General features: G+C 40.5%; 6 protein-coding genes across 7 annotated transcripts; 2 read left to right on the plus strand and 4 right to left on the minus strand.

The window, feature by feature from the left end:
- Nucleotides 1-9,786: 9,786 nt before the first annotated feature.
- On the minus strand, nucleotides 9,787-10,119 carry LOC110784761 (uncharacterized). The gene has a single exon (XM_021989210.1). The coding sequence runs from the start codon at nucleotides 10,117-10,119 to the stop codon at nucleotides 9,787-9,789; it is 333 nt and encodes a 110-aa protein (XP_021844902.1).
- A 381-nt stretch (nucleotides 10,120-10,500) lies between these two features.
- Nucleotides 10,501-13,293, minus strand: LOC110784760 (uncharacterized). The gene has a single exon (XM_021989209.2). It carries the CDS (start codon nucleotides 13,291-13,293, stop codon nucleotides 10,501-10,503), a length of 2,793 nt encoding a protein of 930 aa, XP_021844901.2.
- A 30,342-nt stretch (nucleotides 13,294-43,635) lies between these two features.
- Nucleotides 43,636-51,173, plus strand: LOC110784776 (glycerol-3-phosphate dehydrogenase [NAD(+)]). 2 transcript variants are annotated; one of them, XM_021989221.2, is made up of 12 exons: nucleotides 43,636-43,911; nucleotides 44,004-44,080; nucleotides 44,501-44,573; nucleotides 45,542-45,759; nucleotides 45,864-45,971; nucleotides 46,279-46,342; nucleotides 46,422-46,459; nucleotides 46,952-47,072; nucleotides 47,154-47,208; nucleotides 47,307-47,355; nucleotides 47,625-47,774; nucleotides 47,867-48,491. In XM_021989221.2, the coding sequence occupies exons 1-12, from the start codon at nucleotides 43,794-43,796 to the stop codon at nucleotides 47,876-47,878; spliced, it is 1,083 nt and encodes a 360-aa protein (XP_021844913.1). In that variant the 5' UTR covers nucleotides 43,636-43,793; the 3' UTR covers nucleotides 47,879-48,491. The 2 variants fall into 2 exon arrangements, 1 of the variants encoding a protein (XP_021844913.1); XR_008932797.1 differs by lacking the exons at nucleotides 47,625-47,774; nucleotides 47,867-48,491 and adding exons at nucleotides 50,909-51,000; nucleotides 51,150-51,173 and having other exon boundaries at nucleotides 43,656-43,911.
- Nucleotides 48,726-52,384, minus strand: LOC110784775 (protein SIEVE ELEMENT OCCLUSION B). The gene is made up of 7 exons (XM_021989219.2): nucleotides 51,811-52,384; nucleotides 51,557-51,649; nucleotides 50,869-51,317; nucleotides 50,640-50,749; nucleotides 50,371-50,516; nucleotides 49,780-50,253; nucleotides 48,726-49,665 (listed from the first exon to the last, which is right to left on the minus strand). Exons 1-7 carry the CDS (start codon nucleotides 52,111-52,113, stop codon nucleotides 48,973-48,975), a joined length of 2,268 nt encoding a protein of 755 aa, XP_021844911.1. The 5' UTR covers nucleotides 52,114-52,384; the 3' UTR covers nucleotides 48,726-48,972.
- A 5,269-nt stretch (nucleotides 52,385-57,653) lies between these two features.
- LOC130471758 (uncharacterized) lies at nucleotides 57,654-59,939 on the plus strand. The gene has a single exon (XM_056842050.1). The coding sequence runs from the start codon at nucleotides 57,654-57,656 to the stop codon at nucleotides 59,937-59,939; it is 2,286 nt and encodes a 761-aa protein (XP_056698028.1).
- Nucleotides 59,940-67,891: 7,952 nt separating this feature from the next.
- Nucleotides 67,892-71,074, minus strand: LOC110784774 (protein SIEVE ELEMENT OCCLUSION B). Its single transcript, XM_021989218.2, has 7 exons — nucleotides 70,523-71,074; nucleotides 70,352-70,453; nucleotides 69,797-70,245; nucleotides 69,613-69,722; nucleotides 69,379-69,527; nucleotides 68,814-69,287; nucleotides 67,892-68,726 (listed from the first exon to the last, which is right to left on the minus strand). The coding sequence occupies exons 1-7, from the start codon at nucleotides 71,015-71,017 to the stop codon at nucleotides 68,055-68,057; spliced, it is 2,451 nt and encodes an 816-aa protein (XP_021844910.1). The 5' UTR covers nucleotides 71,018-71,074; the 3' UTR covers nucleotides 67,892-68,054.
- Between the last annotated feature and the right edge of the window lie 365 nt (nucleotides 71,075-71,439).

Genomic DNA, 71,439 nt, shown 5'->3' on the forward strand with positions numbered 1-71,439 from the left:
AGGGCACCAATAATCTACAAATTATTCAGTCCTTATTAATTCTAATCAAGTTGTTTTAACCTTAAGGATTTGTAGACCTAACCAAGAGTTTATGACTAAAAAGGGCTCCCACTTAAACCAATAAATTCATATGCTTTACTAATTTTAAACATAAAAAAGTATTTCTAGTCTAACCGGAAACATACAAATTTAATTAAAATTTAAAGCTCATATAAATTTATAATTGAATCCAAAAAGTTTAATTTAATTTCAGTCGTATTTAAATTAATTCATGATTTTAATTTTAGTAAAATAATTAGAATAAATAAAATTTATTATAATTACAATATTCAAAATTAAAATCCAAGAAAATAATTTAAATTATTAATTTTAAAATTAATTAAAATTACGTAAACTGAAAATTTCAAATTAAAATTTCAAAACGATCTAATCGCAACGCAACGCACGCCCATGGGCCACACGCACACAGCCATCGCTGGCCATGTGCGCGCAGCCCATGCGCTGCGTCGTATCGCTGCTGCTCACCATCGCAAGGCATCACGCGAGCTGGTGCTCGCTGCGCGCGCCAGCGCTCGACGCAACAAGCATGCTGCCGCAGCCCATCGCTGGGCGCAGCACTCGTCGCACGTCGCAACAAGCAAGCTGCTCGCCATCGCTGGGCGCAGCGCTCGTCGCACGTCGCAACAAGCACGATGCACGCCATCGCTGGGCGCAGCGCTCGTCGCACGCCGCACTAGCGCTCGCTGCGCGCGAGGCTCCGCATGCTTGCGCGAGGCAGTGCGCGCTGTGGCGCAGCTCGCTTGCTGCCCACACGCGACTGCTCGTGCCTTGCTCTCGCCCTCGCCCATTCGCCCATCGCACACAGCCCACGACACAAGGCAGGGCTGCTGCCTTGCGCTCGTGCACCATGGCCTTGCTCATTGCATTCGTACCGCATGGGCGACGAGCTCCCTTGCTCGTCGTCACATGCCCGCACTATACAACACCCCTTAAGGGTAACACGTAGCGTCCATTGCTTTGTGCGTGCAAGTTATATGAGCGAATCGCATAAAATTTAAAATTTATATTCAAAATTAATGACAAATTAATAAATAATATTAATTTCATAATTTTAGGGCGAAAAATCGAAAATTTATTATTTAATTGATTTCCGATTAACATGGATTCAAGTCTAGGTCATAAAAATTTAAAATTTAACATAAATTTACAATTTTTATGGTGGTTTTTAATCATAGGTGTCTAATTAAATTATAACTAATTATGAAAATCAAATTAATTCTAAATTATTCCAATTTTCAGCAAATTAATCATAATTACAAATTAGATTGCATAATTAACAAGGCTAGGCATTCAAACTTGTTAAACATATACAGTAGGTCAATCAAAAATTCAAGATTTATCAACAAGAATCGCAAATATTTAATTTAACATCTTAAATTTACGAAATTTTGCATTCGAAAAACTAAAACCTCCGAAAAGTCATAGTTAGGCTTCGAATTTGAGAATTTTGGGTTCGGCCGAAAATTACTATTTTTATCAAAATTTTAGAATGCCTTTTACATGCGGAATTGACACACAAATCACTCGATTTGGATGAGTAACGAAGAAACTGCCGAAAAATTGCGTACGTATAATTAAATAAACGCAATTTGCAATTAATTAACAATTACGAAAATTAATCACCCCTTTTAATTCTTGCGAATTTGTAATATTTAACCATGTTCATGCAATTTAGATTATGAAAATAATAAGAGGCTCGTGATACCACTGTTAGGTTATGATACATATGACAATTCATAAATCATGCGGAAAAACCATAAAGCCAGGAAAGCATATTATTTACACATAATCATTTAGCATAGTTTAAATGCATACACTTTGTTGCGTGCCTTCCCTAGCTGCGCCCGAACCGAACAAGAACAAATCTTTAGGACTCCAAGTGTCGTCCCTCCGTAGATAGTCCACAGCACGTCCGGATCCGCCTTAAGCTTGACCAACTAGGATCGCCCTTAAGGTACTTAGAATTTTCGGCTAATATAGGCAATTGTATGACTGAATTTTTGCTCTCAAAAATCACTTTGAATACTTGAATACTCTATACAAAATAATGACCCTAGGCCTTTATTTATAGAGGTATGGAAAGGGAATTGTAATCCTATTAGGATACGAATTAATTAAACTAGAATCCTAATAGAATTCTTATTTTAATTAATTCATCCTTTTAGGTTTAGGAATTTAATCATATGTCGAAACCTGATAGCTTTAGGATTCATATAGCACACAAACACACACACGCACGCACAGCAGCCCACGAGGGGCGCCATGCGCGCGCACGCAGCCCGCGAGCTCGCAGCCCATTGCCACGAGGCCCACACGCTGCCACAGCGTTGGCGCGCGCTGGGCCTGCCTTGCGGTGGGCCTGGCGCAGCCTTGGCTGGTGCGTTGTGGCGCGCTGGCTTGCTGGGCGATGGCCCGGCTTCGTGCTGGGCCTTCTTCTGGCAGCCCTCGTCCGATGCTAATTCGTACGATACGCTTCCGATTAATTTCCCGATTCCGGAATTCATTTCCGATACGAACAATATTTAATATTTCCGATTCCGGAATTAATTTCCGTTTCGAACAAATATTTAATATTTCCGTTTTCGGAATTATTTTCCGATTCCGATAATATTTCCGATTCTGGCAATATTTCCGTTTCCGGCAATATTTCCGATTCCGGCAATATTTCCATTTCCGATAATATTTTCCGATACGTACCATGTTTCCGTTTCCGGCAACATCTACGACTTGGATAATATTTATATTTCCGATACGATCCATATTTCCGTTTCCGGCAATATCATCGTTTCCGGAGCATTCATTTCTTGCCTGTGACGATCTCAGCTCCCACTGAAACTAAGATCCGTCGATTCCGAATCTCCATAGATGGAGTATTTAATGCCATTAAATACTTGATCCGTTTACGTACTATTTGTGTGACCCTACGGGTTCAGTCAAGAGTAAGCTGTGGATTAATATCATTAATTCCACTTGAACTGAAGCGGCCTCTAGCTAGGCATTCAGCTCACTTGATCTCACTGAATTATTAACTTGTTAATTAATACTGAACCGCACTTATTAGACTTAACATAGAATGCATACTTGGACCAAGGGCATTATTTCCTTCATGAAAGGGATTGGTACATGTAGCTCAGCCACACTTCAGCATTTGCTGACTCTTACATGGTAGCCAAATAGGCGGCTTGCCTATTAGAAGGAGCCACGTGTCACGCCTTGATTACGCCACATAGGCGGGGTATTTTTACCCACATCATTTGCCCCTCAAGAAGGGTAATAGAGTAAAATAGTTGGTGTAATGCCCGTTCTTGATCATCGATCTTTTTATCAGATTCTTTGAACTAAGGTGAGTGCGCCACGTGGCGACTTTTCCTATTCTGTCCCTCCTATATATATGTGAGGGGTTAAAATTTTTCGATTTTTACTTTTCAGAAATTCACCTCCTTGCTTTCTAGAGAGAAGTTACATAGAGACATCTGACGTATTCTTCGAATCGGCCGATTTCGTAGGACGGAGAGGGATTGTTCGAGCTTTTCGTTTGCTTTCTGGGACGCCTGCTTTTGACGCCATTATCTCCGACATTTTTTAAGATAATTCCCCTAATCATCTCATCTTCAGTATTTTGTGTTGGTAATTTTTGAAATTCCTTTGTTGTTCGTCCTTTGTTGTAACGTCCAATATTTTGGTCGATGCTTTTAAGGTTCTTGGGCCGTTAAGGTTGGAATTTCTGGGTATGGTGGTATGACCTGCGCCGCACCAATATCCCTCATTTTTTAAGCTCGTCATTAAGTTCGGCCTCCCATTGCGTCTTATGCAGGACACGATGGCGAGGACGAAAAAGACGGCAAACATTGTTGACTTGCAGCAACGAGGTCAGCAGATGGACCCTTCTTTTTTAGGGGGGAGATCCATCAGAGTGCCGGCGGGGGAGATAAGTCGGACTCCACCGGGTGAGACTAGCGGTGCTCGTCAAGGGGTTACACACTTTGATGAGTTTTGGATGGAAGAGATGGAGGATGCTGGTCCATCAAGACAGCCTGCCGGTTCGTTCGGAACCAGATGAGAGCGACGGCGGGGCTGTAAATGAAGAGGCCGAAGAGGAGACAAGTGAAGTGCATCAGATTGTTGCTGAAGGTGTTTATGGGGAGAATGCCCAAGTTGATGCGGATCATATTGGAGCTGATCCAAAAGGGTTGAAGTGGTTGGAGAGACACGGGGAAAATTATGCCGCTGGCATGAATACTGGCCCTGGTTATGAAATGAGGTTTCCTGAAAGTGAGGCGTCCACTATTTTTGACGTGGGCCCAGGTGAATTTCCTGTTTATGTTGGTGCTTTCAAGAGCGGCTTGCGTTTCCCTGTCCATCCTTTCGTAGTGGAAGTGTTGGATGGATTCGGCATTGGTCTTTGCCAACTGTCACCCAATTCTTGGACGAACGTACTGGGGTACGTCACAAAGTGTGAGTTGTTGGGCCTGAGGCCATCTTTTAACGCTTTCCTCTGGCTGGTGCGTTTTCAAAAGGTAAAGGGTGCCGAAGGTTGGTTCTAGTTTGCCAACAAAGGTGAGTATGCTACTACCTTTGACAAGCTGTCAAAACATCACTTTTGGAGGATGAGATGGGTGGTCATATGCACCGCGGATGAGGCGGCGGAACTGAAGTTTAGCCGCTGGCAATTGGAGCCTCGCTTTGCTGGAGGGAACGAGGAATTGCCGGCCATAACGGCTCAGGAGTGGGACCAAATTGCCGTCCACTTCCAGGCTGAGTCTGTGACGGTAGGGACTAAGAACCTGAACATCCCCAAGTCCTGGCTCCCCTCATGTTCTTAGTTCAAGGACCCAGTGTTCTTGGCGGCAGATGGTCTAGATCATGGGTTAGACCAAGGTATCAAGGCACTTCTGCTTTCATGTGAAACATTATTTGTTAAACTAATTGGTGTAAAATTCTTCTTTTGCAGCCGTTGCCATGTCTAAGCTCCTGGCCCAGGAAAAAGGAGGAATTAGCACCAAAGAGTGGTTGACCCAGATGGTTGACCAGAAGCTGAAAGGGATCATTGGAGGCGCTCCGGCGAAAGTAATTTGTCTATTTTTATTGATGTTGACTTGTTGGTTCGGCATTTTCCTTATGTTGCCGCTTCCATTATTACAGAAGGGTGAGAAGGGTCCAGCCGGCCCGAAGCGCAAGGCCGAGGACAGGGATGCTTCTACGGCGGGGAAGCGTCCCAAGGTCAAGGCGGGGATCAGGCGCCCCAAAAAGGAAGACTTGCCGGAGAAGTCGACGGATTATCTAGTGGAGGTCGTTCCTATGGCGGTGACTCCTTTGCGGCAGCATCCTCCTCCGGAGGGTTCAGCCAAGAGGGGGGATGCCAGAGGAGGGGCCGGTCCTAACAAGAGGGCTGCTTCCCCTACGTCGGTTGAGATCCTCGATGGTGAGGACGATCAACCACCAGCGCAGGCGGCTCAGACCCCGGAAGCGGCTCGCCCTCCTCCCCGGGGGGGTGACGACCCAGGTAGGTGCTGGACTCTTCAAGTTTAGTTGTTTTCTTGGTTAAGTATATTTGTGGACTCACCTTTCTTTTGAATAGCTTCTGGCCGGCAGGCGGCATTGGACAATGAGGTCCGCAATATTCCTTCGTCTCGGCATTTCTCATCCCGAGATAAGGCTAAGATCATCTCTTCGGTGATTAAAGCCGTGCGAAGGAATATGTGGAGCAATTCCCTCCGGCGGCGGATGCGCAGTTTGGGGCTATGCAGGCGGTTCTTCTGGATGTAAGCGTCCGACTTTTGTCTCATTCCTGTACTTAGAAATTTTTATCCTTTCTTACTTGTATTTTTCTCGCAGCTGCTTATTAAGGCCGATGGCTTTAAACGCTGGCGAGCTGACGTCACCAGTCAGCTTCCGCGGCAGGTGCATAAGGCCACCAATGCCGGTGACTATGCCATGGCGACGGTGGAGATGGTTCAGCTTGAGATGCAGGAGACCATTGAAGCTCAGAGCAAGGAGCTGGTCATCCTGAGGAGTGACAAGAGGCAGTTCTTGATCAAAATCAATGAACAAGTTCTTGCCATTGAGACCCTCGAAGTCGAAGCCCTTTCTGCCCAGTCGTTCCTCCAGGAGGCCGAGGCCAAGGTGAAGGATGCTGCGAGCCTGCGCCAGCAAGTGGCTAGTCTTGAAGAGATGGTCTCGGCTTCTCAGGCCGAGGTTTCTCGGGTCAAGGCCGAGGCCAAGTTGGCTGCAGAGGAGGTGAGAGAGAGAACTCGCCGAGCCTGGGACGCCTGCATGGAGGACTTCTCATTCGCCTGGTTTGAGCGGCAAATTCGCAAGCAGGGTGCAATCATTGAAGCCGAGCAACAAGGTCTTCCTCCTCCCGTGTTTGAGGATTCCGATGCCAAAAGTGAGGAGGTGAAATCACCGGCTCAGGAGGAGGGGACTTCACCTCAGCCAACTTCAAAGCTTGCTGTCGACGGTCCAGATGGTGTGGGCACGTCGACCTCCGCTCACTCTGCCGCTGCTCGTCCTGCTGGGTCTTAACTCCACTCCCCCTTGTCAAAATCAAAATCAGTTTTTATGGTGCCTAGAGCGTCTGTAATAAATAATTTTTATTTGTGTTTCAACGCCTATGGCGTTTGTTTGGATAATTTTTTTAAAAAAAAAATTTGTTGAATTTGGCGCTATTTTGAGAGCAGACCAGTGGTGATTCGTCACCTTTTTATGTTATCTTTCAGTTTTAGACTTTTAAACGCCTTCTCTGTTATTTTGTCGTGTATGATTGGACGTCTACTTTGTGCCCCAGAGCAGGTGTTAATAAGTCTCTGGACAAGACTCCCATGCCCAAGTTTATTTTAATTGATTGATTGACGCAAGTCAATCAATCAGTATGATTGCCGCTGAACTTGGGTATGGGGAATGTTGAGCGGTTTTTGGTGGTGACATGTTTTATGCCGCAGCAGATTTAGAATAATCAATGATTGTTTTGGGGGTTTGCCCCCGTCCAAAATTGGAAGCGACGTGTATATGCCGCAACGTGTAGGAGTAATCCTATTAGCCTTTAGAGAAATAAGCTGTCGTTTTAAGAAAACGATGACTGTTTTGGGGGTTTGCCCCCGTCTTGAAAATGAAGCGGAATGTTTGATGCCGCGGCATATTGGAGTAAACCTATTTGCCTTGGTAAAAATACTCATTTTTAAGTAAACGACGACTTTTAGGGATTTTCCCCCGTCTTAAATTGGAAGCGGCATGTTTATGCCGCGGCGTATAGGAGTAATCCTATTAGCCTTTGGAAAATAAACTATCGTTTTAAGCAAACGATTACTGTTTTGGGGGTTTGCCCCCGTCTTGAAAATGAAGCGGCATGTTTGATGCCGCGGCATATAGGAGTAATCCTATTTGCCTTAGTCAAAATACTCGTTTTTAAGAAAACGATGACTGTTTTGGGGGTTTGCCCCCGTCTTGAAAATGAAGCGGCATGTTTGATGCCGCGGCATATAGGAGTAATCCTATTTGCCTTGGTAAAAATACTCGTTTTTAAGAAAACGATGACTGTTTTGGGGGTTTACCCCCGTCTCGAGAATGAAGCGGCATGTTTGATGCCGCGGCATATAGGAGTAATCCTATTTGCCTTGGTAAAAATACTCGTTCGTTTTTAAGCAAACGATGACTGTTTTAGGGGTTTACCCCCGTCTCGAGAATGAAGCGGCATGTTTGATGCCGCGGCATATAGGAGTAATCCTATTTGTGGCAACCAATGGGTGTATAAAACAAAGCGTAAGTCAGATGGTGCTTTTGAACGGGACAAAGCTCGTTTGGTGGTCTTAGGCAATCATGCCTTGGTAAAAAATACTCGTTTTTAAGAAAACGATGACTGTTTTGGGGGTTTGCCCCCATCTTGAAAATGAAGCGGCATGTTTGATGTCGCGCCATATAGGAGTAATCCTATTTGCCTTGGTAAAAATACTCGTTTTTAAGAAAACGATGACTGTTTTGGGGGTTTGCCCCCGTCTTGAGAATGAAGCGGCATGTTTGATGCCGCGGCAATAGGAGTAATCCTATTTGCCTTGGTAAAAATACTCGTTTTTAAGAAAACGATTACTGTTTTGGGGGTTTTCCCCCGTCATGAAAATGAAGCGGCATGTTTGATGCCGCGGCATATAGGAGTAATCCTATTTTCCTTGGCAAAAAATACTCGTTTTTAAGAAAACGATGACTGTTTTGGGGGTTTGCCCCCGTCTTGAAAATGAAGCGGCATGTTTGATGCCGCGGCATATAGGAGTAATCCTATTTGCCTTGGTAAAAATACTCGTTTTTAAGAAAACGATGACTGTTTTGGGGGTTTGCCCCCGTCTTGAAAATGAAGCGGCATGTTTGATGCCGCGGCATATAGGAGTAATCCTATTTGCCTTAGTGAAAATAGACGTTCGCTTTTAAGGGAACGGTTTGCATAACTTTGATAGGTGATCAGCCTATATTTATGTTAATCTGGGCCACTCCTTAGGCTTCAATCAATTAGGCTTGGAAACGTTTTGCTAATCTAGGGCCACTTCTTAGGTCTTTATTCGATTAGGCTTTTTGCATGCATATGTTAGGTAAGTTAGTGTTCAGTGTATTGAGTAATAAATAGTACGAAACAAGGAGTAGTATTATTTATACTTTGTAAGGCGAATTTAGCTGGTTACAAGAGAGATTACTACTCTATTAGGACCATTAGTGGCCGTTGTCTAGACAGCAAAATTTTCCATAAAAGATGAAGTCAGAACACATCTAGAAAAAATATTTTTTTAGATTGTCGGCATTCCAGGTGCGTAGAATGCGTCGGCCTTGCATGTCCTGAATGCGATAAGTTCCATCCCTTACCTCGTCATAGATCTCATAGGGTCCTTCCCAAGTTGGTGTCAGCTTGCCCTGCTCATTGGCTCGTCCCACAGACTCCATTTTTCGGAGAACAAAGTCCCCAATATTGAGCACTCTTTTAGAGACTTTCTTGTTATACTCCCTCGCCATCCTTATCTTGTACAACTGTTGCCTCAATGCCACATTTCCTCTTACTTCAGGTAAAAAATCCAGGGCCAACTTCATCATTTCCCAATTGGCATTCTCGTCATATAGCATGACTCTTAGTGTAGGTTCACATATCTCTATGGGCAGTACGACCTCGGCACAATAGGCTAGCAAGAATGGGGTTTCGCCGATGGAATTCTTAGTCGTGGTGCGGATTGACCGTAAGACGTTTGGAAGCTCATCAGCCCATAGACCTTTAGCTTCATCTAGCTTCTTTTTGATCCCCTCAGAGATTATCTTGTTAAATGCTTCGACCTTGCCATTGGCTTGAGGTCGTCCTACAGAGGCAAAGAAACTGTGTACGCCGTGGTCTGCTAACCACTCCTTCAGCTTAGGCGTCTGAAAATGAGGCCCATTGTCAAAGACGATAGCTTGTGGTATTCCGAAGCGAGTCATAATATTTTTCCAAATAAATGCCCTCACATCACTAGTCCTTATATTCTTGAGGGCTTCTGCTTCTACCCACTTAGTGAAGTAGTCAACGGCTACAATCACGTAGCGCCGGCCTCCAGGGGCTGCTGTATATGGTCCTAATAGGTCCATTCCCCACTTGGAAAAAGGAATGGGGCTCATTATAGGGGTGAGAGGGTGAGACGGCCGGTGAATGAGATGAGAAAATCGTTGGCACTTGTCACACTTCTACACCATGGCCAGAGCGTCTTCTCTCAAAGTGGGCCACTAATAACCAGTTCGCAGGGCTTTTTCAGCTAAAGCTCGTCCTCCAATATGGGAGCTACACAATCCTTGATGCAGGTCGTCCAGAATTTCTTTCCCCTTCTCAGGAGTAACGTACCGCAAGAGGGGTCTGGAAAATGACTTTTTATACAAAACTCCATTCCACCATTCAAACCAAGAACTTATCTTTTGAATTTTGGCGGCTAGGCTTGATTCGTCTGGAAGTGAGTCGTCTACCTTATATGCAATGATGGGGTCCATCCAAGTTGATGACCGGTCAAGTATGGCTACCACAGGAGTGCACAACTCTTGTTCAATGCTTCGTCTTTCTTTCATTTCCCAAAACACATGACGTGGAGTGTCACAGGAAGCTGAGCTAGCTAGTTAAGACAGGACATCGGCTTGATTGTTCTCTGTTCTGGGAATCTGCTTAGCTTCGAAACTCTTCAAATGTTCTATTTCTTGACGCACAGCTTGCATGTATTTGATCATGTTGGGATCTCTTACCTCGTAGTCTCCGTTTACTTGACTTACAATGAGCTGTGAATCAGAAAAAGCAAGTATCTCTTGAGCTCCGGCAGCTTTGCACATTTTTATGCCGGCTAGCAAAGCTTCATATTCAGCCTCATTGTTTGAAGTTTGGAAGTTAAACCTCATGATGTACTCGTACTTGTCTCCTTCAGGGGATTGACATATTATGCCGGCTCCACATCCGTTCTAGGTGGACGACCCATCTACATATACAGTCCAACGGGTCGCCACGTTCTTCTCAAAAGTAGGCCTCGTCATTTCTGCAATGAAATCGACAAATGCTTGTCCCTTGATAGCCTTTCGCGGCTCATATGAGATGTCAAATGCATTCAGCTCAATTGCCCATTTTAGCATTCGTCCGGCAGCGTCTAGCTTAGTAAGCGGTTGTTTCAATGGCTGGTCTGTGTATACCACTAGTTTGTGTGCCAGAAAGTAAGGACGCAGCTTTTTACTTGCCATAAATAGCGCAAGTGCAAACTTCTCAATTGGAGGATATCTCAGCTCGGCATTTTGCAGGACATGGCTCACAAAATAGACGGGGAGTTGCACTCCCTCCCTTTCTGTCAACAACACAGCACTCAAGGACCACTCGGAGATGGCCAGATAGACATACAAAGTTTCTCCTTGAAGAGGACTGACCCGCCGAGGTAAGGTGTGGAGATGTTCCTTTAACCGGACGAATGTTGTTTTTGCCGATTCGGAACATTCAAATTTGCTCTTCTTCTTGATTGTTCCGAAGAAATAGTGACACTTGTCACCTGCTCTTGATAAGAACCGTCCCAGGGCCGCTAGACATCCAGGTAGACGTTGGACTTCTTTCACTGATTTTGGCGACGTCATATCTATTACTGCTTGCACTTTGTCAGGGTTGGCCTCAATTCCCCTTTCATCAATAAGGAAACCCAAGAACTTCCCAGTCTTTACTCCAAAAACACACTTCTTTGGATTTAACCTCATCTGATATTTTCGGAGCGTCTCAAAAGTTTCTCTCAAGTCAGCCAGGCGTTCTTCACGTTGCTTGCTTTTTACTATCATATCATCAATGTAGGCTTTAATGTTTCGTCCCAACTGATTAGAGAAGATAGTGTTGACTAGACGCTGAAATGTGGCCGGCGCATTCTTTAAGCCAAACGGCATCACTTTATAGCAGTACAAGCCTTGCTCAGTAACAAATGACGTTTTTTCCTGGTCCTCTGGCCACAAAGGAATCTGATGAAAACCTGAATAGGCGTCCATGAAGGACATCATAGCATGACCGGCCGTCGAGTCTACCAACCGATCTATTTTGGGCAGAGGGAAGCTGTCTTTTGGACAGGCCTTGTTTAAATCCGTGTAATCCACACACATTCTCCATGACTTATTAGGCTTTGGCACCAACACTACATTTGCTACCCAATCCGGATATTGACTTGGCCGAATGAACCCAACCTCTAACAACTTTCGAACTTCTTCAGCCGCGGCTTTGTTTCTTGCTTCCCCATGATTTCTCTTCTTCTGACGAACAGGTTTTAAGGACTCATCTCCGTTGAGTTTGTGGACGGCTATACTTGGATCAATGCCCGACATCTCCTCCACAGCAAAAGCAAAGATGTCCGGGAACTCTCTCAGGAGAGTGACCAAATGTGCCCCAAGCTGATCGTCAGGAGAGACCCCTACTGGCACCGTCCTATCTGGACGCGCTTTATCAAGAATTATTTCATAATGCCCACCAACCGGCTCAGGTCGTCTTGCTTCCATGTGAGCCGTGGCAATGGTAAAGGTTTCTTTCTTGACTTTCTCCTCTATCTCATCTAGCTTTCTTTTTGAGCTTGCTCTCGCTTCGTCAGTTTTCCCCCAAGCCTCGGGACTTAGCGTAGTGAGATAAAAAACTCTTGCTAGCTGTTGATCACCATGAATAGTGTCGACCTGGCCTTTATCACAGACATATTTCATGAGCATAAGATGAGTGACGACCACTGCTTTGGCCTGATTCAAAGTTGGGCGGCCCAATATGATATTGTAAGCGGTGAGGTCTTTCACAATTAGAAATCGGACATTCAAGTTCTTACTTTGATGCCGGCCTCCTACTCGTAGGGGCAGAGTGATTATCCCTCGGGGATGAATTATGCCGCCTCCGAATCCAAAGATCGGATAATGTATCTTTTCAATTGTCTTAGGATCATGCTCAAGACGATTTAGACAAGTTGTGCTGATAATGTCTGACGAACTCCCCGTGTCTACTAAAATACGCCTGACTTTGAGGTTTGCTACCTTTAGCTCAATAACCAAGGGGTCGTCATGAGGAGTGGCTATCTTGCCCTTATCAGATTCACAAATCTCCACTTTAGGGAAGTGGTCCATTGGAGCTTTTCCAGATAACATGACTTGCCCCAACCGGCTTGCATAGTCCTTTTGTCCTCTCATTGTTGGGCCCCCAGCAGCTAGGCCCCCTGAGATAACGGCTACGATTTCTGGATCAGTTTCATTGTCATCACGTCGATATGACGACGACTTACTTTTCTTGTAGAACTTTTTACCACTTCCCCCTGTGCTCGAGCTGAGATATGATTTCAGAAATCCTTTGGCGGCTAATCCATCAAGAGCTCTACGCAGACTCTTGCAATCTTTAGTTTCATGTCCCACATCACAATGGAACTTACAATATAGGGAGCTGTCCCGGGTTTCTACCGGCGACTTCATGGGGAACGGACGATCAATCTTATATCTGTCACTGACGTCCAGCAGTATTGTGTACAAGTCGGTGTTGTACTCAAACCTCTCTTTGTCGTATGGCCGTCCTCTCTTCTGCCCCTGGGAGGTGTTTGCCTGATATCCCTTCTTTTCAATGGCCCACGTCCCATTAGGACGGTTGGTCTTTTTGTCTGCCTTGTCTTTGCGCTGGGGATGGTCTGCAATCATTGTTCCCTTAGATTCCTTGGGGACGGAAAAAATTTCGGTGGCATGAATAAAGGACTCGGCCTCATCCAGAGCATCGACCATAGTTCTCACACTTTTCTTTACCAGATCGAATTTAAAGGACCCCTTCTTAAGCCCCCTAAAGAAGTTATCAAAAGCCACCCCATCAGATAGGTCTTGTAACACCCTAATAATTCCTTGCTTTTATAAAACCATTTTCCAACTTAAAATAAAGGAATTACTAAAGCATTACCTCCACCATGATAACGGTTAAGGCTATTACCAGAATTACGCAGCGGAATTAAATGTCAACTAACTTTTAAAAACATGATTAATGAAATATTGAGGCCTCCTACAATTTGGAACCATAATGGCCCAAAATCCAACGTATAAATAATTCAAACATTTCAAACATAATTAAAGTAAAGTTAAATAGTTCGAAATACGAAAACATGCAACTCTCTCGATCATCCCAAGCCACATGATTCCGATCAACCAACCTGCTATTTTATTCTACTCCCCATCAATGCAAGTGCAAATGATAGATCATCATAGGGTCATTAAGGCAAAGGCCATGACCAGAACACACAAAGCACGTAGTCAGCAAAAGCTGAGTACTTACAAGCATAGAGTGAATGAAACTAAAACATGCATCACTCCCTAAGTACTAATCAACATGCGAAAGCCATATAATAATAAACAATCAATCATGAATACAAGACTCGACTCTTGACTCGACTCTTGACTCACAATTTAATTAGAATAAGCTTCGAACGTGCCAAAAGAATAATCCACAAAGGGAAAAGGTGATGGGAGCCAACCATACACCAAATATATAATAATAAAATCGGGCCATACCGTGTGTCTGGCCATACCGACGGAATTCCTGCGCATAATATAAATGAAACAACGTCTTGTATCATTAGTAGGAGTACGAGATTTCCGGCAAGACTCCCCCCATTGTTGATACTCAAGGTTTATACGTTCCAAGAGTTTTGAAGCTTGTTCTGGTTGCACTTTACGGTTATTAATATTTTATTAAAGGCGAACTCAAGACTCACCAACATGCGCACATAGAATTAATAAACAACAACCAAAACAATCTTATTTTAAATGCTTTAGGACTTGTGATCAACAAGGCAAGACACTTGTGATATTACTACCATGTTCCTCCTCACCAAGGTGAGACTCCACATCATGCACATTAACATGAGGGTTGTGCCCTTTCACGACAAATCCTAATTCATTTCGTACATAATATTCCCAACTGAACCCTACATGTGCGGTGGCTTACGTGAGCTAACCCTTCACATGTGGTAAAATAAATAGTACAACGAAGTACGAATAATTGGCTCAAAGTATGCTAGACATCCCGTACAATAGCATACAAATAAATAATCCATCCCTTGCATGTGAAATAAACCATACATGCATAAATATTGAACAACATGATTGACAATGAAATCCATACTCATAATAATTCCAACATGCTTGTTCAACAATTAATCCAATAAATCCAACATCACAAATCACATGCTCGTTCACCAAAATAAACATGATTCCACATAATGTAATTCACATCATCAAAATTCATGTAATGTCATTGACAAAAGGTGTGGTCGCCCTAGACTTGTACGTACCTTGAATACCTAAGCGTAGGGGCCACTTTGCAATAACGAGCACTCAACTAGAAATAACCTCCTATCATCAAAATAATGAAACTTAAATTATTTCCATGTTCATTAAATTTCCAACAACTTTATAAAATTTAAAACCTCCTTTAGACTTTAGAATTCAATCGTTTTTCAATAATAAAAACGTCTCAATTTGCAAAATCAATCCCTAGTACAAAAACATACTTTTTCCGCCTTTAAAATCAATAAAAATCGACACTTTAAACCTTTATTCAAATCTGAAAATATAATTGATTATCATAATTAAAATCATCACCTAATTATGCTAGTCAATTGGCTCATTAGGTCTAGGTTAAAACCCTAACTTGAATATCCCAATAACACTAGTTTATCATCATAAAAATCAATGCTTTATTCAATAAACAAATCTGAAAATTCATCCTTTAATAATTAAAACAAACCTAATGAATCACAACACGCAAATCCTCAAACCACGATATTCATAACCGGTTCCCAGGATTTTAATTACTCAAAAAAATATTAATATAACAATTTAAAATACGGAATTTAAATAGAATAGGTAAGGAAGAAGAGAATTATACCAATCCGGCCTATAGCACGGAACAACCACGAATTAATGTGATTGGGCGAAAAGAGATTGGAAAACGAACAACAACGAAGCAACACAACACACGACACACCACTCGTGTCTGCGTGTGCAGCGCGGCACGAAGAGCAGCAGCAGGGGCGAAGGCACGCGGCTGGGCGATGTGCGCGAGGGCTGGGCGCTGTTGCGCGAGGGAGAGAGCGAGGGCTGGGCGCTGTTGCGCGAGGGAAGGCGAGTGAGAGAGCGAGGGAGGTGTGGGCGCTGTGCGCGAGGGCACGAGCGAGAGAGGGCGAGGGAGTGCAGCGCTGGGCGTGAGGCCGAGCAGCACGAGAGCACAGCAGCGCGAGCACGGGCTGCGTGCGTGCGGACGAGCCGAGCAAAAAGAGGAGAGGGAAAGAGGAGTGTTGGGCAAGCAAGGCAAAATAGGGTTTATGAATTTTAGGGGATCATTTAATGATGGGGGAGTCCTATTTATAGGCTCCCTAATCCCTTGATGGGCTAGGCTTAGGAGATTTGAGTTGGGCTTAGGAAATAAATGATTTGGGCTAGCTTAGGATTTAAATTAAACTATTTTGATTGGGCTCGTTTAATAAAACGAATTGGACTTTTTATTTAAAACTCGAAGCTTTAAAAATCATTTGCAACTCATTTAATTTCCCGACTCAAGAATTAAATTCGTTTCGTAATTAATTAAAATAATAAATATTCTAATTAATTAAAATACATTAAATAAAATGCATTTAAATATTATTTAATTGTTAATAAATCGTAAAATGCTTTATAAATATAATAAAATATACTTATAAATATTATAAAAATACGAGGTATTACAGTCTACCCTCCTTAAAAGAAGTTTCGTCCCGAAACTTGGGTTCGAAAATCAAAATTCAACTCAAAACTTGAGACTTTCTGAGACTTTCAATACGTTCATTTGCAAAAATTTTAAGTTGTTGTACTCTTTACATGATTAAACAGGACAATAATAAGTGCAAATTCAATAGAAAGCACTAAATTGAGCATAAAATAGGGGAAAACAAGGTAAAAAGCGCGAAATTCTACCGCACTCTACCCCCCTTAAAAGACACGAGTTACGACCCCGTAACTCAACTAACCTCGGGAAAAAAGCTCGGGATATTTCTTTCTCATTTCGTCCTCCGCTTCCCAAGTGGCTTCCTCGGATTCTTGATTAGACCACAACACTTTGACAATTTTCACATCTTTAGTACGCGTACTACGCACTTTGCTATCAAGGATTTTGACAGGTCTTTCCTCAAAGGTTAGACTTTGGTCTAATTCTATGGTCTCCGGTTGCAACACATGCGATTTATCCGGAACATACTTTCTCAATTGAGATATATGAAACACATTATGCACTCTATGCAGGTCCATTGGTAAGGCTAGTCTATAAGCTACCTTTCCTATCCGTTCTAGGATTTCATATGGGCCTATATACTTTGGGCTAAGCTTTCCTTTCTTGGCAAATCTTATCACATCTTTCATTGGTGAAACTTTGAGTAACAATTTGTCACCCACTAGAAACTTTTGTCAATTATGCATAGCTCTTTTGGCGATCTTGCGCTACTTGAATCTTTGATTAAATAGTTCTAATTTGGTTCATTGTGTCCTCTATAATTTGAGGTCCTAACACAATTGTCTTATTGACGTCGCTCCAACATAGTGGATTTCTACATTTCCTTCCATACAAGGCTCAAATGGTGTCATTCCTATACTAGCATGATAGCTATTGTTATAGGAAAATCAATCAAATCTAAACTATCTTCCCGACTTCCTTGAAAATCAATTTCGCATGCACGAAGCATATCCTCAAGTGTCTAAATAGTCCTCTCAGTTTGTCCATATGTGGATGGATGGAACACTATACTCATTTTCAATGCCGTACCAAAGTTCTCTGTACACTTTCCCAGAAGATTGAAAGAAACCTTAAATCCCTATCTGGCACGATATCCTTAGGAACTCCATGTAGTCTCACCACATACTTAATGCAAGCCTTAGCCAGTTGCTCCATATTTCTAGCTTCTTCACTGGTATAAACACTGTTGGCTTGGTCAGTCTATCTACCACAACCCAATTGGTGTCATTTCCTAGCTTTGACTTGGGCAAACAAGTGACAAGGTCCATTGAAATACAGTCTCATTTCCAACTTGAAAATTATAATGGTTGAACCTTTCCTTGAGGTCTCTATGTTTTATTTTGACCTTCTGATAAGTTAAATATCTAGCTGCAACTCAGCTACTCCATTCTTCATTCTTGGCCCTTAACAGACACTTTTTAGATCCTTATACAACTTGCCACCACCTAGGTGAACAGAATATGGTGTATTATGACCTTCTCTCATGAGCTTTTCCTTAACTCTTCGCACATTTGACGCACACACCACCTTCCTTTGTGCCTAAAACTTCCATCAACATGGATCTTAAAATCTATTTCCTTCCCTTGCGAAATCTTTTCCTTGATTCGCTCCAAGTTGACATCTCCAATTTGATTCTCCTTAATCTCACCAATGCAAACAATATGGCTGCTAGCTCTATGTCATGGGTAGGGTACTTAGGTTTATACGATTTTAATTTCCTTGATGCATACACAATAACCTTCCCGTTCTGCATCAATACACACCCTAAACTATTCTTTGATGCATCACTATACACATTATAGGTATCATTTCCATCTGGTAGATTTAACACTGACGCGGTTGTCAAACGCATCTTTAGAGCTTGGAATGCTTCCTCACAATTCTCAGTCCACTCAAACTTAGCTTCTTTCTTCATCAAGGTAGTCATTGGTTTTGGTATCCTAGACAAGTCTTGCACAAAGCGCCTATAGTAGCCAGCTAATCACAGAAAACTACGAATGTCAGTCACACTCTTGGGTGTAGGCCATTCACTAACAGCTTTGATCTTAGCAGGGTCAACTGCCACTCCTTCTTTTGACACAAAATATCCCAAAAATGCAACTCTTTCCAACCAAAACTCACACTTTGAGAACTTGGCATACAACTGGTTATCTCTCAAGGTACTCAACACCGATCTCAAGTGTTCCGCGTGATCTTCTTCACTCTTTGAATATACTAGGATATCATCTATGAAAACCACTACAAACTTGTCCAAATAGGCATGGAATACACGGTTCATTAAGTCCATAAATATTGCAGGGGCATTGGTTAACCCAAAAGGCATAACAGTGAACTCATAATGTCCGTATCTAGTCCTGAATGCGGTCTTTGGTATATCGTGATCAGCGATTCTCAATTGATGATAACCCGAACGCAAATCGATCTTCGAAAAGATTCCAGCTCCCTTCAGTTGGTCAAATAGGTCTTCTATCCTAGGTAATGGATACTTGTTCTTGATCGTGACCTTATTGAGCTCCCTGTAGTCTATACAGAGCCTCATACTTCCATCCTTTTTCTTCACAAACAACACTGGTGCTCCCCAAGGCGATGCACTTGGTCTAATGTAACCTTTCTCCAATAGATCCTCTAGTTGGCTTTTTAACTCAATCATTTCTGTTGGAGCCATTCGATAGGGTGCTTTTGAAATAGGGGCGGTTCCAGGCACTAAATCTATGGTAAAGTCAATAGGTCGATTGGGAGGCATCCCCGGGATGTCTTCCGGAAATACATCAAGGAATTCATTAACTACTGCAATATCCTCAGGCTGATCCTTGATCACATGCTCTAGGTTTCTCACATTACATAAGAAGGCTGGGTTCCCTTTACTGGCTAGCTTCACGAATTCCATTGCCGTGATGATTCCTATGTTCTTAGGCTTACCAAAACGACGATATGACACTACCTTGCCTAGGCTAGACCTCAAGTGAACCTTCTGCTTCTCACAATCTATTTTGGCTTTGAACTTGGCCAACCAATCCATCCCTAGAATTACATCTAGCTCTCCTAACTCAAATTCGATTAGGTTAGATAAGAACATGGTTTTGGCTATGGTCAAAGGCACATCTCTATGAATTTTGGTACACTTCACTATACTACCAGTAGGTATGACTATAGGTACCTCAATTGGTTCAGGTTCTTTCAACCCTAGTTTCCCCAAAGCATCTACTGATATAAAAGAATAAGTCGCACCGGAATCAAATAGAACTTTAACTAAAACGGAATTAATAGAAAAAGTATCCGCTATGACGTCAGAGGAAGTCTCCGCTTCTTGCCTAGATATCACATTCAACTTTCCTTGGGCAACTCCTTTGTTATAGCCACCTCCATTGGTGTTCCCATTGTTGTTTCGGTTCCCATTCTGCTGTTGGTTCCCTCCAGGCTTTTCATGGTTCTGGTGATTGCCATTGCTATTGCCATTGTTACCACCTTGGTAGTTCCTTTGGTTTCCACCTCTATTTCCCCCATTCCGGTTCTGATTGTTCTGGTTATTGCCTTGGTGGTTACCTTGGTTTGGCTTTCCATTCTTAGAATAGCATTCATACTCCCTATGGCCTAACTTTTGACAGAATCTACAAGTCACCAAATTTCCATCACAATCCTTTCCAGGGTGATTCATGTTACAGCGCCTACATTCGTAGGTCCGTACTCCATTCCTTCCAGACTGATTTCCACCACCTTGGTTGTTGCGATTACCACCATTGTTAGCCCTAAACTGGAAATTCCCATTTCCTTTGTGCTTCTTAAAATTCCCCTGATTCTGATGGTTATTCCCTTGATTCGAGCTTCCACCATCCTTTCTCTTTTCAGCACTACCATTCTTCCTTTGCTGTAACCCATACAGGTGAGCAGCTTTTCCGTACAGGGTGTCTAATGAGGTAAAGGTCTCTCCAGACAACAACAGTTGTAAGTCCATGGTCAAACCATTCTCAAATCTTTGAGCCCTGAGCTCTTCCGTTCCCACCACTTCAGGTGCAAACCTAGACAGCTCTATAAACTTAGAATAGTATTATGTCACAGACAGACCTCCCATTTTGAGTTCAATTAACTCCTGCGCCTTTTGCTTCTTCAGATAAGGTGGGTAAAACTTGTTCCTTAGTGCAGTTTTGAATGCTTCACATCCAAAGTTAGGTGTGGCTCTAAGGGTATTTTCACATCGTTGCCACCATAAATCAGCTTCACCTCTCAGGTAGTACACAACACTATTCACCCTAAGGTTTTCGGGGTAATTCACAGCTACAATGAGCTTATCAAACTCTCTCAACCAGTTCTCAAGCACACTGGGTTCAATCTTTCCGCTATAGAGTGGAGGCTTTCTTTGAGCTATTTTCTTAAACATTTCCCCAGCTGGATCATGCACTGGGTTGGCTCTGGTTTGAGCTAGGTCTCGAACTACCTCAGCTAGTTGTCTAACCACTTCAGAAATCTCTTGGTTAGCCATATCCCTTCTCCTGAATAAAAAAAAAGGATAACTTTAATATTGGTTGGACATGACATTACTAAGGCACTAGTTCAACAACGAACCTACTCACAACAAGAACACATATAGGCGCAACCTAGGGGAAGAGTTGGCGCCATTCTTGGGCCTTCTTACCCCACTATTCGATGCAAGTAAATTTAGATGGTTGTTACTAGACCACCTTGCACATAGAATTTCATTGAAGAAATAACAAGTAATCCCTTTGCGATACCCACAAGACTTAGATTTGAGAATTGAACTTAAAGGATAACGAAAAAGGAAATTCTATTCTTTGATTAAAACTCCAATGAATAAGTCATACATCCACTAATGCCATAGCATTTATTCTCCAACTATGATAAAACTAACACCATAAATAGTAGCTTAGCCACTTTATTAATCAACGAAAAACAAAACTAAGGATCACATTTCTCTAGAGACTAACGTCATCACGACGATCATTTCTTTCCTTGTATTGCTCTGGAGTAAAGTCTTGATCATTAGGATCATCCAAGTCTTCTTCCGGATCCAAGTCTTCATCCATAGCCTCATCATTTTGCTGTGGCTCACTATTGAAGGAAATAATGCCCTTGGTCCAAGTATGCATTCTATGTTAAGTCTAATAAATGCGGTTCAGTATTAATTAACAAGTTAATAATTCAGTGAGATCAAGTGAGCTGAATGCCTAGCTAGAGGCCGCTTCAGTTCAAGTGGAATTAATTATATTAATCCACAGCTTACTCTTGACTGAACCCGTAGGGTCACACAAATAGTACGTAAACAGATCAAGTATTTAATGGCATTAGATACTCCATCTATGGATATTCGGAATCGACGGATCTTGGTTTCAGTGGGAGCTGAGATCGTCACAGGCAAGAAATGAATACTCCGGAAACGATGATATTGCCGGAAACGGAAATATGGATCGTATCGGAAATATAAATATTATCCAAGTCGTAGATGTTGCCGGAAACGGAAACATGGTACGTATCGGAAAATATTATCGGAAATGGAAATATTGCCAGAATCGGAAATATTGCCGGAAACGGAAATATTGTCAGAATCGGAAATATTATCGGAATCGGAAAATAATTCCGGAAACGGAAATATTAAATATTTGTTCGAAACGGAAATTGATTCCGGAATCGGAAATATTAAATATTGTTCGTATCGGAAATGAATTCCGGAACCGGGAATTTAATCGGAAGCGTATCGTACGAATTAGCATCGGACGAGGCCTGCCGGACGAAGGCCCAGCACGAAGTCGGGCCATCGCCCAGCAAGCCAAACGCGCGCCCAGCCAAGGCAGCGCCCAGGCCCACCGCAAGGCAGGCCCAGCGCGCGCCAAGGCCATGGCCTCGCTGCGTGGGCTGCTGCTCGCACGCACACGCATGGGCGGCCCTCGTGGCTGCCGTGTGTGTGTGAGTTTGTGTTCATGCATGATTCCTAAAACTATTAGAGTTAGTATATGATTAAATTCCTATTCCTAAAAGGATAAATTAATTAATTAGAGTTCTTGTAGGATTCTAAGTTTAATTAATTCGTATCCTACTAGGATTCCAATTCCCTTTCCATAACTCTATAAATACGTGCCTAGGGTCACATATTTTCCGAGATTAATTCAAGTATTCAAAGTGAGTTTTGAGAGAAAAATTCAGTCATATTTCTTACCTAAGAGTGCCGAAAATTCTAGTACCTTAAGGGCGATTCTAGTTGGTCAATCTTAAGGCGGATCCGGACGTGCTGTGGACTATCTACGGAGGGACGACACTTGGAGTCCTAAAGACTTGTTCTTGTTCGGTTCGGGCGCAGCTAGGGAAGGCACGCAACAAAGAGTATGCATCTAAATTATGCTATATGATTATGTGTAAATAATATGTATTCCTGGCTAAATGGTTGTTTCCGCATGATTTATGAATTGTCATATGTATCATAACCTAACAGTGGTATCACGAGCCCCTTATTATTTTCATAATCTAAATTGCATGAACATGGTTAAATATTACAAATTTGCAAGAATTAAAAGGGGTGATTAATTTTCGTAATTGTTAATTAATTGCAAATTGCGTTTATTTAATTATACGTACGCAGTTTTTCGGCAGTTTCTTCGTTACTCATCCAAATCGAGTGATTTTTGTGTCAATTCCGCATGTAAAAGGCATTCTAAAATTTTGACAAAAAAACTATTTTTCTGCCGAACCCAGAATTCTCAAATTCGAAGCCTAACTATGACTTTTCGAAGGTTTTAGTTTTTCGAATGCAAAATTTCGTAAATTTAAGATGTTAAATTAAATATTTGCGATTCTTGTTGATAAATCTTGAATTTTTGATTGACCTACTGTATATGTTTAACAAGTTTGAATGCCTAGCCTTGTTAATTATGCAATCTAATTTGTAATTATGATTAATTTGTTGAAAATTAGAATAATTTAGAATTAATTTGATTTTCATAATTAATTATAATTTAATTAGAAACCTATGATTAAAAACCACCATAAAAATTGTAAACACTAGTAGAAAAAACCCCTGTTGCAGCCCCCTTGTTGCAGCGTACAAGTATAAATACGCTTCAACAACCAGTCGGTCAACGCGGGTCAAACCCTTTAAAGGGTTATCGCAGCGTACATTTTAGTTGTTCGCAACAAATGCGTTTGTTGCAGCGTACAAAATAAAAGCCCGCAGCAACAACCCGTAGTTATTGCAGCGTACATGTTAATGCCCGCTGCAACAAGTCCGCGTTTCAAATTAAAATTTTTACTTTCCTAGTTGCAACGTACAAACCGCGCTCAATCTCTGTTCCTTCTCTGCTATAGCTCCAAGCCTTTTCCCTTAAACAAATATCCAAGGTCGCCGTCGAACTCAGCTCGCGTCGCCGTCGAACCCAAGAGTTGCTCAGCCCTGCGTCGCTGTCTTGGTTCCGTTGGTTGCTCATCTCCCCGTCGCGTCGTGGTTCAGCCCTGCGTCGCTGTCTTGGTTCCGTGGTTCCGTGGTTCAGCCCTGCGTCGCTGTCTTGGTTCCGTGGTTCAGCATCTCCCCGTCGCGTCGTGGTTCCGGTGGTTGCTCGGCGTCGTGGTTCCGGTGGTATGGTGTGTTCAATTTTTATTTTCGTTTTTTATTTTCGTTTTCAGATTAGGGTTCAATTTTAGTTTTTGATTTTCGTTTTGATTATTGTTTTTGATTTTCGTTTTTGATTTTCGTTTTGATTTTCGTTTTGATTTTCGTTTTTGATTTTCGTTTGTTCAACTTTTATTTTTATTTTGATTTTGTTGATTTTGTTGGCTGTTGGCTGTTCCGGTGTGTTCCTGTAGTTACTGGAAAAGACAATGGTTTGCTATCCAGGCAATTAGAAACTAAGCTAAAGTTCATGATATAGTTTCAACTAGCCCTTGTTGGGAAATTATGTATTGTACTTTGGTGTTTATCGCTGCGGTGGTGGGGATTCAGGGACAAGCGATATGGCGAGGAACCTTAAAACTGTTTCGTGTTGTCTTTTCTGTGACATTTATACGTAATGGTGCATATTGTAATGAACGAACATCCCTTTATCCCCAACTGGTATTTAGAAACTGATGCTTGAAGGTTTACTTTGATGGAAGAGTTGCTACTAGTGTGCACTGTGCAGGATGATTTTGCTAGAAACAAAGCACAAGCCAGTATGTCCTTTATTCATAGAGTATACATAATGTAGAAATTGTGTTAATAGTGTCTTTTGTCTTATGATAGCTGTTATGAGATTTACGCTTCCCGTTTTCCTTATTTTTGCTTGTCCTATGAATTGTGATTGTCACCTTGGTATCTAGCATCTGTCTGTAAGCTGCTTTAAGCATGGGTCTGTTTTTTCATTAGTGAATCATATGTTTCGATTGTTTATTGTTTCTTGCTGAGTGTATACTGTAGGTCTGTAGCAGAAGCAGCATTATACTGCTTGCACTTGCAACACTATATTCTCTTTAACTTCTTGGTTTGTATTTTTTTTCCTATAATCTTCTTGTTAATTGCTGGTAGCCTGGTACCATGAAATTCACTTTTTCTCAAGTTCTTGCATCTTTTCTCAACAACCTCTTTTAATTCTGTGTATTTTATTCTCAATTGTCAACTGTAATTGAAGCTTATGCTGCATACAACAGTGTTTAATGGTCAGCATCTTGATACTTTCCTTTTTCTATCTTGCCCGTTTTAAGCTGGCTATATTCTTTTGAAACCAACTTGATCTTCTGATCGCTTTCTAACCATTTCAGGTATCTGTCATCCAACCTGTTTCTGGATGTGGACTTGCTATACTTTCCATTTTCTCCCATTTTTACTTGAAGGAGCTTATGAATGTTGTAGATTGGCTGGGAATCGCATTGGCTGGCATTGGTACAATAGGTAATGTAAGTCTTTAGAAGCTGTCTTTTCTGAACATTATTTATTTCCTAATTGGAATTTTCATTAAAAAACGAACAGGTTATGTGGAGTTGCGACTGTCTTTTTGGAGGAGTAATGATCCTATATGAAGGTTTTAAGTAGTACACAATGCATATTGATCTCTGTTAAGTATAATGATGTACTCTTATTGTACAAAATAAAGAACCTCTTACTTAGTTGAAAGTTGTAGCTAGGGGAAGGTGAAATAATTAAACCTTTTGCCTAGGCATATCAATCTGCTATCAGCTTCCAATTAAGATTGGACACATTTAGATTGCATCGAATAGTTGACATAAGAATGCTAAGGCCCCATTTGGTATCACTGTATTGGTTTAATTAATTGGTAGTTGTTTGATAGGTTTTAATTAATTGGTAGTTGTTTGATAGGTTTCTAAAATCTTAGAGACAAAAGAAAAAAACAAACTGCTCATTTCCTGCCAGAACTTTCATTCGTGCTTCAATCATTGCAAAAATACACATATTTGTTTTGCTTGATACTTTGATGTAATACACAAATTCGTTATAGGTCATATTAAGGCTAAAATGAAGCATTTTCCCTCCAAACTTTAAACTTATTACATGTTTAATATGCTTAGTTTTAAGTTTCTAAGACTTATTCTAACTACTTATACACATTTAAGGCTTGTTTGGTCGTTATAGGATATATTTAGGCTAAAATGACATTTTCGCTCCAAACTATGAACTAAAGAACCTAAGGACTCATTTTAAACTTACTAATTGTTTTATATGCTTAGTTTTGACTTTCTAGAACTCATTCCAATCCATTTATGCATATTTAAGGCTCATTGTGTCGTTATAGGTCATATTTAGGCTAAAGTGCCATTTTCGCTCCCAACTTTGAACTTAAGAACCTAAGGACTCATTTTTAAATTATTATATGATAAATATGCTTAGTTTTAAGTTTCTAAGACTTATTCCAATCTATTTATGCACATTTAATGCTTGTTTTATCGTTATAGGTCATATTTAGGATAAAATAAGGCATTTTCGATCCCAACTTTAAAATAAAGAACCTAAGGACTTATTTTAAACTTATTACATGTTTAATATGCTTAGTTTTAAGTTTCTAAGACTTATTCTAACTACTTATACACATTTAAGGCTTGTTTGGTCGTTATAGGACATATTTAGGCTAAAATGACATTTTCGCTCCCAACTATGAACCAAAGAACCTAAGGATTCATTTTAAACTTACTAAATGTTTTATATGCTTATTTTTAACTTTCTAGGACTCATTCCAATCCATTTATGCACATTTAAGGCTCATTGTGTCGTTTTAGGTCATATTTAGGCTAAAATGACATTTTCGCTCCCAACTTTGAACTTAAGAACCTAAGGACTCATTTTTAAATTATTATATGATAAATATGCTTAGTTTTAAGTTTCTAAGACTTATTCCAATCTATTTATGCACATTTAATGCTTGTTTTATCGTTATAGGTCATATTTAGGATAAAATAAGGCATTTTCGATCCCAACTTTAAAATAAAGAACTTAAGGACTTATTTTAAACTTATTACATGTTTAATATGCTTAGTTTTAAGTTTCTAAGACTTATTCTAACTACTTATACACATTTAAGGCTTGTTTGGTCGTTATAGGACATATTTAGGCTAAAATGACATTTTCGCTCCCAACTATGAACCAAAGAACCTAAGGATTCATTTTAAACTTACTAAATGTTTTATATGCTTATTTTTAACTTTCTAGGACTCATTCCAATCCATTTATGCACATTTAAGGCTCATTGTGTCGTTTTAGGTCATATTTAGGCTAAAATGACATTTTCGCTCCCAACTTTGAACTTAAGAACCTAAGGACTCATTTTTAAATTATTATATGATAAATATGCTTAGTTTTAAGTTTCTAAGACTTATTCCAATCTATTTATGCACATTTAATGCTTGTTTTATCGTTATAGGTCATATTTAGGATAAAATAAGGCATTTTCGATCCCAACTTTAAAATAAAGAACCTAAGGACTTATTTTAAACTTATTACATGTTTAATATGCTTAGTTTTAAGTTTCTAAGACTTATTCTAACTACTTATACACATTTAAGGCTTGTTTGGTCGTTATAGGACATATTTAGGCTAAAATGACATTTTCGCTCCCAACTATGAACCAAAGAACCTAAGGATTCATTTTAAACTTACTAAATGTTTTATATGCTTATTTTTAACTTTCTAGGACTCATTCCAATCCATTTATGCACATTTAAGGCTCATTGTGTCGTTTTAGGTCATATTTAGGCTAAAATGACATTTTCGCTCCCAACTTTGAACTTAAGAACCTAAGGACTCATTTTTAAATTATTATATGATAAATATGCTTAGTTTTAAGTTTCTAAGACTTATTCCAATCTATTTATGCACATTTAATGCTTGTTTTATCGTTATAGGTCATATTTAGGATAAAATAAGACATTTTCGATCCCAACTTTAAAATAAAGAACCTAAGGACTTATTTTAAACTTATTACATGTTTAATATGCTTAGTTTTAAGTTTCTAAGACTTATTCTAACTACTTATACACATTTGGTCGTTATAGGACATATTTAGGCTAAAATGACATTTTCGCTCCCAACTATGAACCAAAGAACCTAAGGATTCATTTTAAACTTACTAAATGTTTTATATGCTTATTTTTAACTTTCTAGGACTCATTCCAATCCATTTATGCACATTTAAGGCTCATTGTGTCGTTTTAGGTCATATTTAGGCTAAAATGACATTTTCGCTCCCAACTTTGAACTTAAGAACCTAAGGACTCATTTTTAAATTATTATATGATAAATATGCTTAGTTTTAAGTTTCTAAGACTTATTCCAATCTATTTATGCACATTTAATGCTTGTTTTATCGTTATAGGTCATATTTAGGATAAAATAAGGCATTTTCGATCCCAACTTTAAAATAAAGAACCTAAGGACTTATTTTAAACTTATTACATGTTTAATATGCTTAGTTTTAAGTTTCTAAGACTTATTCTAACTACTTATACACATTTAAGGCTTGTTTGGTCGTTATAGGACATATTTAGGCTAAAATGACATTTTCGCTCCCAACTTTGAACTAAAGAACCTAAGGACTCATTTTAGACTATTAGGACATTGTCATTAGTTTCTTGAATGTTAAAATGTGATATTTAATTTGTATTTAATCTAATGTTTAATTTAAATTTCTGTTTTTGTAAAGGTCTACACTCCGAGGATTGCGCCTTATGCGAGGAATTTGATGTGGTTCGTGAGCAATGGGCTAAGTTTTTTACCAACAAGTATTTATTATTGGCTTTAGCGCGCTTGATCGAGTTGGTTTAGTTGTTATAGAATAAATTTTATATTAAAATGTATGTTTATGTTGAAATTGGAACATATATTTAAATGTAATATGTGCACTTTGGTTTTGGGATATATAGTATACAAAACTCCAGTTGTTGTTTTTATATTTGTTATACAGGTTGCGTTATTCTATTATTGTTTTGACAGGTTTCTATATTTGGTGCAAGGCACTCTAGGTATCCCTAAACAAAATTAGAATTTTCCCGCCAAAAGTGCTTTTTTGCAGCGTACATATATGTTGTACGCTGCAACAAGGGAAAATTTTTTCGCAAAAATTCAGACTTGTTGCAGCGTACAAATAAATGTACGCTGCAAAAAGTTGAGTCTGTTGCAGCGGGCTTTTATATGTACGCTGCAACAAGTCCAAAATTTTGCCAATTTTTTGGCACTTGTTGCAGCGTACATCTAAAAGCCCGCTGCAACAAATCACTTTTTGCAGCGAACTTGTACGCTGCAACAAGTTCAGACTTGTTGCAGCCCCCCCAGTTGCAGCATACGATGTACGCTGCAACAGGGGTCTAAAAGCCCGCTGCAATAAGGGTTTTTTCTACTAGTGAAATTTATGATAAATTTTAAATTTTTATGACCTAGACTTGAATCCATAATAATCGGAAATCAATTGGATAATAAATTTTCGATTTTTCGCCCTAAAATTATGAAATTAATATTATTTATTAATTTGTCATTAATTTTAAATATAAATTTTAAATTTTTATGCGATTCGTTCATATAACTTGCACGCACAAAGCAATGGACGCTTCGTGTTACCCTTAAGGGGTGTTGTATAGTGCGGGCATGCGACGACGAGCAAGGGAGCTCGTCGCCCGTGCGGCACGAATGCAATGAGCAAGGGCATGGTGCACGAGCACAAGGCAGCAGCCCTGCCTTGTGTCGTGGGCCACGAGCTATGAACAAATGGGCATGGGCGAAAGGCAAGCCAAGGCAGTCGCGTGTGGGCAGCAAGCGAGCTGCGCCACGACGCGCATTGCCTCGCGCAAGCGCGCGCAGCGAGCGCAAGCTCGCGTGCCACGAGCGCTGCGCCCAGCGATTGATCGCGCGCAATTGCTCGCGCGCACAGCGAGCGATGGCTCGCGCGCACAGTGAGCAATGGCTCGCGCGCACACCGAGCAATGGCTCGCGCGCACACCGAGCAATGGCTCGCGCGCAGCGAGCGCTGGCGAGCGCGCACAGCGAGCGATGGCTCGCGTGCGTCGAGCGCTGGCGCGCGCGCAGCGAGCACCATAGCGTGCGATGGCTTGCGATGGAAGATGCAGCAGCTATGCGACGAGCGCATGGGCTGCGCGCACATGGCCAGCAATGGTTGTGTGCGTGCGGCCCATGGGCGTGCAATGCGTAGGGTGTTTGCGTTGCGATTAGATCGTTTTGAATGATTAATTTGAAATTTTTCAGTTTACGTAATTTTAATTAATTTTAAAATTAATAATTTAAATTATTTTCTTGGATTTTAATTTTGAATATTGTAATTATAATAAATTTTATTTATTCTAATTATTTTACTAAAATTAAAATCATGAATTAATTTAAATACGACTGAAATTAAATTAAACTTTTTGGATTCAATTATAAATTTATATGAGCTTTAAATTTTAATTAAATTTGTATGTTTCCGGTTAGACTTGAAATACATTTTTATGTTTAAAATTAGTAAAGCATATGAATTTATTGGTTTAAGTGGGAGCCCTTTTAGTCATAAAACTCTTGATTAGGTCTACAAATCCTTAAGGTTAAAACAACTTGATTAGAATTAATAAGGACTGAATAATTGGTAGATTATTGGTGCCCTTGATTAATTGCTGCAAATGTTTACGTGATGCATAATGTGTTTTACTAACCAGCTATGTGGGCCATTCATGATAATGAATGGGTGAATGGTATATATTGTATATGTACTGTTTTGCAGGTTATGAAGTGACTAGTATGGCCCAAATAGGATAGAAAATATGGTTTGCGTACCATTAATTTGAATGTAATTGGTCTAAAGTACCAAAGTTATTTTTCAATTCAAATATGGTCTGCGTACCATCAAATAGTTGTAATTAGTTATAGCTTATCCTATTTGAAGAAAATGGTGCCTCCCACGGAGATTTTCAAGACGGACTTTGAAGTCAAAGCTTCAAGATGAAGTCGGGCCATACTAGATCACATTTATCTTATGCATGTTTTAAGTTATTTATTGCTTTTAAATATGTCTTAAAATGCATGAGATCAAAAGCTTGATTATGTTGCATGATTAAGGATTTTAGTTCACTTAAAATCTAACCAACATAGTAAGAGCCTTAAGTTCCAAACTTAAAAATTGAGTTAAAAGGTGCCATGTCAAAATATACACTTGCTTGGATATCCTTTACATCAATCTAGTAATAGTTTTCGCTCAGCGAGGTGTTACTTATTGGTCCTAAAGGGGCAAGGTACACAAATAATTGTGAGTACATGTTAGTTTTGGTGAAACTCAACGATATAAGTAAGGAGTCCTTTTATGTCGTGGCAAAATCGATAGGTTTACCTAATAAGTTCTTAGACGTACCTATCAACCAAGAATAGTTTCTAGACTATTAGCAAAAGGCTTTTGCTTACCTAAGATGTTCTAGGATTAAGTCGACAAACTGTGCTTAGTTCTTCAATGATTTTAGGATCTTGGAATCATTTTATTCACACCTGCCGGAACACATAACTTGAATAAAATGCTTAATAAACATTGAATTATGCATGTATGCTAGAATTTAAGTTTATTAAGAGAAACTGTGAATGGTTATTTATTTGTTTATTCTTTTCAATTGTAGTTTTAATATGACAAACAACAATCAAAACATCATCATGGGTTCTGAGCTTATGGTCAAGCTGAACCTGGCAAATTTTCTTGAATGGGAAGCTAAGCTAGTTGAAATAGTCAAACTCAATGGACTTGAGTATGTACTGTCACATCCCATGCCAAGCTACTATGCCAGAGACATGACCCCTGAGAGATTTTACGCCTGGGATGCGGATCTCAAAAAGGTTATGAGTCTCATGCTGAACAATATCCCTGATGATTGGGCTAAAAGGTTTGTAGCTTATGAACCTTTTACGCTCATCAAGAATCTAAGGGATATCTGTCGTGGAAGTACGGAGGACAGGGACCTGAACGTCCATGAGTTGATTGAATCAACGTCTGGTCTAAAGGTTGGTTCTCCCAACAGGTGTTATAGGATGGAGGTCCAAGAAACACATGTTCAGCTCCTTCGCACTAAACAGAGGGTAGGCGTCCCACTGAGGTTCCATGTGGATCTTATGTGTTCATACTTTGATCGCCTAAGTCTACTAGGAACACCAATAAGCGAAAGGATGGCAGTCTCTATCTTGCTTAATTCACTACACAGTGGGTTTGGTCGCTTCAAGCAACTATACCTAAGTGAACCAAGAGAAGAAACAGTTGCAGAATTTGTTCACCTTGTCAGAAAGGCTGAAATAATACTGGACTGTGAAGCCAAAGATTTACTCAAGGCTAGAAGGAGACCGTTCAAGAAAGGTGGAAAGTCCAAGGGCAATGCTAAATCAAAGCAGGACAAGTCCACATCAAGCTGTCTTTATTGTGATGGAATAGGCCATTACAAAAGAGAATGTCCAAAGCTAAAGGAAGATCAGAAGAACGGAACAGTCGTTCCATCTTCAGGTATTTTCGTTATAGACTGTATACTTGCTAATTCAACTTCTTGGGTATTAGATACAGGTTGTGGCTCACACTTATGTTCCAATCCACAGGGACTAAGAAGAAGTAGAAAGTTAAGCAAGGGTGAAGTCGACCTACGAGTGGGAAATGGAGCACGGATTGCTGCATTAGCTGTAGGAACTTACTATTTGTCGTTGCCCTCCGGGCTAGTTTTGGAACTGGAAGATTGTTTCCATGTTCCAAGTCTTACTAAAAACATCATTTCAGTTTCTTGCTTAGATGCTAAGGGATTTTCCTTTTTAATAAAAGACAATAGTTGTTCGTTTTATTTTAAAGAGATGTTTTATGGATCTGCTAGATTAGTCAATGGACTTTATTTATTAGATCACGACAAACAAGTATATAACATAAATACCAAAAGGGCCAAAAAGGATGATTCAGATCTCACCTATCTGTGGCATTGTCGATTAGGCCATATAAACTTGAAACGCTTAGAAAGACTTCAAAAGGAAGGAATTCTAGAACCATTTGACTTAGAGGATTATGGTAAATGCGAATCATGTTTACTTGGCAAAATGACAAAGCAACCTTTCTCTAAAGTTGGAGAAAGAGCAAATGAACTATTGGGTTTAATCCATACAGATGTATGTGGACCAATGAGTACAAATGCTAGAGGTGGTTTCAGCTACTTTATCACTTTCACTGATGACTTCAGTAGGTATGGTTATGTCTACCTAATGAAGCATAAGTCTGAATCCTTTGACAAATTCAAGGAATTTCAGAGTGAAGTAGAGAATCAATTAGGCAAGAAGATTAAAGCACTGCGGTCTGATAGAGGCGGTGAATATCTGATCTATGAATTTGATGACCATCTGAAAGAATGTGGAATTCTATCAGAATTGACTCCTCCTGGAACACCACAATGGAACGGTGTGTCGGAACGGAGGAACAGAACCTTGCTAGACATGGTCAGGTCAATGATGGGTCAGGCCGAACTTCCATTAGAATTTTGGGGACATGCACTAAATACAGCTGCACTCACTATAAATAGAGCTCCGTCTAAAGCTGTCGAAAAGACTCCATACGAATTATGGTTTGGAAAGCCTCCAAATGTGTCTTTTCTTAAGATTTGGGGATATGAAGTATACGTCAAACGATTAATTTCAGACAAACTTCATCCAAAATCTGACAAATGTATCCTTGTGGGCTATCCAAAGGAAACAAAGGGGTATTACTTCTACAATACATCTGAGAACAAAGTGTTTGTTGCTCGAGATGGTGTCTTTTTGGAGAAAGATCACATTTCCAAAATGATAAGTGGGAGAAAAATAGACCTCGAAGAAATTCGAGTCGAACAACAAACTCTAGAGAATGCTCAAGATGACATTCAGGATGAAACTCAGAGATCTTTAGAAGAATCTGGTGAGAATCATGGTCAATCTAGAAATGTTACCCCGCGTAGATAGCAAAGATATAGATCTCAACCGGAAAGGTACTTAGGTATTTTGACGAACAAGAGCTATGACGTTCTATTACTTGAAAGTGATGAACCTGCGACTTACAAACAAGCTATGACGAGCCCTAGCTCCAAGCAATGGCAAGAAGCCATGCAATCTGAATTGGACTCCATGTCTGAAAACCAAGTATGGGATTTGGTCGATTTGCCAGATGGCTACCAAGCCATTAGAAGCAAATGGGTTTTCAAACTGAAAAAGGGCAAGGATGGGAAACTTGAAGTTTTCAAAGCTAGATTGGTTGCAAAAGGTTACAGGCAAGTCCACGGTGTGGACTACGATGAAACCTTTTCACCAGTTGCAATGCTAAAGTCTATTCGGATAATGTTAGCAATCGCTGCATATTACGATTACGAAATATGGAAGATGGATGTCAAAACTGCTTTCTTAAACGGCGTTTTAACAGAAACTGTGTTTATGACACAACCTAAAGGTTTTGAGGATCCAAAGAATGCTAAAAAGGTATGCAAGCTAAAGAAGTCAATCCACGGATTGAAGCAGGCATCCAGGAGCTGGAATATACGTTTTGATGAAGCAGTCAAGGACTTTGGTTTCATCAAGAACGCAGACGAATCTTGTGTATACAAGAAGGTCAGTGGGAGAAAAATTGCTTTCCTAGTATTATATGTCGACGACATATTGCTTATCGGAAATGACATTCCTATGTTGAACTCTGTCAAGATTTGGCTTGGGAAATGTTTTTCGATGAAGGATCTAGGAGAAGCACAGTACATATTGGGCATCAAGATTTACAGAGATAGATCTAAAAGGATGATTGGACTTAGTCAAAGCACTTATATCAATAAGGTGCTTGATAGGTTCAAGATGGCGGACTCCAAGCGAGGCTACCTACCCATGTCTCATGGAATGACTCTAAGCAAGACTCAGTGCCCAAAAACACTTGATGAGCGTAGACGAATGAATGGGATTCCATATGCATCATTGATTGGTTCAATAATGTATGCTATGATATGTACACGCCCGGATGTTGCGTACGCACTCAGTGCTACGAGCAGATACCAGTCAGACCCAGGAGAGGCGCATTGGACTGCTGCCAAGAACATTCTGAAGTACCTGAAAAGGCACAAAGATGACTTCCTGGTCTATGGTGGAGATGATGAATTAATTGTTAAAGGCTATACGGACGCAAGTTTCCAAACCGACAAAGATGATTTCAGATCACAGTCTGGGTTTGTCTTCTGCCTCAACGGAGGAGCAGTAAGCTGGAAAAGTGCTAAGCAAAGCACCATTGCGGATTCTACAACTGAAGCGGAGTACATTGCTGCACATGAAGCAGCAAAGGAAGCTATATGGCTAAGGAAGTTCATAGGTGAACTTGGTGTAGTCCCCTCCATTAAAGGACCAATAGCCCTGTATTGTGACAATAACGGAGCTATTGCACAGGCAAAAGAGCCTAGACACCACCAGAGAGTCAAGCATGTACTTCGTAGATTTCACCTTCTACGAGAGTTCGTTGAAAGAAAAGAAGTCGAGATAAGAAAAATTGGAACTGATGACAACATATCAGATCCATTAACTAAACCTCTGCCGCAGGCGAAGCACAACTCGCACACTGCAGCTATGGGAATCAAGCATATTGGAGAATGGCTTTGATGTCTCTGTTTAATGTTTTAAAGTTTTAGAGTTTAAATCTTTGTAAAACATTATTGGTTAATCATTCACAATAAATGAAAAGAATTCATTTTTCCATTTAATTTGTGGTTTATTAAATGATGAGTCCCTTCAATTTGACGATATATTCAAGATAGACTGTCAGGACCAGTCCTGTGACTAAGAAATGTCTATCAAGTGAACTTGAATGTCAAAGGTTGAAAATGGTCCCTAGTCGGAGTTTTCTATAAAATTGGACGCATAGAAAACGTTAGACGATTAGAATGCAAGATGACTAGTAGTTCTGTTTCTTGAACTATGTGGACATGGCAATGTCATAATCATTTGCATAGATACTTACTTTGGGAAGACTAGTATCGGACAAGACCTATGAAACTTTACTGTAAGAGATGAAAATCTGTCATAAGTAAATTTCATTAAATTATTAGACACTAAATCCTCAATACCTGAGTGATTTGAGATTACTTGTTTGAGAACTGGTTGCTTTGACGTTTACCAACCGTCGCACCGTAAAAGGAGGCTATAAAGGCAACGCTCATGTAATCACCTATCAAACGAAGTCTAATCTCAAGATCGCAAGATTGGGATTGTCCTCCCATAAATCGGGATGAGATGCTTAAAAGTTGTACAAGGCCACTCGGAGAGCTAGAAACTGTGAAATGCATGGCCGTGCTCGGATGAATCATAGGCTATGATTATCTGTTTATTTGATCAGTTGAACTCTGAAACCAAGGAACACCTCTGGACATAATAAGGATGACGACTCTTACCTTATGTTCAAGAGCAAGCATCGAGCGACAAAGGAATTAGGAAATGCACACTTGTCCCTAAGGACAAGTGGGAGACTGAAGGAAATAATGCCCTTGGTCCAAGTATGCATTCTATGTTAAGTCTAATAAATGCGGTTCAGTATTAATTAACAAGTTAATAATTCAGTGAGATCAAGTGAGCTGAATGCCTAGCTAGAGGCCGCTTCAGTTCAAGTGGAATTAATGATATTAATCCACAGCTTACTCTTGACTGAACCCGTAGGGTCACACAAATAGTACGTAAACGGATCAAGTATTTAATGGCATTAGATACTCCATCTATGGATATTCGGAATCGACGGATCTTGGTTTCAGTGGGAGCTGAGATCGTCACAGGCAAGAAATGAATACTCCGGAAACGATGATATTGCCGGAAACGGAAATATGGATCGTATCGGAAATATAAATATTATCCAAGTCGTAGATGTTGCCGGAAACGGAAACATGGTACGTATCGGAAAATATTATCGGAAATGGAAATATTGCCAGAATCGGAAATATTGCCGGAAACGGAAATATTGTCAGAATCGGAAATATTATCGGAATCGGAAAATAATTCCGGAAACGGAAATATTAAATATTTGTTCGAAACGGAAATTGATTCCGGAATCGGAAATATTAAATATTGTTCGTATCGGAAATGAATTCCGGAACCGGGAATTTAATCGGAAGCGTATCGTACGAATTAGCATCGGACGAGGCCTGCCGGACGAAGGCCCAGCACGAAGTCGGGCCATCGCCCAGCAAGCCAAACGCGCGCCCATCCAAGGCAGCGCCCAGGCCCACCGCAAGGCAGGCCCAGCGCGCGCCAAGGCCATGGCCTCGCTGCGTGGGCTGCTGCTCGCACGCACACGCATGGGCGGCCCTCGTGGCTGCCGTGTGTGTGTGAGTTTGTGTTCATGCATGATTCCTAAAACTATTAGAGTTAGTACATGATTAAATTCCTATTCCTAAAAGGATAAATTAATTAATTAGAGTTCTTGTAGGATTCTAAGTTTAATTAATTCGTATCCTACTAGGATTCCAATTCCCTTTCCATAACTCTATAAATACGTGCCTAGGGTCACATATTTTCCGAGATTAATTCAAGTATTCAAAGTGAGTTTTGAGAGAAAAATTCAGTCATATTTCTTACCTAAGAGTGCCGAAAATTCTAGTACCTTAAGGGCGATTCTAGTTGGTCAATCTTAAGGCGGATCCGGACGTGCTGTGGACTATCTACGGAGGGACGACACTTGGAGTCCTAAAGACTTGTTCTTGTTCGGTTCGGGCGCAGCTAGGGAAGGCACGCAACAAAGAGTATGCATCTAAATTATGCTATATGATTATGTGTAAATAATATGTATTCCTGGCTAAATGGTTGTTTCCGCATGATTTATGAATTGTCATATGTATCATAACCTAACAACTATCAACCACATTATTCTCTTCAAACTCATCTTCAGATCTACTGGATATCTCAATGGTGGGTTCGGGAACTCTAGGGTTAGGATTTTCAATCTCTACCACATCATCATCACTATCCTCCTCAACCTCACTAGCTTGCTCATCATGGATCATGCCATCCTCACCATCACTTTCTATTCCTCCATAGCCCATACCTAGACCCGCAGAGTACTTCCCATCCTCATAGCTATTTTCCGCAACCTCTAAGATAGTAGCAAGAACCTCAGAATCATACTTCCACCTACCATCACTAGTCCCATATTTGTACCAATTAGGGGTATCATCACCAAAATGCATGTCACTGAACTTGTTCTTGAGGTCTATGTAAGGGTTCTTATGGGGTAAACAATGTATATCCATACTAGCCATCATGTCTTTGTGCCTAAGGTGGGGCATATTCTTGGTCGAAGCCAAATAGTCACAAGCAAACACGATCTTCTGAACATACGTGCGAGGAGTCTCATTATCCATCTTCTCTAAGTATCCTAGACTGGTGAACTTAGAAGGTAGCATCCTTAATTCCTGAAAATTCACAACTCAAAAGTCTTACTAACGCGTTTCCATAGAAATTCCAACCCCAAAAGGATACAATACTTAGTTCGTGGAGCCATACAATTTCAATGCACAAATATATGCTCAACATGAAATATGATGCAATTAATCACATAAAGCAAGATAAAACATTGTTAGAACATATTCATGGCACTTAATAAATCACATTGTCACATAATATGCATTCTTAGACTAATATGCCCTTCTTAGTCTACCCAATTCTCACTTGAAAATAATACTAATTTTCGAAATTAATTAAGAAATAACTCCTAACTTAGTTGAAATTATTTAAATTAAAATCGAAAATTAATAAGAATTATTGATTAATTAAATAAATAAATGAATAAATTTCGGATAATTTAAAATAAAACAAAAAGAAATCCGAAATTTTTTTTAAAAAAATAAATTCGAAAAATATTCGAATAAATAAATAAATAAATAAATAAATAAATAAACAAGTAAATAATTAAAATAATTCGGATATTTAAATAAAATAATTTCCGAAATTATTAAAATAAATTCGAATTATTTTCGAAATTTTAGAATAAAAAAAATTCGGAAAAGTTAATTAATTTTACGTAATAATCCAACTTTTCAACTCATTTCAAACGACCCAAAATAATTGATATTTGACCTTTAAAATATTGAGTACTCAAAATAATACGTTTTGACTTTAGGAAATTAATTTTCGAAAATCCTAAAGTTCCGCAATCGTAGTTTAAGGATTTACCACTTTGCACTATTAGTTAATGCAAAGCAGCTCTCAAACTAGAGCTCTGCAAATACCACTTTGTAGCACCCTAATAATTCCTTGCTTTTATAAAACCATTTTCCAAATTAAAATAAAGAAATTACTAAAGCATTACCGCCACCGTGATAACGGTTAAGGCTATTACCAGAATTACGCAGCGGAATTAAATGTCAACTAACTTTTAAAAACATAATTAATGAAATATTGAGGCCTCCTACAATTTGGAACCATAATGGCCCAAAACCCAAAGTACAAATAATTCAAACATTTCAAACATAATTAAAGTAAAGTTAAATAGTTCGAAATACGAAAACATGCAACTCTCTCGATCATCCCAAGCCACATGATTCCGATCAACCAACCTGCTATTTTATTCTACTCCCCATCAATGCAAGTGCAAATGATAGATCATCATAGGGTCATTAAGGCAAAGGCCATGACCAAAACACACAAGCATAGAGTGAATGAAACTAAAACATGCATCACTCCCTAAGTACTAATCAACATGCGAAAGCCATATAATAATAAACAAACAATCATGAATACAAGACTCGACTCTTGACTCGACTCTTGACTCACAATTTAATTAGAATAAGCTTCGAACGGGCCAAAAGAATAATCCACAAAGGGAAAAGGTGATGGGAGCCAACCATACACCAAATATATAATAATAAAATCGGGTCATACCGAGTGTTGGGCCATACCGACGGAATTCCTGCGCATAATATAAATGAAACAACGTCTTGTATTATTAGTAGGAGTACGAGCTTTCCGCCAAGACTCCCCCCATTGTTCATACTCAAGGTATATACGTTCCAAAAGTTTTGAAGCTTGTTCTGGTTGCACTTTACGTTTATTAATATTTTATTAAAGGCGAACTCAAGACTCACCAACATGCGCACATACAATTAATAAACAACAACCAAAACAATCTTATTTTAAATGCTTTAGGACTTGTGATCAACAAGGCAAGACACTTGTGATATTACTACCATGTTCCTCCTCGCCAAGGTGAGACTCCACATCATGCACATTAACATGAGGGTTGTGCCCTTGTACGACAAATCCTAATTCATTTCATACATAATATTCCCAACTGAACCCTACATGTGCGGTGGCTTACGTGAGCTAACCCTTCACATGTGGTAAAATAAATAGTACAACGAAGTACGAATAATTGGCTCAAAGTATGCTAGACATCCCGTACAATAGCATACAAATAAATAATCCATCCCTTGCATGTGAAATATACCATACATGCATAAATAATGAACAACATGATTGACAATGAAATCCATACTCATAATAATTCCAACATGCTTGTTCAACAATTAATCCAATAAATCCAACATCACAAATCACATGCTCGTTCACCAAAATAAACATGATTCCACATAATGTAATTCACATCATCAACAATCATGTAATGTCATTGACAAAAGGTGTGGTCGCCCTAGACTTGTACGTACCTTGAATACCTAAGCGTAGGGGGCACTTTGCAATAACGAGCACTCAACTAGAAATCACCTCCTATCATCAAAATAATGATACTTAAATTATTTCCATGTTCATTAAATTTCCAGCAACTTTATAAAATTTAAAACCTCCTTTAGAATTTAGAATTCAATCGTTTTTCAATAATAAAAACGTCTCAATTTGCAAAATCAATCCCTGGTACAAAAACATACTTTTTCCGCCTTTAAAATCAATAAAAATCGACACTTTAAACCTTTATTCAAATCTGAAAATATAATTGATTATCATAATTAAAATCATCACCTAATTATGCTAGTCAATTGGCTCATTAGGTCTAGGTTAAAACCCTAACTTGAAAATCCCAATAACACTAGTTTATCATCATAAAAATCAATGCTTTATTCAATAAACAAATCTGAAAATTCATCCTTTAATAATTAAACCAAACCTAATGAATCACAACACACAAATCCTCAAACCACGGTATTCATAACCGGTTCCCAGCATTTTAATTACTCAAAACAATATTAATATAATAATTTAAAATACGGAATTTAAATAGAATAGGTAAGGAAGAAGAGAATTATACCAATCCGGCCTATAGCACGGAACAACCACGAGTTAATGTGATTGGGCGAAAAGAGATTGGAAAACGAACAACAACGAAGCAACACAACACAAGACACACCACTCGTGTGTGCGTGTGCAGCGCGACACGAAAAGCAGCAGCAGGGGCGAAGGCACGCGGCTGGGCGCTTTGCGCGAGGGCTGGGCGCTGTTGCGCGAGGGAGAGAGCGAGGGTTGGGCGCTGTTGCGCGAGGGAAGGCGAGCGAGAGAGCGAGGGAGGTGTGGGCGATGTGCGCGAGGGCACAAGCAAGAGAGGGCGAGGGAGTGCAGCGCTGGGCGTGAGGCCGAGCAGCACGAGAGCACAGCAGCGCGAGCACGGGCTGCGTGCGTGCAGACGAGCCGAGCAAAAAGAGGAGAGGGAAAGAGGAGTGTTGGGCAAGCAAGGCAAAAATAGGGTTTATGAATTTTAGGGGCTCAGCTAATGATGGGGGAGTCCTATTTATAGGCTCCCTAATCCCTTGATGGGCTAGGCTTAGGAGATTTGAGTTGGGCTTAGGAAATAAATGATTTGGGCTAGCTTAGGATTTAAATTAAACTCTTTTGATTGGGCTCGTTTAATAAAACGAATTGAACTTTTTATTTAAAACCCGAAGTTTAAAAATCATTTGCAACTCATTTAATTTCCCGACTCAAGAATTAAATTCGTTTCGTGATTAATTAAAATAATAAATATTCTAATTAATTAAAATACATTAAATAAAATGCATTTAAATATTTTTTAATTGTTAATAAATTGTAAAATTCTTTATAAATATAATAAAATATACTTATAAATATTATAAAAATACGAGGAATTACAGGTCTGGAATCTGTCCTGACTCTAAATTGAAACGTCGCACATAGCTTTGCAACGATTCGTCTTTCCCTTGCTGTATTCGGCCCAAATGCATACTCGTCTTATTTTCCTCTTTATAAGCCATGAACCTTGCAGAAAACAACAATTCTAGCTCTGCATAAGTGTTGATCGTTCCAGCGGGCAACTTCTCAAACCATTTCGAGGCGACCCCTTTCAAAGTGGACGGAAAGTATTTGCACCAGGTTGCATCAGTGGTCCCCTGGACATACATGTGATGACGATAAGCCAAGAGGTGTACGTCAGGATCAGAGGTGCCATCATAGGCGTCAATAGCTGGTGGCTTCACCTTGGGCTCCTTAGGAGAATTCATAATGTCAGAGCAGAATGGAGTGGTATAGTCTAGGATGAGGCCGGCTACCCCCTGTTGAATTGGCATATAGGATCTTGCCTTCTACCCTGGGACGTTCTACGCCGCTCGCTGTCTGCGCGACTGACATGGATCCTGGTGAGACGGCGCGAAGGAGCAGCAAGGGGTGAATCTTGCATGACAGGGGTGGAACCTGTATCTGACAACTCAGTTTCTTGAGGCCTGTCCAGCTGAATGATTGGTACTCTTCTGGACGGTCCAGGTTCAGGCCGAGCAGTTGGCAGGATCCGACGCGGAGCCATAGGCTGGAAAGAAGTTCTTGTTCTGTCAAAACGTCTGTCATGATCGTCATTTCGAGCTTGGTCTTGCCGCCAGACATTAGACCGAGTGAGTCCATTAAAGAATGGAATTCCCGTCCATGAGACTGAGAACGGATAGTCTTGATCTCATCTTGGAGAGTGTCCATCTGCGCTTTAAATACGGCCAGGATGTCTTTGAGCTGCCCAGCAGACACCGGCAAATCTGGGTTCTCCTCCATGACTGTGTCGGCGTCAGCCCTCAAGTGACCACCTGGAGGAAATGAAGGCTGACCCGTCTCATCTTCTACCTGGACCTGCTCAGGTTGTGATTCAGGAGGGGGTTCAGGACGACCGTCCTCCCCCACAGACTGGTTGCTTCTGTCGTCCCTCCCTCGAGGAGGACGATCACCATTCATTGCGGTTTCGTCGTTTTCGTTTCGATTGATGGGCGCGTCTCCAAAGTGCTGGACGTCTACCATGTTACCTTACCTCCCCACAGACAGCGCCAAATGTTGTGGGAGTTTTTCCTTTGGATGATGACGAGGAGGTATCAGGTTACACGTAGTGTTGAGTCAGTCCACGTCGGCGGCGTACCTACAAAATAAGAATATTCTCGAAGGAATATTCCCTCCGATGCTTAAGTAAGACAAAGGTTTTTTGGAAGAAGTAATTAATGAACAGAAAGCATTAAGTATAAATTGTAGGATGTTTCTCTATCTAGAATTCCGTGTCAATTCTTTGGGAATTGAGTATATATATAGTCTCCCCTTTTTAGAGGGAAACCCTAGAATGATTCCATATGATTGGTCAGTTCATTAGATAATGACATGTGTCACTATCATAACATTCCCTATGGGCCATGGGCCTTGAAAAGGATTGGTACATTTAGCTCGGCCACACTTCAGCATTTGCTGACTCTTACATGGCAGCCAAATAGGCGGCTTGCCTATTAGAAGGAGCCACGTGTCACGCCTTGATTACGCCACATAGGCGGGGTATTTTTACCCACATTAGTTGGCTTTGGTTTTCTCTCACCAATAAAAATTAGTTTGAGGTATGATTTCACACAAAAAAGTTATATAATGTCTTTTCTCACAAAATTTGTATTATAAAAGGTCATTTTTTACAAATTTGCCTATTTTTAATAAAAGGCGAAAATGTTACCGGCCAATTTTTCCAAGTTTATAACACATGCATAATCTACCCAATCGATTAGGTGTCTCTCTAACTTCTTTCCTCAATTCTCTGAAGTACGATAAGAATTCACATCCATGAATGCTGAAGAAATTACAGAAAAATACAAAGTCGCTGTTATTGGCAGCGGCAATTGGGGGAGCGTTGCCGCCAAGCTTATTGCATCCAATACGCTTAATTACGACATCTTCCATGGTAATTTTCAGAACAATCCCATGTTTTTTCTCGCCACTTTTGATAATCATGTCAATTTTATGTTGATTTGAAATGATTATGATGTATTTCAGATGAAGTTAGGATGTGGGTATTTGATGAAACGTTGCCAAGTGGAGAGAAATTGTCGGATGCTATTAATCAAACCAATGTAAGGTGAATACTGAGGTGAAATGTTCAAGATATATTCATGTTTGCATTACATAGACCAATTTTAAAGTACTTAATCTGAATTAATAACACGGATTCACACGTGATTTTGTCATGAACTCCGAAACTAATACTCCATTTACCGTGTAGCTAAACCTTATTTTAAAATTCAGAAACATTTCTAAATTGTTTGTATTCACTTTAACTGATTGTGATCTGTGAATGGGATATGACAAACTCACATTATTTACATTCTGTAACAGCATATGGATCTTTGTTAAGATCCAAATCTTTTGAATTTGCAGGATTGCTTTTTCATAGATTTTTGTCTGTTTCCAAGAAATTAAATTAAATGAACATTCATATTGAATTGATGAAATGTTGTCTCATTTTCGGTGTGTGATTTTGTGTATTTTCATAGGTAAATGTCAAGTACCTCCCTGGTATTGAGCTTGGTAAAAATGTGATTGCTGACCCAGACCTTGATCATGCAGGTATTATACTTCCTTTTTCCGGAACTAATGTTCACATTTACTATTTTAAGTTGCTTGTGAAAAAGTTGTTTAAGTTCTCTTTATGAATTGTCATTGGATTTTGAGTTGCTAGGAAAAAGTAAGTGATGGGTGAAACCATGGTAACACAACTACTGTATTAAAAAGCTATATTTGTTAAATCATGTACACGGGAGAAACATAAACGGAAAAGGTGGCAATCTTTGAATTAGTTCTGTTCTTGTGTAGCAACTTGGATTTTTTTTTCCCGTTGTTTTGCTGTTCGAGAAAGTTTTACAATAGCATCCTGGTTTAGTTACCTTTCTATCGAGGAATCTAGAATTGTTATGTCCACTTTCCTCTTCCACAAATTTATCCTTTAAGTGCATATATTTTCATACTACCCCTTAGAATAGATTACAACCATTTAGGCTCTGTTATGTTTACCTTATTTTAGGAAAAATTAGTTAAAATAAGTTTAGATAAAATAAGTTCAGAAAAAATAATGATTGATCAAATACAATTTATAACTAAAATAAGTTTTGATAAGTTGTAATAAGTTAAAATAAGTTCAATTAAGTTTATATAAGATAAGTTCAGGAAAAGTAAGTGAAAATCAGGTGAATAGAACACACCCTTAGAGGTAAATTAATATGTCACCAAGCAATATATCATTATGAATCATCAAACTGTTCTAGTGTTCTATAATATTCTAATGCAGTATGTCACGCTTCTGCTTCAGCCTTGCTACACACAAATGAAACTATGAATAATTGAGATGATAATTTTACAAATTTACCTTTTTAACAGAAAAAGCTGCTGGTATTTAATGAGATAGTTGACATAGTACTATTAGTAGAGTGGGGTTGTTATTTTTCCATTTTCTGAAGCTCTACACAAGATTAACTTATTTGTCTATTACGTTCGATGTGTTTAGTTTTACCTGATGCCCAAGCGTAAATTGTGTGCAGTCAGAGATGCTAACATGCTGGTATTTGTGACACCACATCAATTTGTCGAGGGTGTTTGTAAGAGACTTGTTGGAAAATTAAGAGGAGATGTACAGGTCATTTCATTGATCAAAGGCATGGAGTTCAAAGTGGACGGTCCATGTATGATATCCTCTGTAATTTCTAAGCAACTTGGAGCCTGTTGTTGTGTTTTAATGGGTGCAAATATTGCTGATGAGGTATTTAAATAAGTATATCTGACTTTTCATTGTACTATTTCTTTGCTCAGAGGTATGGCCAATCTTCCCCTGGGTAATTAAAAGCTCCATTTCTTCTTTCATAGATTGCTGAGGAGAAATTTAGCGAAGCAACGATAGGATATAGAGAAAATAAAGAGGTTGCAGAGAGGTGGGCTCGACTATTTGCTACTCCTTATTTTTCTGTCACAGCTGTAAGTTTGTTTATTTTTTATTCTTATTGGAAACTTTTCTTATCACTAATACTATTGTGTAAAAATGCATATCTGTTTTATTGCATCTGCACTATTGCAGATAGTTCCTAAATTTTTTTATGTGAACCGTTTCTTACTAATTACAGTAGTCACTTATATATTGACCTTTGGATATTTAGTAATAGCCTACCCAGCTTCTTGATAATCTTGAAAGTTTTTGTTGTTAGTTTCAGCTAGTTCTTGTCAAAACAAGGTCAGACATGTATTACTTGTATCTCCTAACATACATAATTGTAATGAAAAACAGATCCAAGATTTGGAAGGAGTGGAATTATGTGGTACACTGAAAAATGTAGTGGCCATTGCTGCAGGTTTGTCATTTTTTCTTTCTCAACCAAGAATTCCATAAATATCCCAGTGCATTAAATGGATAATGTGCTCTACCTACAGGATTTGTAGATGGCTTAGAAATGGGGAGTAATACAAAAGTAAGCTGATTTTTTGCATTTAATTATTGTCTTATTAAATCACAATCCATTTATGATAAGGTATATTCCTTCCGTCAGAAATTAAATATTACACACACCATATTTCTAGTCTGGTAAATTTCTCACTATGCTTATGTTTGTGATTGGTTTTACAATGATAATTCCTCAGTAATCCTCTTATAAATTGAAACCTCCAGTTCAGTTTATTTGATAGTCATGTATGGGAGAGAGGCTAGCCCACTACAGCCAAACAAATGCACTCCCTTATTTCCGGATTACCTTTGTTAAGTTCATTAATAGCCTCTCCCGCCTTTCTCTTGCCCTTGTTTTCATGTCTCTCTCTGAATCTTTCTCTCTCCGAAGAGAAAGTGCCCCAAATATTTTTAAAATATTGTTGAATCTTTTATAGGTAGCATAATTCATGGTTGGTCAGGGAAAATTAAAGTGAAATATGTGGCTGCAAGAGGGTGTAATTTGAATGGTTTATTTCAGGCAGCGATCATAAGAATTGGCTTGAATGAAATGAGGGCATTCTCCAAGCGATTGTCCCCATCTGTTAGAGAGGACACTTTCTTCGAGAGTTGTGGAATGGCTGATCTTATCGCGACTTGTTGTAAGACATCAGTGTATATTCCTCTATTTATTTATTTTTTCGTGTTTTCTGTTTCTATACTCTATGGTTTTCCTATGACAGTTGGAGGAAGGAACAGGAAAGTTGCCGAGGCTTTTGCAATCCATGGAGGACAGAGGTATATGTTCTGAGGGACTTTTTTTTTGCTTTGAAAGGTTTACTTTTAGATGATATGTTGTTTTTACACACTTATTAACATGATGTCAATCATGCTAGACCCTTTGATGATCTGGAAACTGAGATGTTGCAGGGGCAGAAATTGCAGGTATACTGCTGAAGTCCTTATTTTTGTTGAATAAAAAATATACTTTGTACTTTTCATATCCATTGGTTGCATATGGAAAACTGAAAAACAAACCATTCCCAAATAACAAGGTTACACAGGATGTTTAAAGCATCTAGATTCCAGAGAAGATGATCAGTCTATAGAATGTTTTCTAGAGTCTTCCCACTTACAATATGGTGTCTGATTTTCTGATACAGTCGGTGATGTTTATTCCACTTATAGCAGCCTCTTTCTTTCTCATTTTGAAGGGTGTCTCAACAGCCAGAGAGGTATACCAGGTCTTAGAAAGTAACAGATGGTTTGACTCATTTCCCCTTTTCAGAACAGTACATGAGATTTGTATTGGTAATAAACCACCGTCTGCCATTGTGCACTACAACGACTTTCGTAAAGCAGAGGTACACCCAAGTCTGCTCTAACAGAAAGCTGTGGGCTCATACAATATCTTAACCAAAAGTTTGTTTTTGATGATGTTGCCTTGCAAATTCAGGATAAGATTTAGGAACCGCTCTCCAAGAAAATAAAGAAGAAAACAAATAGCGACTGATTTGGGGTTGAAAACTGAATGTTCGGTCCAGTTCTGCAGTTTTGACAGAAAACCAAGTTGTAATCTCTCTGTAGTTGTTAAAGTGAGAGTTAGCTGATGACGTGTAGTTCAATCTGTGATCTGTATCTTCAACCTGTCTGTGTAGTCTACAGCTTGGAGCATGAAAAACATTGAAAGATACGAAGCATATGACAAAATTCAACGTTTTTTGGATAGAAACTAGTAACCTTTCATAGAGAAGCCTGAACTTTGTTGACGTTTCTGCCAGAAACTGTCAGTATCAAAGTTCAGAGTCAGAAGTTACAAGTTAAGATCAGTGTAACCTGTACTGGTTGAAAACACTCTGTTCTTATTCTTTCCGATATTTTGACACTTAGCTGAGTTTCATCTCCCGTTTCCATGACATGGTTCTTTTCAATTTCTTAGAGTGATTTAGGGGCGTTTTATATTTTTCAATTTTCAGGGACCAAGAAGGCATAAATATGAGCTTATTGGTGAATGTTTTAACAGTTCACTTATGTAATTGACTTTAGAGGCTAGTGTTAATAATAATCCAATACTTTGTATATGATTGAAGTCGCAATACCGTGGCCCTTTCATCCTATTTTTTAATCGTCACAGATTGACTGTTTCTTAAATTTGACCACATATTTGTAGAAAGTAGGAAGAAAAAATGATGTTCAATATAATACTTGGTATGATTTATTTTTTGAAGTATATACTACGTACTTATAGGTAACATGATATTTTTTTTATGACAATCAATAATAACAAAGGATTAAAGTTGAAAATGACAATCCCCTCAAAGAAAAAAGTAAAATGACATAGAATAAGGTGGAGGGAGTTATACAGGAAAATAAAACTAGAAGATTGAATATCCTTGCAACAGCAAGATACCAAAATACAGTCCCTCAAAAAAAAAAAAAAAAAAAAGATACCAAAAGCCAGATTGCAAATGAGGTACCTCGCTACCTCTCCTTTTGGGTCCTTATTCTAATAATATATGTTGGTAGTAAAATGAAATCAGCGTGAGTGATTTAAAGTGTGAGTTAGGCTTCATATTGAGCAGCAGCAGTTGCAGCAGCAGCAACTGCGGGTGAAATCTCAGCTGCAGCAGTGTAATCTTCATGGCAGCAGAGAAAAGAGTTGTACCTGTGCATATGACGACGACACTCTGGGCAAAGCATACTATTTGGAATCCTTACACTAGAGGGAAACTCAATCCTATGACATGGATATTCCTTCATATGTAGCTCTTTGTAATGAGTTCCAAACCCAACTTCAAATCCCTCTCTTCTAGCACGTTCCTTCCAACTCTCCATTTCTTGAAGAGTTGTCAAGGCAAGCTTACCCTGACCGTGTACTACAATTGTTGACCCTTTTGCTAATATTGCCCATCCACCATGGGATTTGTCATGGCTATGTAGCCTTTGGATCTCTTGCAGTATTATATCAGCATGGTCATGGATTTTCCCTAGTTGGATTTTTGAGAACACCATGCTCTCTATTCTTGTCCAGAAATACCAAACAAAGGTTGGGTCTTGCCAGCAGTGACTTAGCTGCTCAACTGTTATAGCTGCACAAACTTTACGCACCAGCTCCTTGTTATGGCTCCTTCCCACATACACCATTTCAAGTGGAATTCGCAGAGTTCTTGCTACTGCATGTGCCTCCTTTGTGAACTTTCTGATCCATTCTAGGTCGTCTCCTCCGTACAAGAAAATGTACTTTTCTTCTCTGATCTGTTTGCAGAAAAGTGTAACTTCTCTTTATAACATACAACAGTTGAAGAAATAACAAGAGTATATAATTGATGTTCGCAGATAACTTTAACTTTGTTAGACAGGCAAAATTACCCAGTCTAGAATTTTCTGATCAATGCCGCTAACAAGCAGTTCGAGTCTCCATGTTTCCTGCTCCCAAAGATCTTCCTCCCTTATGCTTGTGAACGGAAAAGCTTGGCTTTGCCAGATCCACATCATGTGGATTGCATTTGGGCTCAGAACTTTTCCCTGAGGGTCCAGAACCACAAGCATAGGCTTACCTCGATAGTGCCAATCATCTATAAGGAACTTGGAGACTGCATTTCCGATTATTGATGGATGATGAACGGAGTACCAAGGCATTGAGGCTTTCAAGGTCTCAAGCTTAACTTCCATGGCTTCTGTCCATTGGACTGAGCGGTCAATCACTGGGATCCATACAATCTCATATGCATGAGCCTTAGACTCAGTGTAGCTTTGCTCAAGAATGAACAGTTCGTCATGACTGATATCTAGGCCTGATATGAGTAATAACACATTTTTCCTCTTCAACACCTCAAGGTGGACCTGAAAAATATAGTATGATATATATAAGCACAATTTCCTTAAGTATATAGTTAAATAATGTCGAGGATAACTATTGTGTGAAAGGAATGATATAGGACTAAAATTTCGTGTACAAACCCTTCTCTTGGCAGAAGCATCATATAGTGGAGGCACATCGTCATCAGCATAGATCAGGGTCTTTAGGACTTTTGTGTTATCAATATGCATTGTGTGGTAGATAACTTTCTTGATCAAATTATAGGCATTAGTCTGCTTCTTGTCCTCTGTACCAGAAAACAGTGTCCTTCATTAGAACTCAATATTTCAGGCATGATTGTATAGACATTATACCAGAATAGAAGAAATTTGATGAACGGAGAAGAAAACAAGGGCAGAAGGTCTCTGACCTATGAGCCTATACAAGTTGGTTAAGGTGTCTCTGAGATGGTCATTGATAGTTTTAAGCTTGTGAGCCCAGTTGGAGAGCTCCCATGATTCGGAGGTAGCTGACATATACCTAAGGAAGAAAAACAAAACCTACATGAGGAAACCTTTTTTCCTTCAATTCCAAGCGTTGTCAGAAACTTTACTTGCATTATTGATTTATCACTAAACATATATAGTCATATAACTTACTCAATTCCCTTGCTTGACATGGTTGTAATTTGGGTTGCAGCAGCAACAGCACTTCTGATGATCCAATAAACAGCGATAGGAAAATGACTCATTGCAGCCTTGACTTCAGGATCTTCCTCTGTGATATACATTGTGGGTAACTCTCCAAACTCAACAATACACCTGGTCGTATCAAGCATGGCCCTTATAAGTTTATTTGTTGCTTCGAACTGGTTCCTGTAAGCTCCAGCATGCTCCACAACCGTAGGTAATCGCTTAATAAGTGCCATTGATTTTGCAAGGGCATTTGTAGAGTAAAGTTGGGAAAGAAGCCAGAAGTCTCCAAAAGTTAAAGCAAATGATGCTAATGTCAGAACCACCTTGGCTTCCCAAGAAAAGTGTGGCAACATATTCAACACCGAGAGGGTGGTATTGTGTGCATCGAAACCACTCAGTAACTTGCATGTCATCTGCACCAGTTTTAAAGGTATTACAAACAATACACTTACCACTTTGAGAAGTTCATTTCAGGAAACAGTCTACACAGTTATACAAGTCATCATCTATTAATGTGTTTCGATTATAAGTCATTAAGGAAAAAAAAACGTTTTCTATGTTTAAGTTAAGCTGTAACAACGGAATAGTATGATCTTATATAGTTATATTAAGCTGTTTTTCAGGTCTGGAAGAAGGTACAGCTGATAAATACCTCAGATGATATCCGTTCAACAATGAGTGGCAAATCAGGAACTTCTTGAAGACCATTTAGGGTAAGTCTGCTCCCTTCTCCTTCCCTCTTACCCTATATACAGATCAGAACACATGCAGTTATCAGTAAGCATGCAAGGGTCAGTAGGAACAAAAAAAAAAAAAAAAAAAGACTTTTTACAAATATTATTAAGTTTGCACCCAAAAAAAAATGTAGTAATTAAGTGAAAACATATGAATAATTTCTAAGGGTACCAGTGCAGGGGCTTCAATAGTTTGGGTAGCACGGTGGATTATTTCCTCAACAAGATGGAAAAGCGGTCTGACATCAACATTACGAGCATCAGGGCTATGCAGCTGCTCAATCTGTTTGGAGAGGGCATGATCATCAGATGTCAAGAAAATGCCTCCTCTTTCAGAACCCCCCAATAGAAGTGGCTTGCTTAAATGAGAAGGTAACAGCATGTTGCTTTTTTCAGCATCCCATGATAATTTTGGCAGCTGAGACTGTAAATGAGCTGATTGTTTTGTGGTCATTGGATTCGGGGCGTTTGCCATTGTGGCTATTAAGTTTCTTATGCCCTTTTGGCTGGTTTAGAAATGACAAAAAATGAGATTGGTTAAGTTTGTTTGTTCTGTTTTAGTGTTTACTGCTCTTTTATAGCAGTCTAGAAATAAAGCAATGTGAATCAACTTCCTTGCTTCCATTGAAGTTTAGTTTCGTAAAGGATTCCTAGATTGTTTAATGGCTTAGATTTGGTTCATTCCCTAATAGCCTTTAACTTTTTCACTGTGGATATTCCAAGGTTGTTAACATCAACAAAGCACCTTAATAAAGTCTCCCCTCCCCATATTTTTTTACAAACAGTTAACAGCAGAAAGTAAGTACTTCGTAGGTATGTAACACAAACCAGTAGCTTTTGATATCATATGACAGGGATGTGGAGGACCATAAGGTTAATGAAAAAGAAACTACTCTGTCTGTTTGAAAGAGCGAAAAACCAAAGATTGAGTAATGGAAACAGCTACGGAAATGGTCCAACCGTCCAACAATCATAAAGGGTCTTGGTGTAACTTTGTGTCATGTATTTATTTATGAGGAGTTGGGATAAAGTTACTATTAAATTGTAGTGGGGGAGTATATATTTTGACTTTAAATCAACTGTCTTAGAGTTGTGTTACTCGGACTCGGGTATTAGTATCGGACACATGTACGTGTTTAAGTATTTGGCTCAACTAAATTGTGAAAATTTCCATGATTTTAGCCCAAATTGAAGTATCGGATTGTCCATATCCATGCCCGGGTGAAGAATCCGATTAATATAGCTTAGGACAGTTAAGTGCAAAGCAGTATTATAGAAGCCAAACTGCTAGAACAATTGCTTAGCTGCTTTGCTTTGCTTGATTCTCTCTGTTATTTTTTCACTGAGAGGGTAAACGTCAGAAGATTAAAAAAAACAAGGGAAATATTCCCTTGGTTTTCCCTCCTGTTCTTGAAAGGAAAATGAAATCTTGCTTTTGTAAGAATACTTACAAATAAAATATGACATGAGAATAATAAGATTTATGGAACATGAAATTCTTGGTAACAAGTGTGATTAGCACATTACAAGTGACCAAATCATGTGATTATAGTAAGGTATTGTAAAAGAATCATATGAATGTGATAATTTCAACCAAATCCGATGGTTACCCTGATCCCTCGATACAAAAAATCAAGAAGTATTTTTAATCGAGTGAAAAATAAGTGACCGCTTAATACCCTATTCGGTTCACCTAACTTTTAAGTTTCTTTTTACTGTTTTACAACTTATTTGTTACCGATTTAAACTGACTTTTACCGGTGATAACTTATTACTCCCTCCGTATTTTAAATAGAGATACACTTTGACTTTTGCACTATTCACATAATTCACTTTGGCCCTATTTTATTTATAGTATATGAAAATAAGTGTTAGCAAATATAATATATTGTTGGCTTCATCTTAATATATATTTTCAAAATATTAATATTTTATAAGCTTTTATAATATATAATTGAAGACATTGATGGTCAGAGTTGTGCATTGACAAGCGTAAAGTGTATCTCTTTTTAAAATACGAAGGGAGTATTTTTTATTGAATCTCTAGTGTTTTGGATTGATGATGTACGGGTAGCCCTACCGGCATACCGGTAGGACAACCCATAACAGCTGTATCATAGACATATACTCACAAAAAGCACCAAAGGTGCAGTCGGTATCCAGGGTTTACCATCCCAGCCGGCATTGCTCTCACATCATCTACCTATCAGAGCCGAAAGAGAGGATCCGGAACCAACGGATAATAACCCGGGTCCTCCGTACAAGTAACCCGTCTATATATACGGACCCACATCAATGCCAAAGGTACGCGATTCCAGCCCAATCATTCTTATAAGCATTTATTACAGAGCTATCAGCATAATCTGACTTAAGCATCGGAGGGGTAATTCTCGGATCACCCCCGAGGCTAGTTAACGGTTTCACTGTGCAGGATCCAGTCAGCAATCTCAGTCGGAAGTCAGTCATCCCTTTCTTGTTCCAAGTCCGCTACCGGAACAATTGGCGCTAGAAGGAGGGGACTCCCACTTGTAAACAGAACCCACAGCCAGACACAAAAAAAAAAAAAAACCCCGGACCATCAAAAATCACCCTTGAGAATGGAGAGTACGCAGTCGGATTCGTACAAGAGAAGCAAAAAGCAGGCCTCGAAAACAACCCCACAGAGTACACAGACGACAAAAACAACAACCCCATTGAAACCCACGCTGTTCTCAGCAGAGCCAATAATAACACCCGTCAATGACCAACCCACCCCCTAGCTAGGGAGCCAGTCGGTAGTCAGCAAAACTACGACTGCAGCAGCACCCTTACATGTCCTTGGATACTCAGTCGAGGACGACGACTCAGACGGAGAGCCCGAAAGCCCAGCCCAGGATGATACACAAATGCCGTCTGAACTCGCCGGTCAATTCTCGGAGGAACAGTTGGCTACGGCAAGAGCGGTGATGGCCCCGTTGTCGGCCCTGAAGCCAGCGAGAAAAGCAAACACAGAACCCGCACCCAGGACAGTCACACACCAGGCTACGGAAACACCAGTCGGCGAAAAACGGAAGAGACTTCCGATAAGAAACCTATTCGGAGAACAGATACTAGTGCAACAAGAACAACACCCCAATACAAACCAGGCGATTGCTCTGCGCAGTCGGCCAGAACCCATGGTCATCGAAGAGACAAGAGAAGCACCCCAGAGATACGCGCCGCGCCGTTACACCATCCAACCTGCAAACTCCCCCCTGTGCGCGGACATTCTGGAGGAACCAATGGAGAAATTGAAGTTCCCACTCTGCAAGTATGACGGATCCACGGATCCGGAGGTCCATTGCAACACATTTGAGCAACATATGATGCTGTATACAGATTCCGACGTCATGTGGTGCAAGGTATTTCCCTCAACGCTGCTGGGAGTGGCATCCGGCTGGTATAAGGGACTACCAAAGGGGTCGGTATATAATTACCGACAGTTAGAAGCAGAGTTCATGCTACGGTTCATCAGTCGGCAGCAGAGAAAGAAAACGTCGGGAGAACTGATGGCAGTCACCCAAAGAAGCGGAGAGTCCTTAAGAGATTACCTCACCAGATTCAACAACGAGTCCACCAGCATACCAAACTTGCAACAAGAGATAGCTGTGGTGGCCCTGATGAGAGGAATGAACCACTGCGAGTTCAAAAAATACTTGGGAAGGAAATCCTTCACCGATCTGGGAAGCGCATTGGTGAAGGCCCATGAATACATCAAAAGCGACGAGCTGATGACAATCCCAAATCACTTTCAGTCGGCACAGACTAGAAATGTCGCACCAAGGCCGGTTCAGCCGGCACAGCAAAGTCAGAACAGGGGGTTCAGAAAGGATGAACAGAGGAGGGACCCAAGAGGGAGAGATTACCAGAAATAGTCAACCAGCATATACCCCACATTCCATGAATACACCCCGTTGAACGCCCCAAGAGCCGCAATTTACAATGTCAACAAGAACGAAAACTGGAAAAGGCCCCCACCAATGAGCGACAAACCCAGACCACAGTCGAAGTACTGTGCATTCCATGATGACTGTGGACACTACACGGAAGACTACAGAGACTTGAAGGATAACATCGAGGATATGATCAGGAGAGGCTACCTGACACAATATAAAGCCCGACAGAACAACAACAACAACCAACAGAATAGCAGCCGGCAAGGTAATAACACAAACAACAGGTTACCATCCACCCAAGCACCACTCCGAATAGAGCAGAAAGCACCAGAAACCAGTCGGAGTGGAGAGGCTAGAAACAATGGCCAGAAAGGGCCGACAGTGTGGGTCATATCCGGAGGACCGTGCCATGGAGGAACAATCAGTGGAGCCGGCAGAAGTCTGGGCGAACACCGCCACCTGATAAACTACCATAGCACCAGAAAATGGCCGTCACCCCAAGTCATGCCAAACATCTCGTTCGACCCAGCCGACTGCCGCGGAATTATATACCCTCACGACGACCCACTAGTTTTGGGCCTCGAAATAGCAAACTTCCCAGTAAAACGAATACTGGTGGATGGAGGGAGTTCAGCGAACATTATCTTTTGGAAAGCCTTCGTTCAGCTGAAAATAGACGAGAAAGAGCTCACACGAGTCAACTATCCTGTGATAGGATTTTCCGGAGCCACGGTCTTCCCGGAAGGTAGCATCAGGCTACCGGTGCAGATTGGAGAGGGAAGGACCGCAAGGGACCTAATGGTAGACTTCTTGGTAATCAAAGTGCCGGCTGCATACAACATCATAGTGGGCCGGCCATTCATCCACGATGCACAGGCAGTGGTATCAACATACCATCTAACCATGATATACATGTCTAACTTTGAGAACGCTGAGAGAATCCGAGGCAGTCAAGAGTCAGCAAGATCATGCTACTTTACGGCATTAAAAACACCAGGCCGACTGACCCCATCCAGGAATATAACGAGAGAGGCAGCAATGAAAAGACCGGCAAAAGGCCAAACCCCAAAATCGGAGGGTGAGCAATCTCTGTTGCCCAAGAAGGAGAAAAGGCAAAAAATGGAGTCACCCACAATCGAAAGCATCGAAAAGGGGGCTACTTTACCTAGGGTAGAGGCCGGAGGAGAGTCGGAAGAAGTCGAGCTGGTAGAAGGAGAAACTGGCAGAACATTGAAGATAGGAACCGACATTGACCCCCAATTGCGGGTAAACATGATCGGTTTATTGAGAGAACACGCGGATGTGTTCGCATTTTCCGCAGACGAAATGCCAGGTATAAGCCCAAATGTAATCGAGCACCGACTGAATGTCGACAGAGCAGTCAGGCCGGTAAAACAAAAGAAAAGAAACTTCTCAACAGAAAAAAAATCAAGCAATACACGAAGAGGTAGAAAAGTTGCTGGCAGCAGGATTTATTGAACCATGCGACTACCCAGAGTGGTTGGCCAACGTCGTAATGGTCAAGAAGTCAAACGGCTCGTGGAGAATGTGCGTAGATTTCACAAACCTTAATAGAGCATGCCCGAAGGACTGCTACCCACTGCCAAGAATCGACAGGCTAGTCGACTCCACATCTGGCCATGCGCTGCTCAGTTTCCTTGACGCATTTTCCGGGTACCACCAAGTCAGCCTTGCAAATGACGACAGGAGAAAAGCAGCATTCATCACTGAGGGGGGAGTATTCTGTTACAAGGCTATGCCGTTTGGGTTAAAGAACGCTGGGGCAACGTACCAAAAACTGGTCGATAGAGTGTTCGCAAACCAAAAAGGCCGTAACATTGAAGTATACGTCGACGACTCCATAGTGAAAAGAAAATTGGAGACCGACCATTTAGACGACCTCAGGGAAACGTTTGAAACTCTACGCCGTTACCAAATGAAGCTGAACCCCAAGAAATGTGTGTTCGAAGTGAAATCGGGGAAATTCTTGGGTTTCCTTGTCAGCGAGAGAGGCATAGACGCAAACCCAGATAAGGTAGAAGCAATACTCAGTCTGCCCCAACCAAAAAGCGTCTAAGATGTACAAAGGCTGACAGGAAGAATGGCAGCTCTGACAAGATTCGTTAGCAAATCAGCCGACAAGTCGATCCCATTTTTTAACACTCTTAAGCAGAATGGAAAATTCCAGTGGGGAGAAACCGAGGAAAGGGCCTTTGAGGAGGTAAAAGACCATCTTCGTGCTTTGCCGACGATAGCCAGGCCGGAAGAGGGCGACAAGCTACAAATGTATGTGTCCGCTTCAGCCCAAACCGTTGCTGCCGTACTAATCAGTGAAAAAGACAGAGTCCAGCAGCCGATATACTTTGTCAGCCACATTTTGAATCCGGCAGAAGCGAGATACTCGCTGATAGAGAAAGTAGCCTATGCAGTCCTGATAGCCGCCAGAAAGCTCAGACCATATTTTGATGCACATACCATACAAATCCTGACGAACTTCCCACTAGAGAAGGCTTTGCAAAAAATGGATACAGCCGGCAGGCTGTTGCGATGGGCAATAGAGTTGTCGGAGTATGATCTTGAGTTTCACCCGCGCAATGCAATAAAAGCACAAGCCTTGGCCGACTTCGTAGTCGAAGCATCTTATCAAGAGGATGAAACCAAAGCAGAATCCTGGGAAGTATCAGTGGACGGATCAGCCGCTCAGTCGGGAGCGGGAGCCGGCGTTGTCATGATTTCTCCGACAGGAGATAAGTTCGAATACGCAATCAGATTCACTTTTGCAGCTTCGAACAACGAAGCAGAATATGAAGCAGCCATAGCAGGGGTACAGCTATGTTTGTTGGCAGATGCCAAGAGGATAGTAATGACAACAGATTCTCAGTTGGTAGCAAATCAGTTTTCGGGAGAGTATGAAACAAAAGAGCCGTCAATGCGGCGATATCAAGAAAAACTGAGGACGCTGACAGCGAAATCAGAGGCTTTTGAGATCAAGTTGGTCCCTAGAGCATTGAACACTGCTGCAGACAGCCTAGCAAAACTGGCCAGTTCGAAAGCAATTGAGCTCAGTCGATCAGTAATGATAGAAATCATGCACAGAAGGAGTACGGAAGAAAAAGGAAAAGAAATAATGGTCATCACGGCAAACAGAGAGTGGTACGACGATATCTGGACGTACAAGACGACTGGAGTGCTCCCGGCTGATGTCAGGGAGGCAAAGAAAATAAAAAAAGACGTCTGCTGGTACGTCATATATCAGGGACAACTCTATAAAAGAGCATTCAGCCTCCCCCTGCTGCGGTGTTTGACGGCATACGAGTCTGCAAGGTTAATCGAAGAAATGCATGAAGAAATATGCGGAAACCATGTAGGAGGAAAAACACTAGCCTTGATCTGCCAAAGACAAGGTTACTACTGGCCAACCATGCTCGAAGACGCACAGAGCTACGTCAAGAAATGTGAAAAATGCCAGCTGTTTGCCCCAGTAATACGTATGCCAGCAAATGACTTGATGCCCATTCTGAATCCAATTCCATTCGCCCAGTGGGGAATGGATATTGTAGGACCCTTCACAACAGCCTCAGGAGGCAGGAAGTTCTTGATCGTTGCCGTCGATTACTTCACAAAATGGATTGAGGCCGAGCCGGTAGCAAAGATAACAGCCAACCAGGTACGGAAGTTCATCTGGAAAAACATCATAACAAGGTTTGGAATACCGACAGCAATAGTATTCGACCATGGATGCCAGTTCGACTGCGAACCTATACGAGCATTCTTGGCAGACTGCCGGATCAAGTTCGCATACGCGTCAGTCTGCCACCCACAGAGCAACGGGCAAGTCGAGGCTGCAAACAAGCAAATACTCGTAGCCCTTAAGAAAAAGCTGGATGAGTTCAAAGGCAAGTGGGCAGACACAGTCCCAGAGGTTCTATGGGGTAACAGAACGACGGTTAAAGAAGCAACGGGAGAGAGCCCTTTCAAACTATTCTTCGGATCAGAAGCAGTCATACCGGCTGAAGTAGCACTACCCACCTTCCGCATCCAGCATTATGAAGAACAGGGAAACGACAGCTTACTCAGACACCAGCTAGATTTCTTACCAGAAGTCAGACTGCAGGCGGAAATTAAGTCGGCTGCATACAAGAACAGAATGAGCAGGGCCTACAACAAGCGAGTAAAACATAGGAATCTAGAGGTAGGCGACCTTGTACTTCGCCGGACGGCAGCAACCGGCAAGGCTCAAAAACAAGGAAAGCTGACTGCAAATTGGGAAGGGCCCTATCAGATATGGGAAGAAGTGGTAGCTGGATCGTACAGACTAATGGAGATGGATGGAACACCGCTGAAGAACTCATGGAACGCAGATACTTTAAGAAAATTCCATGTATGAAGTTGTATGAAAAAATGATGTAGTAGGGCCGACAGTGCCATATTTTGAAATCTAATATATGAGCTACAAGTATATTCCAGGTAAACTATACGACAAAACAAATTAAAAGGTTGAGCACATTGGCTCCGTCAGCAATGTTGCAAGATACGACAAAACGAATTAAAAGGTTGAGCACATTGGCTCCGTCAGCAATGTTGCAAGATACGACAAAACGAATTAAAAGGTTGAGCACATTGGCTCCGTCAGCAATGTTGCAAGATACGACAAAACGAATTAAAAGGTTGAGCACATTGGCTCCGTCAGCAATGTTGCAAGATACGACAAAACGAATTAAAAGGTTGAGCACATTGGCTCAGTCAGCAATGTTGCAAGATACGACATAAATGAAATCAAAGGTTGAGCACATTGGCTCAGTCAGCAATGTTGCAAGATACGACATAAATGAAATCAAAGGTTGAGCACATTGGCTCAGTCAGCAATGATGCAAGATACGACATAAATGAAATCAAAGGTTGAGCACATTGGCTCAGTCAGCAATGATGCAAGATACGACATAAATGAAATCAAAGGTTGAGCACATTGGCTCAGTCAGCAATGATGCAAGATACGATATAAATGAAATCTAAGGTTGAGCACATTGGCTCAGTCAGCAATGATGCAAAATACGACATAAACAAAAGCAAAGGTTGAACACATTGGCCCAATCAACAAAGAGGCAAGATGCGATATATAATAAAATCAAAGGCAAGAAGACGCCACTGCGTGACAAATTGCATAAAATAAAACAAGCGAATAATCCATCAAGTGCATCACATAAATGTTAACAAACACAGGGACGACAGCCACCACCCAAAAATAGCTAAATGCGAAGTGAGTAGCTGCTAAAAGGCACAAACATACGCCACAAACGGCGCAGTCAAGACGAAAACAACGTTCTTGAAACAATTAATACACGGCAAAAGACAAGTGCCACAAACAGCTAAAAGGTACCAAAAAAGAAATTGTTTATAAATTACATCCGCTAAATGATATTCAAAAACTACCAACAGACATTAGCAAGTACGAGGCCTGAAAAAACTGTTGGAAGAGCCACAGGAAGAGCCTGGTGATGACTGCCAAGACCGTCAAGCTGAGCCGTCTGCATCACTCCAGTAAGCAGACTCAGGAATCTCTCTGTCTGGCAGAAGGCGAGGGTCAGCATTTTGAATAACGATGTTTGGGAAGGTCTGGATCTCCATGCCAGTCGGATCAACATGGCCACCCTCTTCATAGGATACCTCCACATTACCCCAGGCAGCCTCAGTCAGCGTCAAGGCTTTGACGGCACAACGATGGGCTGCAGTCCACCCACCATTGTAGCGCCCCTTCATTTCCTCGCAGTAGAAGTCAGACTTCATAAACTTCTGCACAGCCTTCAGCGCCACAACCTTGCGATCATCCTTAGCAGCCTTTTCAGCATCCTGAGCTGCCTGCAGCGCCACATCTAGCTTAATCTGCAGCTCAGCCGTCTTCTGCTCTTCGGCCGTCAACTTGGCTGGAAGAAACTCTAGTTCAGCCTTCCTCTTGCCTGCGGCAATAACATCCAGCTCAAGTCTCGCAATCTCCTTCCGGCAGTCACCTTCAGTCTTGACCGATTCAGCAAGGTCAGTCTGAAGCTTCTCTTTCTCAGCTTGCGATCGTTTTAAACGACGTTGATAACTCCGATAGCACTCCACAAGCTCGGTAGCAGATTGCGTCACCTGAAAGAAAAAATCGCTCAGAGCTGAAAATAAAACCAAGTATAAAAATAAAAGCAAGTATAAAAAACAAGCAAGTCAAAGAGGGAAGTAAAATACCGAGTACAGGTCATGCATCAACTGTGCAGCCGGCGTCTCAATCTCCTGGGGTATACCGTCGGCGGGTGTAACAACTTGGCGCAGAGACCGGTAGCCTAGTGTACCTCCGTCTTTGGGACGGTCAAAAAGGATAGACTCACCCCTCAGAACATCACTCTGCGGCTGCCAGTGCTCTTCAGCATGACCGAGAGCAACAGCTAGACCGGCAAGAGTATCCGGAGACAGCACAACAGTTTTGTCCTCAATAAACCCCCCCAGAACGAACTATAACCCCATACTTAGAGGCCGAACTGGCAGACTGGTTCATGGAAGGACTATGCCTCGACACAGGCACAGGGTGGATCGGATCGCTAATCAAATCGCTCAACACCTGCGTCCGGTTCAGTTTGGACATCAGGTCGACATCCAAAATCTCAACCGACTGAGCAGGCTGTTCAGCGATCTTCGTTCCAGCGCCAGATGTCTGCACGGGCTTGTCGACGCTGGCGTAGACGTCTTTCACCTTCTCCTGCCTGTCTTCGCAGCGTCATTTTTCGACCGTTTGGGAGAATTGGCCTTCGCCTGACTGGAAGACCTCTTCCGAGTAGCATGTCCCCCACGACCAGTAGGAAGAGAAGCAAACCTGCCAGTAGTCATTTCGTCTTGGGCGGAGGATGTAGCTTGTTCAGCTGCCGGAACCTTTGTTCGAACAACGCGAGGAACCACACCTCGATTCACAACGGCAGAAGGAGTCACAAAGCTGGCTGGCCGACCACGACAAGCTTTCGCGCAGAAGGTAGCAACAGTGTAATACTTCTCAGCAGGCGCCGCCGGACACTTTTCAACAACCCTCCAGTTCTTATCAAGGCCGAGTGAAGCCTTGTTTAAAAGGTGGTGCCCTGAGAAAAAAGAACGAGGAAGTCAGGGAAAAATTTAACAAACGCAAAATGACACAACAGAGATCCAAGAAATATAAACAAGTACAACAGATAAAGAGCGCAAGCAAACGACTACATTTACCAAGGGGATGTGTAGCTGCAAGACCGACTGCACCCAGTGCGGCAGGACTAAGAATATAACCGACAGGAGGAAGCCAGAAAGCCGGCAAGGTTTTAGGCTTAGACAGCCCAACGTCGACATAATCAACCAGCAGCCTGTCGTACGCACGTTGCTCTCGGGGCCCAAGGTCGGCTTGGTCAAATTGTTCCATCCTAGGTTTAGGCTGGTAGAAAGTACGCCGAAGGGGGTAGTCTTCGGGAACAGCCATGAAATAGAAGTGGTCCTTCCAGTCCTTGCAGCTGGAAAGTCGGGGACTTACAGTCTGACGCTGACTCTTGGTAAAGATCGTCCACCAGCCGGTATCTTTCCCATCACGCTTCAGCTAGTGCAGTTTTTTGAAAAGGTTGAGGGTCAAGGGCCACTGTTTGAATGAAAACAGCCAAGTGTACGCAACCAGATTGCGAATAACTATGGGCGATAACTGAACGAGGCCGACATTCCAGGCCCGCGGAACCTTCTCAATGAATGGGTGCAAGGGAAAGCGCAACCCATAGTCGAACATTTTCGTGTACACAACGACATGGCCTTCAGGGCAGTCGGCCACCGTTTGCTCTTCTTTCGGCACAGTCAGCCTGTAGCCCTCAGGTAAACCCAAAAAACGACCACCAACCTCAGAATGCCGGTTGGCAATGGCCTCTTTTACAAAGTCACCATCTATCTCAGTGGTGAGGGCAGCAGAATCATCAGGGGGAGGGGCCGGAACCAAGAACGCAGCGGCCTCACCTTCGAAATTCACATCGGCGTCCAAGGCCTCTTCTTCAAACACTTGCTGCAAGATCGCAACATCCTCCTCATCTTCATCAGAGTCGGCAATGGGCGGCGCCCTTAACCCAAGAGACCCAGATTCAGAAGACTCCAGTATGGAGTCGCCAGGGGTGGAAGGCACATCACCACTACCAGCGGAATTAGCCTCACCCGCATCATGGACGGCAGGCTCCTTCCCGGCCCGTCGATTACTTGTAGACGGTTCGGCGTCTGACGGCATCAGAAACATATATATTGCCGATGTTAGTACCGTACTCCCCAAGACCAGAGCCGCCAGGCTGAGTAAATTCCCGATAATCCCGCAAATGGTACCTAACCGAAATCGGATCTACGTCTAAAATAGGCTCCCCAGCCGGCACGTTATGCTCATTCGGCCTAAGCTCTCTCTCCATTCGTGCCCGCAGGCCATGTAACTATTGTGAGCGAGTAAACTGAGCCGCAGTCATGGGTATAAAAGGGCCGGTAACAGGATTCCCACCCATAAACTGCGCAAAAGGAGGTGGCGTGTTCGATTTTATCCCCCACCCAGTATTCTTAGCGTTACTACCGGCCGTATTCCCGTCCATATTTAATTCTATGCCAGAATCGCTACTTGTGTCTGAGAGGTTTATCACATTACCAACCCCAACCCTACCAGTCATGTTTTGGCTACCCCCACTCAAAGCGCATGCAAGCAAAAACAGAAACACCCGACAAAAAGAGAAAGTAAGGCCAGAAACCGTACCTAATTCTGGAAATTCACTCTCAACAGCTGCAAAGTCCCTCAAACAACCCAACTGAAAGAACAAAACAAGAAAGTCAGACAGCCAAACCCTAATAAAACAACGGACAACCTAAAAAACCAGACCAAGTTCGAAACTTACCAAGAGAAACAACCAAACCCCAACGGAGAAGTACGGCAGGAAGAGACGGACACAAATTAGAAAGAAAAACAAGAGAGAGAAAGAGAGCAAATTGGCAGCGCGAGAAAATTTGCAAAGGAAAATGAGAAAGAACGGAAATGAAGCTAGAGAAAAGAAGAAACGATTACTTAAAGAAACGAAAGGAAGTTGAAACGACAGGAAGCAGATCTGGGCAGTTGAAAATATCACAACTCCCCACACTTGCCGGATGGCCGACACGTGTCCAAAACACTTTTCAAATCTCCCGCCACGCGTATAAGGAAAAATGAACCGTCGCCACGTGTCAGTCAAAGGGGGACAGTCAGCCTAAAAAGTCAAGGGGGCTAGTCAGCCTAAAAAGTCAAGGGGCTAGTCAGCCTAAAAAGTCAAGGGGGCTAGTCAGCCTAAAAAACCCAAGGGGGCTGGTCATTCAAAGAAATCAAAGATAACAGTCAGCCAAGAGAATCAAACACAGGCATGGACAGCCAGCATACAGAAAACTATCTACTTAAAGCGATCAATCAAAGATGACCAAAATACGTGTATTCCATAAAGTAAAAAAGAATAGTTAAATTCATCAACTCCACAAATACACTACGTCTTTTATCATCCCAATTAATCTTTCGATCATCTTACTTACAATTTGTATATTTTTTTCTAGTGGTACTAAGTGTTTCAAATTCATAAACACCAAATTAGATATATGCAAAACATTTCTATAGTTAATGCTTATGAGACTAATGACATCTTGTTTCTTTACGGTTGTCCTAATGATTTAATTATTTTTTTTTCCAAAATAGTTATAGAAAATAAAAATTTAGTTGTTTTAATTTAAACTTCATGTTAACATTTATTTATAAATTAAAGTGAAGAGATAAACCAAAATTGCTGGTGGGTTAAGATGGTAATAAGAGTTATTATCCATGATTGAGATCCGGTGTTCGAACCTCATTGAATTAATTTTTGATGGTTCATGACATGACATAACACTTAATGAGTGGATGGCGTGGCGTAAAGATGATAGTACTACGTGACACATAAACATTATTTACAACGCTTTTTAATATATTAGTTTAGATATGATCTTTACTGATTATAATAATTGAGTTCTACTTAGGATTTTTTCATATTTACCACGTTTTAGGTTTTTGTATTTACTACCTTAATTTTATGAAACTTTTAGTATTCACCACTTATTAACGAACTTCATCCAAATTTCTGCTCACGCGGGCCCATTTAAATTCTTTAATTTCCCTCATCTTTCATTATGTTTCCAATAACAAGGGTCACATGGAATGAAATTTGAATGAAGTTTGTCAAGGACACAAGGGGGTGGTGAATATAAAAACGGTTCATAAAATGAAGGCAATAAATATGAAATTACATTTTATAAGGTGGGAAATACAAAAACCTAAAACTTAAAAAGTGGTAAGTATCAAATATCCTTTTGCTTATTAAAATCGATTTACCGAAAAAACAAAATTTGTGCTAAATATTTTTTTAAGGTGAAGATGGGATGGCATAAGTTGGTGGTGTATTTGGGCTAGAACTTTAGTGGGTGATGCTGGATGCGTGAGCATATGAGATTAGAATGGTTACTACTTGTGTTGCTCAAAATTTCCTCAGTGAATGGTGCAAATAACGTTGGAGCTAGCTGTTTGCACTTGAATAATGAGATCTTTTAAAGGATTACGAATGATTTTGAAAGCTATAAAGTGGGATCTTTTATCAAATTGACTACTTTTATAATTTTATTTACCATATTAACTATTTTACAATTTTATTTGCCAATATGGCTACTTTTAATAATATTTCCCACTAGCTACTATTTTGACTTTTGAAGTAAAAGCCAATCAACCGGTTTCAATTTTTTTGAATGAACCTGTTTGAGTTATTTGTTTATTTATTTATTAGTGAACCGGTTTGATTTTATTTATTTATTTGTTTATAGAAAACCAATTTGGTTTGAGTTTTTTTTTTTAGTGATCTGGTTTGAGTTTTTTTTAGTAGAGAACAGGTTTGGTTTGAGTTTTTTTTTTTAAATAGTGAACCAATGTGATTTTTTTTTAGAGACTTATTTTTATATATATCTTCTGGGTTCTTTTTATTTTTCGAATACCTAAGTAAACGTCATTGGAGTATGTCGTTTTCCAATTTCCCCAATTGTCTATCGGCATTCATAAACGCTAATGGTTTCTGATTGAAGATTCCAAGAGGAAAATTTTCAAGTATGTAATTTTCTTTCTCTTTGAACGTTTAAAGCTTATTTTTCATGCATATATATTTGAGACTCAATTATATTCAATGTTCTGGAATTTTGGTTTCTATTCTAATATGAAATCGATCTCTGACTAACATTTACTAGTCGTGGTTGGGGTCAGTATGGATTTGCTAAAATTTCTTTTCTATATGGTTCTCTGTTAGTGGGAGGTGATTTCAATTATGGAAATTGATTCACTTGCATTCTTATTGCTAGTATGACAAAAGCTCCGGTTCTCGCAAATTAAATTTCTTACTTGAACAAATTTTAGAATTGTATATATACTTTGATTGAGAGTTAACGTCTATTATTTGAATGCGTACGTACATCTTTTTTCTACCTTTTTTTGGGTGCATTGCCCTGTTTGTCATTTAGTTTTTTCTTGAGCATTGAGTTCTACTAGGAATACCACCGGTTGTTTTGGACAATTTTTTGGGCTAATGGTTAGTTATGGAGTTCTGAAATATAAGTTTATGGAGTTGTTAAATTTAAGTTTAAAGGTTTTATTGTTCCTCTTTTGTAAGTGTAAAACATATATACACTCGTCAAATCACCCAACAACCCTAACATGAATTAGGATTGATTTTTGTCTTCAAATTAGTTCGAATAAATAGAAAAGGCAAAATAAAGAGTTAGGTGGAAGAGAGTATTATGTTTGCTCAAACTCTTGACATCTCTTAGGATTAGGTAAATAACTAAATTAAAAAATAGCCATTTTGGTAAATAAAATAGTAAAAGTAGCCATTTTGGTAAAAGATCCCCATAAAGTGGTTATGGGAATTAGACAAGGTGGTAGGGTGTGAATGAAGTTGAATGGGTGGTACTGGTAGTTGATGAAGGTTCACTAGAACGACAACATCTCAGTCGTTACTCATTATCTTTAAGATGAAAGAGTACTAGGCCCTTTCTGTGAAGGTCGGATTGCAGACGAGGAATACATGGTCAGCAAAGCAAACTAGTTTACACCTGAACTGCTTCACCTAGGATTGAACTTAAACTGTTTCAATTTCGCAACATGTATCACGACTCTTTGCATATAATCCATTGGAGTTGTTTTTTAATAAGTAATAAATAGTATGGGGGTGATTTATATCCAACAAAATCAATATCAATATCAATATCAATATCAATATCAATATCAATATACATCTCATTACACGAGCAGACCTTAAATCACACAAGTAAAACATAATATGATAAATATAATAAAACAAAACACTTGTATTATAAGAAGTTAAGTATAATCTTTTTGAACCACTATTTGGATGAGTTAAAATCATGATTATTGAACGCAAAAAGCACACATAATAGTATATATAATAATATAAAATGATATTCAAGCTTCATAGTGAAGAGCTGGAGCAAACTCTGATCCAATAATGCCAGCATCTTCATGGCAGCAGATGAAAGAGTTGAAGTTTTGCATGTGGCGACGACAATCAGGGCAAAGCATACTGTTAGGAACCTTGATAGTAGCTGGGAATTCAATCCGATGGCACGGAAATTCCTTTCTATGGAGATCATGATAATGATCTCCATATCCCACTTCAAACCCCTCTTTAGATGCTTTCTCTTTCCAAAGCTCAAGCTCTTGAAGGGTAATCAAGGCTATTTTACCCTGTCCATGTACTATGATTGTTGACCCTTTTGCAAGTATAGCCCACCCTCCATGTGACTTATCATGGCTGTGCAACCTTTGTATCTCTTGTAGTATCACATCACCATGATCATGGACTCTTCCAAGCTGTATCTTTGAAAATATCATGCTCTCTATTCTTGTCCAGAAATACCATACCATGCTTGGGTCTTGCCAGCAATGGCTCAGCTGCTCAATCATTATAGATTCACTCACCTTTCGCACCAGTTCTTTATTGTGGCTTCTCCCCACATACACCATTTCCATTGAAACTTGCAGAGCTCGTGCAACTGCATGTGCCTCCCTTGTAAACTTCCTGATCCATTCCAAGTCATCACCTCCATACACGAATATGTACTTTCCAGCTTGAATCTGTTTCACACAAACCCACAACTTAGAACAATAACACTATATAATATTGACGGACTAGGACAGATTAATGAGTGAAAATGAATTTACCCAATCTAATATTTTAGGATCAATGCCATTAACAAGCAGCTCAAGCCTCCAACTCTCTTGGCCCCAAAGGCTCTCCTCCTTTATACTTGTGAAGGGGAAAGCGTTGTTTTGCCAGATCCACATCATGTGGATAGCATTAGGGCAAACAACTTTCCCAAGAGGATCCAACACCACAAGGATAGGTCTACCCCTGAAGTGCCAATCATCTTTAATGAACTTGATCACTGCGTTGCTCATCATTGTAGGATGGTGGACAGAGTACCATGGCATTGAACCCTGCAAAGTCTCAAGCTTTATTTGCATGGCATCTGTCCATGGGACTGAATGATCCATGATTGGTATCCATACAATATCATACGCGTGTGCCTTTGATTCAGTATAGCTTTGCTCAAGAATAATCAGCTCTTCTTGAGTGATATCCAGACCTGATATTAGCAGTAACACATTCTTTCTCCTCAACACATCAAGATGGACCTGAAATTATAGAGGAATTCCCTAAAATTATGATCAAATTAAGGGGGTTCATAATTTAATTAAATTATGTTAGGATCATTTTATAACTGACCCTTCTCTTTGTCGGACCATCATACAATGAAGGTACATTCTCATCGTTGGCATGGATGAGGATATTCAGGACTTTCATGTTGTCAACATGAATTGTGTGGTAGATTATTTTTTGTATCATATTATAAGCATCAACATCTCTCTTCTCCCCTGCATTAAATTGAATGTACGTCACACTATGAAGTTGCGAAATGGATGAAAGAAATGTAACCAGGGCACGTGTTTGTTCACAAACCTATGAGCTGGTGCAATTTAGAAAGCGTGTCCCTGAGATGATCACTAATATTTTTAAGCTTGTGAGCCCAGTTGGAGAGCTCCCATGACTGGGAAGTAGCAGTTCCGAATCTGAAATATCCATGAAAACATTATTAATTCTTGTTTACCTGCTACTTAATCGATTTTGCATCAGTATAACTTACTCGAGTCCCCTGCTAGACATAGTTGTAATGTGGGTTGCAGCAGCAACAGCACTTCTGACAATCCAATAGACAGCAATTGGAAAATGAGTCAATGCAGCCTTGACTTCTGGATCCTCAGCTGTGATATATAACGTGGGCAGTTCTCCAAACTCCACAATACACCTTGTTGTTTCAAGCATGGCTTTGATTAGGTTATTGGTTGCTTCAAACTGTTGCTTAAACCCTCCTGTGCTCTCCACAACCATTGGTAATCTCTTGATAAGCGCCATGGCTTTTCCAAGTGCATTTGTGGAGTAAATTTGAATAAGAAGCCAAAAGTCTCCATAGGTCAATGCAAATGCTGCTAGTGTTAGCACCACCTTGGCTTCCCAAGAGAAGTGTTGCAACATACTCAGAACTGCCAGGGTGGTATTGTGTGCATCAACACCACTCAGAACCTTGCAGGTCATCTGCATCAATTTCCATATAAAAATTGTTTGGTTGTTACTAAATTTCTCAATAATAAAAAATGTAAGTAACATATTAGGAAGTTATCGCGAGGCCTAGTATAATCACCTCACAGGATACTCGTTCAACAATAAGTGGCAATTCAGGGACTTCCTGAAGACTATTAATAGATTTCCCTTCCATGGAAGCCTCTTTCCCTGAGTGTGAGCCCTGCATATCAGAACCAGAAGTTTTAGTGCATAACATGGTACAAGAAAGTTAAAAGAATTGGTATGATACCTGTGAATCCCCTTCAAGAGTGGCACGATCAATAATATCCTGAACAAGACGGAAAAGTGGCCTAACATTAACATTACGGGCATCAGGATTGTGAAGTTGCTGAACCTGCCTGGCCAAGGCATGATCATCAGATGTAAGAAAGATGCCTCCTCGTTCAGTACCCCTTGACTCTAGAGACATGGCATCATGATGATCAGATGGAAATCGCATTCCCAATTCAGTACCTCTTGAAGGCAAAAGCGTCAGACCTTGTTCAGCACCTCTAGGTGCTGAAGGCATCCTGCCTACCTGATCATATGGTAAAGGAAAACTGCTTGCCTCTTCATATGGCAAAGCCAACTTTCCACGACCAGTACCCATTGGTGGTAGTAGCCCTAACTTTCTTTCATCAGATGCCAAGTACATGCCTCGTTGATCAGCAATCCTTGAAGGTTGTATCACAGATGAGGATTGTGGAGCAGATAGATTGGAGGCTAGAGTTTTATTGTTTGCCATAGTAACCTTTTCCTTTGTATAGAAATCACTGAATTCAACTTCAGGTTGTGTGTTTCATACCAATGTCACTCACCCTTTTTATAGCATTCCAAATGGAATAAAGCCATCTGAATCAACTTCCTTGCTTCCATTAATAAATAATCTTCAACCTTAAGACGTTAAGTGGAAGTCTGAATTTCATGGCCCCATTCAAGTTTTAACCTTTCACTTTTCTGTTGCAGGAAAGCTATGTCTGTTTGGAATTACTTGAATGAGGTCTTAACAAGAATACTGCCCAACAGTTCTGTAACAGGAAACCCTGTTTTTTTAGAATCATCCTTGATCACTACTTCTAAATTCTAATCCTGATAATGTGTAGAGTACAAGTGTGATTTTCATCAACTGCGTGATCAAACTTAGTATGTTCTGAGTTCTGACCATTC

This window comes from Spinacia oleracea, chromosome 4 (genome assembly GCF_020520425.1).
Source record: "Spinacia oleracea cultivar Varoflay chromosome 4, BTI_SOV_V1, whole genome shotgun sequence".
Classification (NCBI taxonomy): domain Eukaryota; kingdom Viridiplantae; phylum Streptophyta; class Magnoliopsida; order Caryophyllales; family Amaranthaceae; genus Spinacia; species Spinacia oleracea.

Excerpts from the sequence above, each read along its gene's own strand:
- LOC110784761 (XM_021989210.1), bottom strand. The coding sequence starts at position 10,119 with ATGAAAGAAAGACGAAGCATTGAACAAGAGTTGTGCACTCCTGTGGTA.
- LOC110784760 (XM_021989209.2), bottom strand. The coding sequence starts at position 13,293 with ATGGTCGATGCTCTGGATGAGGCCGAGTCCTTTATTCATGCCACCGAA.
- LOC110784776 (XM_021989221.2), top strand. The coding sequence starts at position 43,794 with ATGAATGCTGAAGAAATTACAGAAAAATACAAAGTCGCTGTTATTGGC. Across the intron at positions 44,574-45,541 it reads CCCAGACCTTGATCATGCAG|TCAGAGATGCTAACATGCTG; the intron begins GTATTATACTTC and ends AATTGTGTGCAG. Across the intron at positions 47,209-47,306 it reads GCAATCCATGGAGGACAGAG|ACCCTTTGATGATCTGGAAA; the intron begins GTATATGTTCTG and ends CAATCATGCTAG.
- LOC110784775 (XM_021989219.2), bottom strand. The coding sequence starts at position 52,113 with ATGGCAAACGCCCCGAATCCAATGACCACAAAACAATCAGCTCATTTA. Across the intron at positions 50,750-50,868 it reads ATGTCAAGCAAGGGAATTGA|GTATATGTCAGCTACCTCCG; the intron begins GTAAGTTATATG and ends TTTCTTCCTTAG. Across the intron at positions 50,517-50,639 it reads CAACTTGTATAGGCTCATAG|AGGACAAGAAGCAGACTAAT; the intron begins GTCAGAGACCTT and ends TTTCTGGTACAG.
- LOC130471758 (XM_056842050.1), top strand. The coding sequence starts at position 57,654 with ATGGCAGCTCTGACAAGATTCGTTAGCAAATCAGCCGACAAGTCGATC.
- LOC110784774 (XM_021989218.2), bottom strand. The coding sequence starts at position 71,017 with ATGGCAAACAATAAAACTCTAGCCTCCAATCTATCTGCTCCACAATCC. Across the intron at positions 70,454-70,522 it reads CTCTTGAAGGGGATTCACAG|GGCTCACACTCAGGGAAAGA; the intron begins GTATCATACCAA and ends TCTGATATGCAG. Across the intron at positions 70,246-70,351 it reads TTGAACGAGTATCCTGTGAG|ATGACCTGCAAGGTTCTGAG; the intron begins GTGATTATACTA and ends AAATTGATGCAG.